This window comes from Trichosurus vulpecula, chromosome 1, assembly GCF_011100635.1.
Source record: "Trichosurus vulpecula isolate mTriVul1 chromosome 1, mTriVul1.pri, whole genome shotgun sequence".
In the NCBI taxonomy this organism is placed as follows: Eukaryota; Metazoa; Chordata; class Mammalia; order Diprotodontia; family Phalangeridae; genus Trichosurus; species Trichosurus vulpecula.
This window is the reverse complement of record NC_050573.1, coordinates 300,806,348-300,878,436: the sequence shown is the minus strand read 5'-3', so window position 1 is coordinate 300,878,436 and position 72,089 is coordinate 300,806,348. Positions and strand designations below refer to the sequence as shown.

At 39.4% G+C, this 72,089-nt stretch overlaps 2 protein-coding genes across 2 annotated transcripts; both read left to right on the top strand.

The window, feature by feature from the left end:
- The first annotated feature begins 47,682 nt into the window (after nt 1-47,682).
- LOC118833640 (fatty acid-binding protein, adipocyte-like) lies at nt 47,683-55,508 on the top strand. Its single transcript, XM_036741016.1, has 4 exons — nt 47,683-47,820; nt 53,183-53,355; nt 54,660-54,761; nt 55,289-55,508. Exons 1-4 carry the CDS (start codon nt 47,748-47,750, stop codon nt 55,337-55,339), a joined length of 399 nt encoding a protein of 132 aa, XP_036596911.1. The 5' UTR covers nt 47,683-47,747; the 3' UTR covers nt 55,340-55,508.
- Nucleotides 55,509-60,178: 4,670 nt separating this feature from the next.
- LOC118833641 (fatty acid-binding protein 9-like) lies at nt 60,179-66,742 on the top strand. The gene is made up of 4 exons (XM_036741017.1): nt 60,179-60,251; nt 64,664-64,836; nt 66,027-66,128; nt 66,692-66,742. The coding sequence occupies exons 1-4, from the start codon at nt 60,179-60,181 to the stop codon at nt 66,740-66,742; spliced, it is 399 nt and encodes a 132-aa protein (XP_036596912.1).
- Nucleotides 66,743-72,089: the final 5,347 nt, after the last annotated feature.

The following is a 72,089-nucleotide window of genomic DNA, read 5'->3' as shown; positions in this document are numbered from 1 at the left end:
CCCCCACAGACTCTGCTGCTTTTCCATTTGTTCACTTCCTTCACTGGATACTTGAAAGGTTACTTTAGCACTTTCTGGAGCTGATGCACAAATACTTTTCTCCTTTTTGTGGATATAAGGAATCTTTGATCCATTAACATTAAACATAGTGACTGTGGATGCTGACATAGAGTTGATCTAACAACTTTATTTTCTCACTAAGCTGCATCACTGACTTTGTACGCTTGGGCTTAGTGCCTGAAGGACTTGCACATACCTTTGGGGGCATAATCGCAACCCAGAACTTGAGTTTTAAAGGTATAAAATGAAAATATGCAGCAAATGCACAGGGCCTCTTTACAATGGTGGGATGAATGAGACCAGCGAAGCGCCTCATAGGATACCAGCCGCTCCACAAACCTGTGTGCATCACACCTCTCATTCTTTTTCACTATAGCACATAGCTGTGAATTTGATTTGCCAATGGGAAAGCGAAAATGAGGTTAGTAATAATATCACAGGAATGTTTAAAGTCCCTAAAGTTAAACACAGAAATGTTGAGGATTGACTGTACCTAGCTATGTGACAATTTTTCTCAGAATCATTTTATTTGTAGTTCAGTTGTTTCAGTTGATGACCCTATTTGGGGTTTTCTTGGCAAAGATACTGGAGTGGCTTGCCATTTCCTTCTCCTGGCACATAGTAAAGGCTTAATAAATGATTGTTGCCTTCTTTTTCTTAAGACAACCAAGCTTCCTTGACTCAAAGCCAGGGGTGGGAAACCTTCGGCCTTGAGGCCACACGTGGCCCTCTAGGTCTCTGGGTTCGGCCCATTGACTGAGTCCAAACTTGTCCTTCATTCTTTCAGCCTGGGCTTGTATGGTGTGTCATGGTTTTGAGTCTCTTCAACAGCTAGCTTGCCTTTCTCTGGCTATGCTCCAGTTTATCAACATCTTACAATGTGGGGCCCAGAAATGGGTGCAGCATTTCACCCATAGTTTGCCAAGGCAGAGGACGACAAGCCATGACCTTCCTTGTCTGAAACGTTTTGCTGTTCTTAGTAGTCTGGTGAGAATAATGTGTTCCTCCCCCTCATTTTACAGTTGAGGAACCTGACTTTCATACAGCTTGATGTCAATGAAATGACCATAACAATCACATCGACCTCACAATGTTTTTGTAAGAATCAAACGAGATAACATATGTAAAGATAACATGTGAAATAAACATGTGCTAATCATAAAGTTGTATATAGATGTTGGTATTATTATCCTACTTTAACAAATCATAAAAAATTCTGAAAAATATGGGAAACTGTTTTTGAATTTACAAGAAAAAATTAACACAGATTTCCTTTAAGTGGGAATGCTATTATGTTTAATGTGTGTTATACATTAATGTATACTCCTTATACAAAAATGCAAACTGTGCCCCCTCATTCAAGTTGGCACATCCTAGGAGGAGTCACTTCCTTTTCTGTCTCTCCCTTTCCCTTGGGGGATTGTACAGAAGTTATTTTACCCCTCTGAATCTCCATTCTAGCTCTTCTGAGATGTAAAATGTTCTAGTTAAGGTCCTTTCCAACTCTGGGATCAGGGTGTAGTTTCCATGTGAAGTGTGACACAGGGTGACTTTACTAAACACAAAGTAGTACTGCATAGTCTCTCCCTGAAGGTGGTGCTATGTGTAGAGAGAAGGATCACTGCCATTTTATTCTGACTTAATTAAGCAATGCCATCCTTTTTTTTTTTCTTCTGGAATATCTTTATCATCAGAGAATTTTTGTAACTTTTTAAGTATTTTCCTTATTCATTTTTCACTTATTTTTGTGTGCAGTACATACTTCTACTCAGGTCGTTTGGTTTTGCCTTCCTCATGGGGAGACTGCCAAATTTTTAAATTGTTCCTTGTCCAATACCAGTTGATACTGCATGACTCCCAAAACACACCCCTCCTTGTACACTTCCACTGACAGATATGTTATACTTTTTGCTTCTCAATTTACTAGACTGATCATCTGTTATCAAAGAGGTGTGTATTAATTTGACAATCTTTGTTTCTTTCAAAGGCAAGAATAGTTCCTTTGTATCCTATGTTATCATACCTGTCTATTCACATTTTTTCCTAATTTTTTTTCCTAGATCTAGATTTTAAACTGATGTGACTGTCGTCTTTAGGGCCTGCCTTCTCCTTATGTTTAGACAAAAAAAATTTTTTTGCTAGTTGCCCAAAATGACAAACACCGGCTGCCATGATTTTGGCTAATACCGAGAGTGAAAGTCAGAAGAGTGAAAGATTCTCAATGACTTTATTTTTCTTGCCAAAGCAAGGGAGAGAGAAATTGTAAGATTTATTATTATTTTAAGATTGGCTCTAAATAATCTTTCTTTTATGGAATTTGTATAAATTGGGTTGGCTTTATTCACAGGCAAAAGTGGTCCTGCCACCAAAATGATCTTCTCTATTGAAAGTGTTGAAAATTCCTTGTTTGAGAGTTTAAGACTTTTCCACTTTAAAGAGATTAAAATGCAGGTAATCCTTAGAAGCATAACACTTTAAGCCTTTATCAGGTAGTACTCGAAAAAGGATTTGTTTGGTTCTCTTATGAACTCTGAAACTGGTGGCACCTCTTAAGTTTCTCAAGCTGTGTATGTAGCAGGATTTGGAATCATAGGACCTTGATTTAAACACTAATTCTGCTACGGTGTGACTTTGAACAATTGTTTAATCTCTCTGGGCCTCAGGTTCCATCTAAAAAATGGACTTCATGACCTTTGAGGTCACTAACAACAATAGGTCTACAATCCTATGAATCCCAACATTTTGGGGTTGAAAAAGATGTCAGAAATCGTCTCATCCCATCTGTGGATGGAATAGCAACTCTCTTTGCCTGAAAACAGGGAACTCACAGACTGCCGAGGCAGCCCAATTCCAATTCTGAATACTTTTTATTGTTAGAACATTTTTTATTATGAAATTGAAATTTTCCTATGTGCACTTTCTACCCATTATTTCTTGTTCTATAGTCTAGGGCCAAACAGAACATGTCTAATCTCTTTCAAATGCTGTAAGACAGCTAGTCGGCACAGTAGATTGGATAGAATACTAGGCCTGGAATCAGAGAGACCTGAGTTCAAATTTAATCTCAGACACTAATTAGCAGTGTGACCCTAGATAAGACACTTAATTGCTATCTGCCTCAGGTTCCTCAATTGAAAAAAATGAGGATGATAACAGCAACTACTTTCCAGGGTTGTTGTGAGGATGAAATTTCTGACCTACTCTACCATCTTTCCAGAATCCCCAGTAAATGAGACAATATTTTTAAAACACTTCACATGATGTCTGGCACATGTTGTTCTTGTTCGGTCGTTTCAGTCTTGTCTGACTCTTCATGACCTTGTTTAGAGTTATCTTGTCAAAGATACTGGAGGGGTTTGCCATTTCCTTCTCCTGGCGCATAGTAAAGGCCCAATAAATGCTTGTTACCTTTTTTCCTTAAGACAACAAGCCTCCTTGACTCTAAACTAAACATCCTCCATTCTTTCAGCCCATCCTGGAATGGAGTGTCGTGGTTCACAGCTAGCTTGCTTTTCTCTGGCTCTGCTCCAGCTTATCAACATCTTACAATGTGGGGCCCAGAACTGGATGCAACATGTCACACATAGTTTGCCAGGGCGGTGGACAACAGGCCATGACCTTCCTTGTTTGAAACATTTTGCTATTCTTAATAGTCTAGGTGAGAATAATGTGGCCCTCCCCCTCATTTCACAGATGAGGAAGCTGACATTAACACAGCCTGATGTCAAATTAGAGTTTTTGGCGCCTGTGCTGTCTTGCTTATGAATATTAAGCTTATGGCTGATTATAAACCTGAACTTCTTTATACATAAACTCTTGTCTAACCATATTTACCTCAACTTCTACTTACATACTTGATTTTTTGAACACGTTGAATTTCATTTTTATACTTATTCAATTATAGTTTAGATTTGGACTATTATTCCATCTTGTCAAGATCTCATTGGGTCCCATTTCTATCAGGGAGTGTGCTATGTCTCTCAGACTGTTTCCAACCATGTGCCAAGCATTTGGGCTACCTACTGGGGAGACAAAGACCAAAATGAAAGCCCCTGCCCTCAAGGAACTTATAATCTATGCAGGAAAACAATGTGTAAGTCAACATAAATTTGGGGAGAAATGAAGCACTAGAAACTCAAGGGATCAGGAAAGGCCTAATGAGCTTAGCTTTGAGGTAGAAACAAGGGAGTGTGCATTCCTGGTATGGGGTGAGGGTAGCCTGTACAGAACGTACTGAGATGGGAGATAGAATGTTATATGTATTTGGCTTGGACAGAGTGTATGAAGTGGAGTAATATTTTAATAAGTCTAGAAGGATAAGTTTGAGTGAGATTGTAAAGGGTTTTAAAAGCCAAGTAGAGGAGTTTATCCCTGAAGCTACTGGGACTCCCAAAAACTTGTTGAGTAGAGGAGTAACATGGTCAGTGCTCTGGCCATGACTTTGGCAGATTTGTAAAGGAGGGACTGGATTGGGAAGAGACTTGAGACATGGAGCACCATAAGAAGACTATTTGAATAGTACAGGCAAGAGATAATGTGGGTTTGAATTTGGGTGGTGGCTGTGAGGATGGAGAACAGATGTTATGGAGGTAGAATTGACAAGACCTGGACCCCAACTGAATAAACAGAGCAAAGTGGAGTGAAGAGTGGAAGGATCACCATGGTGTTGAGAATGTGAGTGAAGGTTGGTGATGCTTTAAATAAAAATAGTGAAGCTAGAAAGAGAATGTTTTGGAGGAAATTTTTTTGGAGTCACCTGTATAGAGATGATAATTATAAACCCACGGGAGCTGATGTGACCACAGAAAGTGTAGAAAGAAGAATTGAGGGCCCAGAACAAAACTTAGGGCACACCCACACTTGGAGAAAGGACATGAATGGTCATCTAGCAAAGGAGGCCTACAAGGAGTGACCAGACAGATAGGAGGAGAATGAGAAGAGAGCCCAAATTTGGTACCAGGGTAATAGTAAATTTCTTTGTAGAAATAACACGCAGGATAGGCTTTAGAGATGGAAGAAGGGGCTCCTAGTATAGAGAAGAGAAAAAGTCTCTAAAATAGAAGCTAGAAAGCAATCAAAGTCAAATCTGGCCTACTGTATAATTTTGCCTAGGGCCAACCCTGATCAAACAATTATAAGTCTAATTATATGAGAGCCAATGTGGTATTGAATGTGATTTGGGATAGAAAGGTACTTTAAAGATATACTCCTCTGAAGTTTTTTGTCCTTTAATTTTGGGAAATTGCCAAACCTAAACAAACAAATGTTTCTCTACCTTCCAGGATGGTCTCCCAAATTAATACCCCGTGTCACCATTTCAACTCTGAATTCTCCCTTAACAGACCAATGAGTTTTAATATCTATTATATGAAATCAAATGGTAATTGTAAAAAAAAAAGATGATTTACTATAAAAACATAGAAACAGGATAATTTTTTAAAGATTAAGCTTCTCAATAGTCATGGCCCAGCCAAGCCACTTTCTGGCCTCTTCTGACAGAAAAGTATCCAGCCTGCCTTGTTTCGGTTGCAAGGCTCCATGTTGTTGCTATCAGCATTCTGACCTCTCGAGGGGAGCAGGACTTTGCGGGTTAATAGCTTGCTCCTCAGACGACCTTAAACTATTTTCTATCTTGACTTCTGTATCATCACCGGGACTCACCACAAGAACACTGAGATCAGAAATTTACTGCCATTACTCAAATGTTGGAGGGGCATGGTATCCGGAGACAGGAAGGATGCAGTAACAGCATCAAATTCCATGAAAGGCAACGGAGAGATTCATTAGTCCCTAGTGTCAGACCTTGGCAGAAGACAAAGAAGTCTCAGGGTCCACAAAAACCCAGAGCAGGATGGAGTGTGCCATGTTGTTTTCTTCCTCCTCTTCTGTCCCCCTTCTTCCTAGTACAACCAGCATTCTTTTTAAAAACTCCTACCTCGGAACCATCCGTCCCTCCACTGTTTTATCCATATGTGATTTCCTGGGACTAGGCAGGCTGTCTCTGACTTAGAGGCAGTGTGGTACGGTGGAAAGTGTCCTAGATTGGGAGTCAGAGGACCTAGGTTTGAATGCTGCCTTTGCTATTTAGTGTCTATGTCAGGGATGGGAAACCTGAGGCCTCGAAGCCACATGTTGCCTTCTAGGTCCTTGTGTGCAGCCTTTTGACTGAGTCTTAGTTTTACAGAACAAATCCTTTTAATAAGGGGATTTGTTCTGTGAAGTCTGGATTCAAAGGGCCGCACTTGAGGACCTAGAGGGCCATATGCGGACTCAAGGCCACAGCTTCCATACCCCTGGTCTATGTGGTCTTGGGATAAGATACATATAGAGATAACTATAATACATATATTAATATATCATAACTGCTTTGTAAAGTATCAAGCCAAATGCTATATGTGGTATTTTATTGAGTTCAGGAAAAGCTTCATGGAAGAAGTAAGATATTTCATACCATCATACATTTAGAGCTACAAGCAACATGGGAGGTTATCAGGTTCAACCCTGTCATTTTATAGATTATAGATTTATAGATTAAGGAACTGAGGCTCAGAGAGTCAGTCAGTCAGGTATTTATCAAGTGCCTATTAGTGCCAGGCACCCTGCAAAGTGATGGGGATATAACAAGGCAAGACAGTCTGTGCCCTCAAGGAGTTCATAATCAAATGGAGGAGACAACAAGCAAGCATATATGTACAAGCAAGCTACGTACAGGAGAAATAGGAAATAATTAATGGAGAAGGCAGTAGAGTTAAGAGAAGAACTTCATGTCGAAGGTGGGATTTTAGTTGGTTCTTTAAGGAAGTCAAAAAAGCTAGGAGGTAGAGATGAGAAGAGAGAACATTCCAGGCGTGGGAGACAGCCAGTGAAAATGCCCAGAATGGAGAGGTACCTGTTATATCTTTAATAACTGAGAATAGGGGAGGAATTCATAACAACATGGGAAAAAGAAAGACAATATAAAATTGTTTGTTATATAACATTTGAGAGTTTTTATTCCAACAGAAATCAATAAGCCAGACTATGAAGAAAAACATGGCTTAGGGAAAATGTTTTTTTATCACACATTTTATATTCATAATCTATAGATAATTGATACAAACCTATAAGATTAAGAGCCATTTCCAATTATTGTACACATAATTTTTTTAAACTTTTTTTTTTTGGCTTCCCATTTCAAGTGGTATTTTTAAAACATGTGGGAACTTTCCTTTGGCCCAGCAATGGTATTTCTGGGTGAAAGAGTATGAATAGTTTAATAACTTTTCCCACATAATTCCAAATGCCTATCCAAAACAGATGGCCCAATTGACAATTCAACCAACAGTGTATTAATAAGCCTGTTTCTCCACAGCACCTTTGTTATTGACTTTTCCCAACTTTTCCCATCTTTGTCAATTTGATGAGTATAAAATAATACTTAAGAGTCTCATTAATTTTTAATTTCTCTAGTAATTTGGAACACCTTTTCAAATCATTGATATTTTGCTATTCTTCCTTTGAAAATTGATTATTCATTGGAAATTGAGGGGATGCCTATCATTTGGGGAATGGTTGAACAAGTTGTAGTATATGATTATAATGGAATATTATTGTGCTATAAGAAATGACAGGAAGGTAGATTTCACAGAAATCTGGAAACACTTACAGGAACTGATGCAAAGTGAAGTAAGTAGAATCATGAGAACATTGTATACAGTAACAGCATGATGATTAGCTGTGAATGACTTAGCTATTCTCAGCAATACAATGATATAAGACAATTCCAAAAGACTCATGATGAAAAATGCTATCCACATCCAGAGAAAGAACTGATGGAATCTGAATGTAGATTGAAGCATACTATTTTTCACTTTATATTTTTTTCACTTTTTCATGTCTTTCTCCCCTTTGGGTCTGTTTCTTCTTTCACAACATGAATGGAAATGTGTTTTGCATGATTGCACATGTATAACCTATATCAAATTACTAACTGTCTCAGGAAGGGAGGAGATGAGAGAGGGAAAAAGAAAATTTGGAACTCAAAATTTTTTAAAAAATGAATGTTAAAAGTTGTCTTCACATTGAATTGGGAAAAAGAAAATATTTAACATTTTAAAAAAGAAAATTGATTATTCATCTCTTTTAACTACTTGTTTATTGGTAATTGGCTCTTACTCTTATAGATTTGTCAATTCCTTAAAGATTTTGAATGTCAGATGTTTGGTGAAAAGGTATATTTTCTCTACTCCATCTTTTTTCTTCTTATTCTGGTTACATTGATTTATAGCCATATTAAAATACATTAATATAATTTCACAGTAAGGAATAATTATGAATATGAAGAATGAAAAGAAATATGGGAACACATGTAAATGAGTGTGGAACAAATAATATAGAAAAAAGAATAGTATAAACAATGTGATGATGCAATGATGTAAATGGCAACAGCAAAATGCAGTCAAACCAGTCAGATATGTTGGGCAATGTTCCTTCCAAATTTCTACAGTTAAAATATGCATCCATCCTTTTTGTTAGCAAACAGTAAAATAAAAAAATTGAAAATGATTTTTGCTGTCAGTCAAAATCACTATATTAGTTGAGTTTGCTCGATTATTATTACAAGGGAATGTTCCATTGGGGGAGTATTGCTTATTGGGAAATGATGGAAGCGTCCAAACAAAAATCTGTCAATAAAAATAACAATTTAAAAAGTATTCAGTCAAAGGCAGATCCTTGAGATATTCCACAAGAGGCCTCTCTCTAGGTGGACATTGATCAATTACTCATCACTTCTTGGGTCCCGCTGTTTAATGAGTTTTCAATCCATCTGATTGTAATGGTAGCTTGACATAGTGTACAAAATGATTACCTTGGAGTCAAGAGATGGTGGATTTCAAGCCTTCCTCAGGTACTGACTAGCTGTGGGACCACAGGCAATCCAATTCATCTCTTGAAGCCTTGGCTCTCTCATCTGCAAAATGGAGATGATAGCACTTCATGATCCCTGCCTTACCTAACTTTTAAGTCTGTTGTTAGTAAAAAGTAAAAAGCATTTTATTTTGATCTATTCTCATCTATTCCACCGTTTTCTATCTCATCCAAAAGATTACTGTGATAAAATTTATCAAATGCCTTACTGAGATGCAGATAAGTTGTGTTTATGGCCTTATCTACCGTGTCTTGTATCTTGAAGGAGCTTAATAAACATTTGTTGATTGATGATCGATTCTCTTATTTACTAGTCCAAGCATAAGCAATAATTAAGATAATAAGCTTATGTAGTTCACATTCTTATCAGTTCTATGTAGCATCAGAGTTTAATCTCAGCACTGGAAAATTCCAGGGCCATTGGGACACTTCCCCAAAGCTAAAGCATTTGATTTCTTTAGGTATGATATCTGGCAAAATTTTTTCCACGTTAGTCACCTCCCAACTAGATCACTGCGTTGTCTGCTAAGTGGTGTCCCTGCTTCAAGTCTCTCCCTTTTCCAGTCTATCCTCTACATACTTGATGCTGTTTTCTTCTTTTTTTTTGGAGGGGGGGAGGCAGGGCAATTGGGGGTAAGTGACTTGCCCAGTGCCACACAGCTAGTAAATGTGTCAAGTGTCTGAGGTGGGATTTGAACTCACCAGGGCTGGTGCATTCTACTCACTGCGCAATTATCTTCTTAAGGCACAAGTCTAATCATGTTATTCTTCTACCAAAGGACCTTCAGTGGCTCACCATCACCCATAGAAAAAAAATATTCAGTCATTCAACGAGTATTTATTAAATGCTGACTATATGTGAGATGCTCTGCTCCACCTTGGCAAAAGAAATGCAAAAAGATAGTCCTTGTTTTCACAGAGATCACATTATAATGGGGGACACCACACAAATATCTTTGGACATGCAAAATATATACAGTCTAAATCAAAGGTATAGAAAATAGAAGAAAAAATGAGTCAATTAGTAATCTTTCTCTCAGTTATCTGTTATCATCATTCTTTCTACCTTGAACAATAGTCCTGTCCCGACTTTAATTTTTATCTTGCTTCCAAAGTAAATTTAAAAAGTCGTTTTGTGTTGTCTTTGGCATTTATTGCCACCACATCTCTTTCTAAGCTATAGTACTCCTGACACTATTCTTTTTTAAAAAAAAATTACATAAGGATTTATTTTCTTTCTCTTTCACTTTCCCTTCTCATCGAGCCAGAAAAAAAAAACTAAAGCAAAAGAAAAACCTTGCAACATATATGCATGGTCTAGCAAAACAAATTCCCACATTGGATGTGTCCAAAAATGCATCTCATACTACATCCTGAGTTCATCTCTTCTCTGTAGGGAGGTGGAGAGTATGTTCATCTTCAAGTCCTCTGGAATAAAGTTCATCATTACATTGATCAGATTTCTAAAGTCTTTCAAAGTTGTTTTTCTTTATAGTATTGTTATTGTATAGATTATTGTCCTAGTTCTGCTCATTTCACTTGTATCATCATAGAAACTTTCCCAGTTTCCTCCACAATTGTCTATTTAGTTATTTCTTATGGCATAATAACATTTCATTTCACAAATATGTCATATATATGTGTGTATTTTTTCTTTTTTTTTTGCAAGGCAGTTGGGATTAAATGATTTGCTCAAGTGTCTGAGCTCAAATTTGAACTCAGGTCCTCCTGACTCCAGGACTAATGCTCTATCCGTTGCACCACTTGGCTGCCCCAAATATGTCATATTTTGTTCAGCTATTTTCCAAAAGGCATCCACCACCTTAGTTTTGTTTTTTTACTACTACAAAAAAGAGCTGTTATAAATATTTTTGTACTTAAAGAATTATTTTCCTCTTTCTACCATTTTTTCATTCTCCTTGCTATTCTTTCTTCCCTGGCTATTCCATTTTGTATTTCTTCCAGATACTTTTGCAACTCTTGTAGTCAGGACATTCTTTTTTTCCCCCATGAACTTTTTTGGGGACTTTTCATAAAGTCTCTTCTTTGGTGTTTATCCCTTAGACATCTCTGAATCCGAAATATTTCCTCCTAGTATTTGGTATTTTCTTTGGTTCGCTCATATCAACAGGCTCTGTATCTGGCTTGGAGTCCTGTGATTGGGTCAAACTTTGCTCCTGTACTCTTGGATGCTGCGGGCAGGCTACGCTTACTCCTGAGTATGGTCCAGCATAAGGGCAAAGACTAGGCCCCATCTTCTTTAGGAATTGTTTAACCCTATCTCCTTTTGTGGCTCAAGCCCAGGCTGAATGGATTCTAGGTTGGGCCAGTGCTACTTGGTTTAGTACCTTTCTTCTGCTGCGGCAAGTGCTCCAAGTGGCCCTGCTTCTGAATCCTTTTTCTTTTACTTCTGTGAAGACTCACAAGCTGTCCTACACTGTGCTTTTGGCAGAGGGCTCTGGAACTGCCCCCTCTTTGGTATTCATCTGGGGCCTTTCTCCTCCATTCTCCTGTTGTGGAGAACCTCATTGCTGAGCTCTTCTTGGAGCTCCTCTCCCTTTGCCACAGCTTTGAGAAGTGCCTTCCACCTACCTTTGTCTACTTTGGGGTTTCTGAGAGATTCTGGTCATCTTTCTATGCCCGGGCAGTGTGGAGGAGTCTACAGATAATTTTCTTGTGCTGGTTCTGGGCTCTTCTAGGTCCAAATACTTCTATCTCTCCAAAATCCCTCTCCCTGACTGTATTCTGGGAACATGCTATGCTTTTATAGTCATCCATTGTATTTTCCTTATCTTCTGTACGTGTCTTTTTAAAATCCAAGTTCAACAAAGAATTGCTTTTGTGTAAAAGTATTGAACATGAGTCACGGAATCTGAGCTCAAATTCTGATCTCCCCCTTACTGGTTGTGTGACCACGGAGAAGACACTTAACCTCCGTGTGACCTAGTTCCTTATCCATAAAATGAGGCGATTCAACTCAATGAATACTGAGATCTTTTCCAGCTCTTTTATCTATGAGTTGGCGATTATCAAGTCATGTTTGTGCTTGTGTTATCAAAATTTTGGTTTTTAAGGAAAAGATTTTGATATGTCCCAAACAACTCCTCTTGTAGGAAAATTTCTAATAGGGTCACTATGATTAAGATCACTTTCAACTGCTGTAGTTCACTTACCGTTAATAGAAAAGCAGAATTTGTACTTTTAACATTTAAAGTATGATACCAACACTCCTTGTTGTGTTTGGTTCAGGTTTTGTTGTCTTGTTGTACTCATACTGTTATAATCACTGGGTATACTGTCCTTGTGGTTCTGCTTTCTTCATCCTCCATCACTTCAGAGAAAAAATAAGAGTTGCATCATATTCATCATGCCAGTAATATTCTATTAAATGTGTGTAACATTTAAAGCTATTTTCTGCTCTCTCTGTACATACATATGTATATATGTATACATACATATATATATATATACACATACCCACATACACACACACACACATATACACATATTTACACATATATTCTGTTTCTAGTGTTTTATTATCACAAAAATATTGCTGTGAACATTTTGGATGCATTTTAAAAACATTGTTTCAATAACCTCCTTGGGAGCATGGGCCCAAAAGTGAGCTTTCTGCATTAAAGGGTAGAGCCACTTTAATAACTTTTCTTACATAATTCCAAATTGTTTCCCAGAGCAGTTAAACCACTTCACAGCTTCACTAGCAGTGAATGAATGTTCTTGTATTTCAAAAGCCTAGCAATTTTTCCCAGTTTTGCTCATTTTAGGGGTTTGAAGTGATAGCTCAGGGTTGTTTTAATTTAAATTAACTGGATTTTTAGTGATTTTGAACACTTTTAAAGATGGTTCTTGAAAGTTTGTATTTTTTCTTTTGAAGACTATTCCTATCCTTTAAAGAGCTATCAGGGAATGTCTCTGGATCTGATAGATTTGTCCTGGTCACTTATCATTTCTTATATTCATTATATTATTATTTCATATGTAACATTATTGTTTGTTTCCCCACTACCATCAAATTCTATTGTTATCTCTCTTTTTAAGCACTAGGTAGCAGCTTTTTCTTTTTTGCTTGAAACAATTTAATACCTATTTCTTTTTGTCTCACAAAATCCTTCCTCTCTCCCCCAGCCCTCATCTCCCATGTCCCAAATCTCGGTATCTTGCCTTCTCCCCACACCCTGTTTTGTTCCTCATCACTCCCAGCTGATTGTGATCTCTTCTACTTTCCCAGAGACACACTTCCTCCCAGACTGGTGCCTGTCCCAGTCTCTGATCACTCTGTTCTGGGATTCAACAGCCTTCCTCTTGTTTTCTCACCTCTTTGTTTTAATGACCATCACTTGAAAAACCTTGATTTAAAGAGAAGCCAAGTCTCTTCTCCTTCTCTAGGCTATTTTTTTTATAACCAAAGTCCACTGCTCATCTTTCTTTGTTCCTTCAGTGACCCATATGCAACCTGACTTTTACCTAAGCTTGTGACCATATTACAGAGGGATTTTGTTGGGGCTGTTCAGTCATTTAAGTTGTGCCTGGCTCTTTGTGAGATACTAGAGTGATTTGCCATTTTCTTCTCCAGCTCATTTTACAGATGAGGAACTTGTAGCACATAGGGTTAAGTGACTTCCCAGGGTCACACAGCTACTAAGTGTCTGAGGCCAGATTTGAACTCACGAAGACGAGTCTTTCTGATTCCAAATGCAGTGCTCTATTTCCTGCGCCGCTTAGCTGCCCGCTGCAGGAGGACATCTTTGGGATGCTGTTGCATATGTGGATAGAAATGTGCCTCCTAATTGGCCTAGAGAATACTGAACATAACACTGTCACTCCTTCCCTCCAGCCTAGCTAGGGATTTACTTTCCTTTGTTCCAGGTATTTATCAGAGACAAGTGTGGACAGAGGACCTGCTGGGAGATGATCAAGGGAGACTTTGAATGGCAGACTGGAGCCCTCCAAGTCACAGACAAATATGAGAACTGGCCCAGTTACGAATCTTAAGCTCCAGAGCTTGGGATTGCAGACTATTGAGAGAGAGCCTCAGACACTTATTAGTTGTGTGACCCTGGATAAATCAGTTCACTTTACTGTCACAATTTCTACAACAGTAAAGTGGGGGTACTTCACAGATAACACCCAGGAGGCACTGGAGTTTTGGGACTTCAGCCTCTAACAGGCTCACTCTTGATCTGGTCAGACAGGCAGACCCCTTCGGAGGGGTTAATAATCTGACTTTATTCTAGTCTAGTCTTCTCAGAAAGGTTGCTGGTAATGGGAGAACCAGCTCCTACAGCATTCCCTAATCACCCTTTTCACAGAAGCTGGCGAGAAGGAGGGGGCAACTACCCCTATATCTCAATGGGGTCAGCTGAGACAGGCACAGTTTGTGAGTTCCCCTAAATCCCCTCAGGCCTTGACAGGGCTGGTCAAGGCACATATAGATTCCTCTATGGGTTCCCCGTGGATTCCCCACTCACTGACCAGTACCCACTTGCTTTATAGGGCAACAAACAAAGAAGGCATCTTGCCAACATTAAGCTCATTGGTTAACTTTAGCAATATCGTCATTCTGGGCAAGCATAGTAGATATCGATTATGTCACCCCCATATTTCACTGTGCAGCCTCAGTAGGACCGTCTATCACTATGATTCTAGGAATTACTATCTAGGCTCCTTGCGGCTATTCTGGGAGTTATTATTTAACACCTGGAAACTAGACATTGCCATGGCCACGGATCCTGAGAAACTACAGTTTGAAAAAGGATAACCAAATCCTCCTTATGTACAGAGGATAATAATAGCACCTGCCTCCCAGGATTGTTGTATAAAATGACATAATATTTGGAAAATGCTTAGCAGAATGCTGAGCACATAGTAGGTGCTTAATAAAACTTCATTCTCTTCTTCATAGGAACACAACGATAAAAAAGAAACTATTAAATTTCCTCAGGCATGGTGTCAAACTGCTAGGCCACTGTAGCCCAACTTAATTAGACCGAATGATGGAAGGGACAAAGTGGGCTATTGGCCTAACCCAGGTGCTCAGTGCTTCAAGACCAGTCCCTCAGGATAGTGCACTCCCCAGGCCCTCCCCTTAGCAGCCTATGCCCTAGACCTCAGAGCAAAACTTGACCAAACCTGTTTCTTCCTGCATTAATGCCCTGCTGTGGTTTCTGCTAATCTGATCAACTAATAAGTGTTAATGTGTCCTATTTCCCAGGTAACCTTAGCCTTTTTACTGAGGTGTTCTGGAGATAATAATGCCTTACTTTCAAGAAGAAGGCAGGTCTTTCAGCAACCTTCAAACCGTCTGCTTAGGGCATTCTATCTTTTCATTCGAATAGCCTGTGTTTGAGTAAGCTGTACCCTCTAGTGGGCACCACAGAGTGTCATTGATAAAATATTTCTACTGTACCATCTATCTCACTTCTGCAGGTAAGTAAAACAAGGTGAAAAAACAAACACCAACTTTGTCTTGCCCCCCATGACAGGCCATAGCCCACTGTACGCTCCACCCCTACCCCTTCTCACCACCCCAACTTCCAAACTCTATACAGACTATTCAGACTCTATACAGCCAACTTCTCCCTAGTGCAGACTTTCACAATCACAGATCTGGTTGGACAAGGCTCAGACACCTGTTTGCTGACAAAGTCTAAAAAGAAATCTATCAACAATAGGGGAGCTGGCTTTGAACTCTGTGCTCTATTATTAACCCCTTTGAAAACTCCTCTCACATCTGGAGAATGTGACTTATTGATTGTAATCGGATTTCTTCAGTGAATGTTTCACAGCAGAGGATGGGCCGTAGGCATAATTGCCAGTTAATTAATTACGCTTCAAGGATTTGAAGATGCTAGCCAGGGCCTGCCTCAGATGCTTACTGGTTCATGGGATTCTGGTATCTTAAATTTAGAGTCAAAAGGGACTTTAAAGGTCAAGTCCAACCCTTTCAAAATGGGAATTGAGAACCAGAGTAGTTAAATTCTTTGCCCAGGGTTCAATAGGTAATAAGTGAGGCCTTGGATTTAAACTCAAATGCTCTGATTCTGTGTCAGCATTCTTTCTACATTGTCCTCTTTTTGACCCATTTGTAGGATATAAAACATAGCAGGAAGAAAGCTCTGTATTTGTTTAAGCACAGAGGATTGGTCATGGCTTCTAATCCTAAATAATTTAGCATAATTTCAGATCATTAACATAAGCATGCCAAGTTATGGATTCCTAGCGAGCTAAGACTTTTTCCATGATTCCCCAATACTGGGGCCCCTTCTTCATTGCTGATCAATTCCAGAGTTCTGTAGGTTGCAGAGTGAATCAGTGTATTTAAATTAGAAAAAAGTTAGCTTGATGTGATTCTAGTTTCACATTACAAAACTATGCCAAAGGAGTTAATCTCTATAACTCAAGTGCCAAAAGGCTCACTGAGTGGGTTGAGGGAAAGAGAAACCAAGACCCAGATGCATAACAAACAAGGGCTAGATTAGCCAGAGGTGAGTGGAAAGCTACTTTGATCCTTTGCCTCTTTACCTTTAAAAGCTCATGGAAACTGACCCAACTGGCAGTCACAGGTGCTGACCAGCCATAATTGTGGGATCTGCAAAAGTTGATCTTATTTGAGATTGCCTATGGCAAAAGTAGCAACTGCATGATGTCAGCAGTGTTCCACATAAATAGCTTTATAGTTCAGTAGAAGAAATCAGTGTCAGTAAACTTTGACAAATAAGATGCCCACCTTGAGGTCAGTTTCAATCCAAACTCATTATAGCCAGTGGCTGATTTGTTATTCAGTCTTGTCCTACCCTTTGTGACCCGATTTGGGGTTTTCTTGGCAAAGACACTAGAGTGGTTTGCCATTTCCTTCTCTAGTTCATTTTACAGGTGAGGAAACTGAGGCAAACAAGATTAAGTGACTTGCCCAGGGTCACAGGGCTAGTAAGTGTCTGAAGCCACATTTGAACTCAGGAAAAGGAGTTTTCCTGACTCTAGTCCAGGCATTCTATCCACTGTACCACCGAGAAGCCCTAATAACTGATTGATCAGGATTCTGAAATTCACTAATGGATGATGTAGTTTTAAGGGGGGAAGAGAGAGGAAGGGTATAGAAAATAAATGAATTAATCAGCTCTTCATTTATTTTTTCTATATTCTTCCTCCTTCCCCCTCCCTTAAAACTACATCATTCGTTAGTGAATTTCAGTCTCCCCAAACTTAAAACAGCTGCTTCTAACAAAGAAATGGAGTTTCCAAATCAGCTATTTTGTTTTGCTTTCTGAATTGATTTGCTCTTGTGGTTGGTAATAGGGAATATTTCTCCATCTTTCTTGTTCATTATCATCAGTCCTTGGGCCCACTCATTCTTGATTTCTTGCTTAGGAGAGCAAGATACACACCAGGAGGAGGCAGTGTGGACAAGCAAAAGGAATCCTGGACTTGTTTTCAGGAGAGATCTAGGGTTGAGTATTAGCCCTTAGCACTTGTCACGTGATCCTGGGTAAATCACTTAACATCTATAGAATTAACCTCACCAGGTTGTGGTGAGGCTCAAATGAGCTCACACAAAGTGCTTTCTCATCTCTCTCCCTCCAAGCTCCCTCTCTTCCAAAACCATCTTGTATTCATTGAAGATATATATTATGTAGATATTTATATGTGTAAAAGTTATGTGCTCTATTTCAATGCGAGGTCCTTGAGGAGAGGACACTTTTGTCTCTGTGACCGCAAAAAATCAACGTTAAACAAAAGAGCGATTATTTGTTAAGCACTTAGTCTGGCACATAGTAAGTATTTAATAAATGTTTATTTCCTTTCCTTCCCTCTTTGTTTCTCCAACATGTAGCACAATTCCTGGCACCTAAGAGCTTAATAAGTACTTGTTGACTAGAAACATCAGATCTTATTATTGTAAAAGTCCCTTACCACGAAGGCAACAAGTAATACCAGGTGGCTGCAAGAATAAACATTGATAAACAGCTAGTGCTGGGTATGCTATGGATTTCTGTAGAGCTACACTTTGATAAACTACTAAGGATTTGAAGAAATTTCAAATGTCATTTATATTCAGCATTTCTAGCAGTCCAGAAGTTAAGTGGAGGCAAGGGAAATATCACTTAATACAGTTGTATTTGTGTATCAGGAAGAGGAAAAGACAGCCTGAGGGACCAGTGAGCAGGAAATCTCACTGATGAAGATTATTTAAATAAGCACTTAGAAGACTGCCTTCTACTTGCCCCATCTGCTTGCCTCACATACAAAATGCGACACTAAATTTAATGGCCGTCTGAGACTAAAGAAGTCTCTCTTTGAGTCCTATTCTCCATTTGTACCTTTGAAATCCACTGCTCTCTCATAGGAGGATAACTCAACTACATTCTCTACATTCTGATTTCTTCAGTGAGTTCCTAATGGAAAATCATTTTGGTATTTAGGTGACCAGTTGCCCCCTCACTATTGCAAATAAACATGTCAGGAGTAAGGTCCAGGGTACGAGCATGGCATACTTTCTATGTAAGTGGGTTCATGATCTCATCAGTGTGGGATTTCTCTTTTCAAGCACAGAATGCACTTCCTCCATACCATTTCAACCTATGATATCCTCTTCCCTCTTTCTGGGAATCCTCCAGGGAGGATCCACGCAACTCTCTGATTCTTTTAATGTTTCATGGTGCAGCATTGGGGCTCATCCTTCACATTCATGACATGACCAACCTCCTACTTTTCTAGGTATAAATGTTCTTAATGATGTTTTTATTATATACTTTTTTGTGGCAGGGATAGAGATGGGAAAGAAGGGAATAAACATTAATTAAGCCCCTACTATGTGCCAGACACTGCACTAGGCACTTTATGTTTAATCCTCACAACAAGTTAGGTGCTATTGCTAGGTCCTTTTTTCAGTTGAGGAAACTGAGGCAAATAGAGGTTAAGTGACTTCCCCAGGGTGGCATAGCTAGTAAGTGTCTCAGGCTGGATTTAAACTCACTTCTTCCTGACTCCAGGCTCAGTACTCTATCCATTTATATTTATTTATAATATTTATATTTATAAATTTTTATAGATTTATATTTATTTATAAATTTATAATTTGTGAATATTTATAAAACTGGCAGTGACTGCTTGTAAAAGTCATTGTTGGCAGCAATAGTTATGTGACATCTGTAGAACACTTTAAGGTATGCAAATTACTTTCCGAATTGGTATTGTTTCATTCTTTAGATTTGTTTTCCTAGTACCTAGCTCCATGCCTGGCTAGGATCAAATGAAATAACATGTAAAGGGCTTTGCAAGCCTTAAAGCACCATACAAATTCTATTTATTGATAGACTTATTCTCACAATAATCCTATGAGGTAAGAAATGGGGAAACTGAGGCACAGATAGACTAAATATTTTGCCTTGTGTTCTTCAGCTAGTAAGTATCACAGGATGGATTTCAACCCAATTTTCTTGACACAAAGCATAGCCCTTTGTTCCTTTTGCCACGCTACTTTTTTGTAATATATTGGAATCTACTTAAGCACAACATGTGCCTTTGCATTGCCCTTTGGATCTTCTGAGATTTTAATTCCCCTGAGATTGTTATGTTCCATGATTCACAGCCATATGGTGTGATGGGGAGAATGCCGATATTAAAAAGATGGGCTTTTGTAACAGTGAGCAACTCGACATCATTGAGACTGTTAATCAATTTCCCAAATGCTATCCAGCCCCTTCTTGTCTGTGTTCCCTTGTTCACTTCTGGGCCCAGCCAATTGTCCAACTACAGTGCCTGTCCCAGATATGTGTGTTTATAGACTGATTCAATGGGCTATCCACCAAATGGCATGCTGCAACTTGGACAATATGTATTTTTCACTTGTTTTCCTTTTCTGAGGGCTAGCCTGATCTCTTGTCATCAGAGAACAAGAATATCTGCAGAACTTCATTCCTGGAATTCCATTTGGACTCTACATAGGACACTCTATAACAATAACTAACATGTTGAATGAACACGTCTCCTAGCTCAAACCCATTATGAGATCATGGAACAGTCAGGCAATAAACATTTATTAAACACCTATTGTGTGCTAAGTACTGGGGAGAAAAAGCAAGGCAAAAGCCAGTCCCTGCCCTCAGGGAGCCTACAGTCCAAGAGAGGAGACGACACAGGAACAAATATGTACAAACTAGCTGTGAAAAGATAAAAATATTACATTTGATTTCTACTATATTCATTTTAAAACGTAATTGATTTTATGCTGTATTGATTTTTATGATTGTTGATATCTGCCTGAACTCACCTCACCCAGAAATGCGGTCTTTCCTAGTTTAAAGGCAGGGTTGGCAACAAGCAGATTTTCCAGGGACTAAATGCATGAGTGATAACATTCCCTTGATTGGAAGAGAGGTGTTGCTTTGCTGAGAGCTCACTGGCTCATTGGAGGAGATCCGAATCCTTACATGAAGAGCCTTCTGGGCTTACTGCTCTGTAGAGCCACCTATGACTTGTGAAAGGGGGAAATCTTTCTCAAGGTTGCCTGTGTCACCCTCTACTGACCTCTTTGGTTTGAGAGGGAGAGAGAAAGACTTGCTTTCAATCTTCTTTGCTGTGACAAGAGGGTTTGCTTTGCTGAGAGCTGATTGGATAAAATAGAATCCCTTCCAATTTGAAGAGTTAGAAGAGGAATAACTGTAGCTTGTTTTCTAAAGAGAACTACAATATCAAGTCCTGCTGTCTAGAGTCATGAGTTACCCTGGGTACGTGGGTTTCCATACCCATCTGCTTCTCTGCCAGATTTCTCTTCCATATGCACTGTATGTATCGGTGGAAAAGGGAGACCATAGCTTATATGTGGGTTATTATATTTTTAATTATTCTTGCTCTTGCCTTCTATTGAGCAAATGTTATTATTCTGCTTTGCTTTATATTGATTAAAGGTTATTGTTTTACCTGCTTTTGCTTTCCAAAGAGCAAATTGATTTTTTTTCTGCATTTGCCTTTGTTTAATAAATGTTTTATGTTTAAAGAGTTAATGAAGTCATGGTGACTGATTTTATATAACTGGTAAGCACACTGGTAGGGGCTCAGAAACTATAATAGTGAGTAGTAGGATAACCAAGGTTACCTCTAGCACCTCGAGACAGAGTATAAGTAGTAATTTAGAGGCCATGGCTGGCCTTAACTCTGGGGAAAAAGTCATAGATCTGCTGGTATGAGGGCAGGTTGGAGGTGAGACAGACAGAGGGAGAGAAGGAGAGTACAGGTGCCATATCAGATGGCATACCCTCAGACTACACCATATCAGTAGGCCAGTACCATGACCAGGCTACACATTAGAAAAGTTAAATAACAACACAGGTCAGAATACTAAGGGCCAGATGAGCACCCCAGACAAGAAGTGCTAGTGGAAATCATTGAAGGGCTGTGACTATTGTGGGAGGCTTCACAGAGGAGAGGGGACTTGGGCAGGGTACCAACAGAAGGCAATGAGCAAACATGGAGTGGGAGGGTATGTATGTCAAACCCAGGGAATACCATTAGCAAAGGCAGCAAAGCAAGAACGCATCACCAGTAATGACAGGTGCATTGAATGAATTACAGAGTCATAGGTTTTCGTGATCAGAAGAATTGCTGGGTCAACCTCTTCCTTTTAGGCAGGTAAATTATTATTATCCCCATGTTTATAGATAAGGCAATTGAGGTTAAGGGAGAGGTTAAATGAGGTGACAACTGAGGCCCAGAGATCCCGACAAAGCTAAATGAGGTAATGCACATCAGCCAAAAGGTAAATGTATGACTGGCCTGCAAGTGGACCAAACATTCTGCTCCTGGAGTCTGATTGTCTTCATTGCCTGAAATATGCTGTGTCTTTGTTTCTTCCTCTTGGAATCCTCTTCCTTCTGCTCAGGTGCTACCTTTTCTGTGAAGGCTTTCCTCACCCTCTCCTCCCCTTCCTCCCCTCCCCATGTATAAAAGAGTTCCTCAATTTTCTAGAGCACTTTTGTCTGACGTTATGCTTTACTTCTATTACTCCTTACCTTATATGTATCTGTATGAATGACACGTTGCAACCCCTTGCTCACTGTTGTTCAGTCGTCTAGACACTATAATGGAGTGGTTTGCCAACTCATTTTACAGATGAGGGAACTGAGGCAGCGATAAGGGACTTGCTCAGGGTCACATAGCTAGTGAGCCTCTGAAGCCAGATTTGAACTCTTGAAGATGGGTCTTCCTGACATTAGCCACAGCATTCTATCCACTGTGCCATCTAGCTGACTCATTCCAAAGGCCCATAAAGTATAAGTTATTTGAAACAAGAACTTTATCTTTAAAAATAAAACAAAACTTCATATCCTCAGTGACTGTTATGATATCTTCTTGCACAGAGTTGATGTTTTACTAGATGTTTATTGGATTCAACTGAACTGAGACAATGAACTTTGCTGCATCTTTTCCCCTTCCAGCTCCACCCCCACCCACAAAGCCCACCTCCAAGGGAAATGGAATCCCCCTATAGAATGAATTTTCATTCCTCCAACTTTATGGTACCTTGCATGCTCCCATTATAGTCTAGTCCAGGTCATTTTTTTCCCTCAGGAGCTAGGGGAATGACGAGATCTGTAATTTCACTGGTATAGGGAATTTCTGAAGAGGAAACTCTGTCCACCATTGTAGATTAGCACCTGCTCTCCAGCTTTCATATAATCAGGGTATGTCAGTGGCAGGACTTGAATTCAGGTTTTCCTGATGTAGCGAGCTAGTTTTATTCATGACACCCTACTATCTGCAACTATTGTATTTTATAGCTTTACATATTGGTGTGTGTGACCTGTCCCTTACTGTGAAATTAGAAACTCCATCAAGATAGCAAATGTTTTTTTTCTCCCTAGTACAGTGCTTTGCACATAGAAGATGGCTGATAAATTGTCTGTCAAATGATTATGACTTGTCTTTAGAAACTCTGAACAGCATTTTCATAGAGATGTAATCAGTTTTCCCCCCTATTTCCAGTCAAGTCAACAAGCATTGGACTGAACCTAATAAGATGAAATCCATTATAGGTAAATGGGAATTCTTACACTTAGGTTCAAAATAAAATTTAAAAATGTAGGATGGAGGATAATGGTTAGATAACAATTTATCAGAAGGAAGAGGTTTTTATGTGCTGCATGTTCAATATAAGTGAATGGAGGGAAGTAGCAGCCAAAAAAGTTAATAAGACAATAGACTGTCTTGAAAAACATAGCTTCCACAAATTAGAAGGTGATGATCCAAATACACTCTTGCCTTAGTTAGACCACATCAGGTACGTTGTGCTTAGTTCTGAGCATCGGTTTAAGAAGAACATTCATAATTAGAGAATGTCAAGAGGAAGGCAACTGGAATAGTGAAGAGTCTTGAGACAGTGTAATATGAGGACTGGTTGAAGGAAGGCAGTGAAGCTGAAAAAGAAAAAAGAAAAGAAAAAGAAAGAAAAGAGAAGACTCGGGAGAAACCCAATAGCTGTCATCAAGTATTTGAAGGACTCGTGTACAAGAGACAGCTAGGTGGTGCAGTGGATAGAGTGCTGGGCCTGGAGTCAGGAAGACCTGAGTTAAAACATGGCCTTAGACTGTATGACCCTGGGCAAGTCACTTAACCCTGTTTGCCTCAGCTTCCTCAATTGTGAAATGAACCAGAAAAGGAAATGGCAAACCACTCCGGTATTCTTGCCCAGAAAAGTCCAGTTAGGGTCACGAAATGTCAGACATGACTGAAAAATGACTGAACAGCCACAACAGCATGTGTTAGAAGGATTAAATGTTTTCTGTTCTACCTCAGGAGGTATAACCGGGAGTAATGGGTAGATGTTTACTCAGTCTCACTCCGCAGCCCATGCATTTCTTATTGGGGCACTACTAATTCACCTGCCCTCTCCACTCTCTGGGATTCCATTGCCAAAGTGACCCTCCCCTGTCTTCCTTCTCCCTCCTTGGGGCATAGGCTGGCTTCTCTGGAGATGGGGCTTTCCCCTTTTCTGGGACAAGTACACCAATAGCTAGACTGCCTTCTGGCTCTGACCAACTATTTCCTCTGCTACTGCAGCATGCTCTGTCTTTACTGAAAAAAATCCTAGTTATAGCTCTAACTCATATTCCTAATAGCAGACATTCCAAATACATTCCTATAAACCTATGTCCTTCCTTGAAGACTTAGTCTGATCTCACCAGTATAGAAAATCAAAGCAAGATAATCAGATTTTTTCCTCATTCAACTCCTACACTTTCATGTCAACCCTACTCCATGCTCATCCAGAAACCCAGTAAATGTTACTTCTTACTTGTTCATTAGGGCAGTTATATCATCGAGGTAGCCTAATATGTAGGATCATTTCTGATAATTTATGGGCTCTTAGCACCAACCAAAAGGAAATATTCAGCAAGGATCAAGCACTAATTGAAACTAATAACAGAGATCTCATTTGTTCATTCATTCGTCAGTTCATTCATTTGTTTTGTTATTCATTCATTCATTCTTTTATTTATTCATGTATCTATGTGTTCATTCATTCTACAGAGCAGGAGCTCCTAACCTTTTGAAAAATAAACATTTGCTGTCTGTTCAGACCTATGTAGCTCCTTCCAAGAATAATTCTTTCAAATGCATAAAATAAAATACATAGGATTACCAAGGAAATCAATTATATTAAAAATAGTTATCAAAACATTAAAACAAAACAAAACAAGTTAATAAACCTCCATGTTAAGAATCCCTGTAATAAAGACTCTCTCTAGCTCATTTTTTTTTCCCTCATCGTGAATAGATGCTCTTTTTGACTGAAGCAAGTGTGGTAATGGTAGCTGACCTCATGTGACTGATGGGCTTAGTCCCAGAAAGTTTATTCACTTCAAATTTTGGCCCATTATCTGATTAGGCTCATTCTAAGCTTTAAAAACTCCACCCACCTTGGGAGGCAAGGAAGCAGGAGAAATTACTATCCTAGTTTCTAGATGGGAAACGTAGATAATTGGTTGTTAGGGAACTCCATGAGCTCTATGATCCAGCTACATTGGCCTATTTGTTGATCATCAGCACATGATCTCCCAGCTCCTGACTCAAACCTCACTCTCTGCAAGAGGCTTTCCTCACACCCCCTTCTTAGATTACCTGACATTTACACTAAATATGTCTCACACCTGACACATCTCTCCAAAGCTACCAATGATCTCCTACTTGCCTTTTTCAGTTCTCCCTCCCTCATTCTTCTTGATCTTTCTGCTACATTTGGCACTCTTGACCATCCTCTCCTCCTGGATACTTTCTCCTCTCTAGTTTTCATGATATTGCTCTCTCCTAAGTTTATCAGACCACTCTTTCTCAATCTTCTTTGTTGATTCATCATCTACAACATGCCCCCTAATAGTTGGTATTCTTAAAGACTCTATCCTGGACCCTTTTCTATTATCTCTGTACATATTCTCTCTGCTGTTGACCCTAACAGCTTTCATGTATTTAATTATACTCTCTATGCAGATAACTCATAGATGAATATATCCAGTCGTACTATTACCTTTGAACATCACCAGCTGTCAACTAGACATTTCCAACAGACTGTCTTGGTAACATCTCAAACTCAACAAATCCAAGACAGAACTCATTATCTTACACCACAAATCCACTCCTCTTTTAAACTTCTCTGTTTCTGGTAAAGTCATCATCATTCTTCCAGTTTCTCAGGTTCATAATCTCATTTTCCTGGGCTCCTCTTTCTTCCCTATTATCCAATCAATTGCCAGATCTTGCCATTTTGCCTTCTAAAATATGTGTCACATATGATGCCTTCCTTCTACTTAGACATCTACCCCCTTCGTTTAGCCCAGGGGTGGGGAACCTGCGGCCTTGAAACCACATGTGGCTCTCTAGGTCCTCAAGTTTGGCCCTTTGACTAAATCCAAACTTCACAGAATAAATCCCCTTCATAAAAGATTGGATTCAGTCAAAAGGCCTCACTTGAGGACCTAGAGGGCCACTTGTGGCCTCGAGGACACAGGTTCCCCACCCCTGGTTTAGCCCCTCATAACCTCTTGACTAGACTCTTACAATGGCCTCTTAATTGATATGTCAGCCCTAAGTGTCCCTTTAATCCAGCCTTCACTGAGGTGCCAAGTATTTTCTTAAGTACATATCTGATCATTTCACTCACCTACTCAAGAAAATCCAGTGGCTCTCTATTGCTTCTAGGATAAAATAACTGTTTGGATTTTAAATCCTTTCACAACTTAGCCTCCCAGCCTATTTTCCATCTTTATATATTATTTTTCTTCCTGCACTGTACAATTCAGCCAGATTTCCTTCTCTGTGTTCCTTACACATGTGCTTGCCTTCGCCCTGGCTGTCCTTCATGCCTGGAATGCGCTCTGACCTCATCTCTGCTTCATCCCTCTCTTTTTTCAAGACATACCTTAAGCACCAGTTGTATACAAATCCCGTCTTGATTCCCACAATGGCTAGTGCCCTCCCTCTTCAACTATTTAGTATTTTCTAATTTGTTCTGTATTTATTCTTTATATATTTATATAAATACATGCTGCTACCTTGGATAGAGTGTAAGTTCCTTAAATGTAGGGATTGTTTCGTTAGTCATTCGTTTCCCCAGTGTTTAGCACAATATCTAGCACAGAATAGACACTTAATGCTTAATTAAAACATGCAGTACTGGTTGTGCAATTGACTGACGCTATATGCCAGGGAACACAAATACATCTTAAGAAAACTTTAACGGAAATACATCGTAGAAGGCTCTGTCTTAAGTAGATGGATATACATTTTTCTGAACTTAGTCAACTTTTATATATAGGATAAACCAAGCTGCCAATCATCAGGGAGTAAAAATGATAGCTTTAACATATACTTCACATATCTAGAGGAGGGATAAAAAATTAATTTGAACAAAAGCAACTGATTCAAAGAAGATTCTTAGATCTCATGTCAAGAGGTTCTCTGCCTGATGTCTGCAAAGACAGGGCCTGGTCTCCCTAGACCTTCTCTAAATTGCACCAGATCACTGGATGACCTGGCCTCTTTAATGTCATATGTTTGTTTTTCTAAGTCCTTCTAACGTAATTTGGTCCAATTGCAATTTAGTCATAACTCCTTAGTTACATTAGGAAAGTTGGTTTATGTACTTGTCTCCACAAGCAATAGCAAGGTAATTAATTAGGTTAATACTTGTTAAAGATTGGAATATAGGTTAGTGGTCTACGTAGATGGGCATAAAAGTGGGCTGATTGTATCCCTGAGGGAAAGGGGAAGGAAAGGACCAATGAAACCCCTCATTCCAGGGTGTAAAGACACACATAAGCCACTCTCTAAGTACTTTTGTTGTTCAGTAATTTCCCCTTTTGGGGGATTTTCTTGGCAAAGATACTGGAGTGGCTTGCCATTTCCTTCTCCAGATTATTTTACAGATGACAAACTGAGGCCAACAGGGTTACATGACTTGCCCAGAGTCACACAGCTAGTAAGTGTCTGAGGCTAGATTTAAATTCATGAAAATGAGTCTTCCTAACTTCAGGCCAGGTACGGTGCCACCTAAGTATATTAATGGTATTCTATTAAAAGTTTTAGTATAGAGGGAGAAAGAGTTAGTGGCTAAAGGTCCAACTTATGAGTCAGTAAGCTGTGGGTTCAAGTTGGGTCTCTGATACACACATATTAGAGCCATGATCTTGTACCCCTGGGCAACTCTCTAAGATTTTTAATTACAGATGAGTTGCTGATGTGCATCAGCTGAGGCAGTTCCCTACGATAGACGAAATCAACAGGTCTGTATAAATAAATAAAAAGTAGGAAAGGATGGAATAAAGCAGCACACTAGAGAGAAAAGCAAAGAATCTTATGTTGGAAGGGAACTTCACATTCATCTGATCCTGTCTCAGGGAGGACTGCTCTCCACAACATTGGGAAGAGTATTCATGTGAATGCTTTGGGATCACCTTAAACAGTACAGCAGGCAGTGGAATTCTTGAGAATATAATCTGAGGTCCTGAAAAAAGAGAGGTCCCTTGAATACCGTACTCTATCCTACTACAAATAACTAATAAAGATAGAAGGGTAATAGGACAGTATTCTGCCTGGAAACAGACAAAGGAGGCAAAGGAAGGATGGTCTCCCTTTATTTTGTCTTGATTTGTCTTATCCCTTAATGAGCACAGCTCCTGCTTTCAAGGAGCTCTGAATCTAAAAAGGAAGAAAATACAATAAATAACTCCTATCTCCCCTGCTCCCACCAACGTCACATAAACTACAGAAGTACCCCGAGCGACCAGAGAGAATTGACAGCTTTGCTAGTAGTTTAGAGGGTGGCTGGTTTAAATTAGAGAAAAACCTTTCAGGATAAGCTATGTCTTGGGTTGAAAATTTTAAAAATTGAGGGGGGAAGGTGGAATAGTGGCAGTCGCAGATGGGAAGCAATGTTATTGTTGTAATAGGGGCCCATCAGGGTCTTTAATGGAATTCTTCAGGGCTACTCTGGGGGCACATGGCAGCCAAGGCAAGAGAGCTTTTGTTCAGGCACTCAGACATTCAATAAGTATTTATTGAGTGCTAACACTGTGCCAGATGCTGCATGGAGCTGGGGATACAAATATAAGCCCTCAAAGGGCCCTCCCTCACTCAAGTCAAAGTCAACTGCAAGTCATGCCATCATTTCCCGGATGTCATAGTCCTCTTCGAGAACGAAGGACAAACACAACAACATTCTAATGGGGAAGAACATACATAAAAGGAAGTTAAAAAGAGGAGAAAGGAGGTATGCAGCATAGGAGTGTCAAGTCCTGAAATGAATCAAAGCCATAAGTTGAGGAATAAAACATCTTTAACTGAGATAACAGGGTAGCAAATCTGCCACTCTGGGGGGATGTCCAGTTGATTTCCCAACCAAAATGACCCATGAAAAGTTTGTATAGTTTTAGTAGGAGAGGGGAAAAAGGTAGAGGGGAGAGGTAACTCGAGGTAGCAAGGCCTGGTCATGAGATCCCAATTGCCCCCAGCAATCTGAGCAAGAAGAATCACTTCATTCTGGCTATTTTGCCTTTCATGCCATGGATCCCTGTGGAAGGGCACAAGGACATCAGAGGCCTAGATCCAGCTTGATCCAGGTTCCCCCACAAGGCAAGATCTCAGGATGAGACTTAAGGTCTGACTTAGCTCAAGCGAATCAACTCTATGTTTCTGGGAATGCTACTGACATCCTGACATGGCTAAGATCATTCAGGAAGTGGCAGCAAATATTACATTTGGTATTAACAATTTCTGTCCTTATAGTAACAATTTTTTTATACAGGAGTATGATAGAAAAATCTGGATGAATGCAGTTCTGTTGGAAATGAAGAGATGGTTGGCCTTGTTGCTCTTCTTAAATGGAGGTTCTGGGAGGAGCCATCTAAGTAGAGGGATGGCTGAAGAGATTTCTGGATCATGGTGGAGACATCTGGAGGATTGCAGCCCGGTGGGAGGGGAGGGGAACTAAATTATGCTAGAATTCCAGGAAACTTGTGTCAAAATAAGAGAATGGGTCTGGAAATGTTATCTCATAAGACAATAGGAGCTATGGAAAGAAGTTGCCAAGAGTCATGGAAGGGAATGGAGATGAAAAGCTAAGTTGTAATTTTTTCAGAATCAGGAGAGACAGAAAGATAAGCACATGGAGGGGGTATAGTTATAGAGTCCCTAAGCCCAGGAATCCTGATGGAATCCTTATGATGCTTGATTTAAGCCAAGAAGCTTTAACAGATTGTAGCCTATCCTAAAAAGACTATTACAGAACCTGCTGTGACAAATAGCACTGAACCTTAAGCTTTTATTTTTTATTTTGATTTCCAGACACAACTCAGCACTCCAGAGACTGGAATAGCAGGATGGCTGAACAACCCACTCATTCCCTCCTAGCAGCGGAGTGAAATAAACCAGTGGGGGCTCATGTGTTAGGAGGATAACCAGATGCATAAGGGTACTCCTAGAACCCTTGGAGTACTTGTAGCCATCCCATTTAGGACTATCAAAGGAAGACCCTAGGCCCTAAAAGAGGGACCCTAAATGGAACAGAGTCCTGTCACAGATTACAAAGCATTTATTGTCTGAGAAGAACTTGCAAGAGAAGAAGCTTGCAAGAGAGCGGAGAGGGAGTGAGAGTTCTCAGCTGCTCAAAGCGGAGTGGAAAAAGGGTGAGATAATATAGTTTCTAGAGCTTTTGGGTGGGGAGCAAGGGTTAAGGGAGAAGACATCTGTAGACACAATAAGCCAGGCAGCAAGATGTTTAGAAAGTCCCAAGCAAAGTCTTGAGTTTGTAGCTTCTGCTCAAGGTTGTCCTTGAGCTGATCAAAACTGGTTCTGTGGTTTCTGGCAGCTACAGGCATCTCCAAATTTGGCTATAGTTCACTCTCAAAGGATCACTGGTATGTCAAACATCTCTGGGCTTCAGAAGTCCTTACGATTGGTTGGTTGTTATGTTACTCCAGTGTTCCACTCCCCTACAAAAAAGGGAAACTCCAACATATCTATGGTCATTACAAAGTTCATGTTGACAAGACCTAATCTGCTAGTGCCATTGTAGGTTGTAGGAATGACCCCACTGGAGGCAGTACAGACTGAAATAAAAAATAATTTAGAGAAGTTAAAAATTTGACTTGGAAGATGAAAATTCAATCTAGAACAAAGTTCACAAACGGATATTTTTAAAAGAAAGTAGTTTAATGAATATAAATACATATTATCTGGAGTCAGAAGGAACTTTATATAGATCATGTATTTTTAAAGTCTCATTTTATAGATGATCTAACAAAGGCCCAGAGAGGCAATGTAATATGCTGGAGGTCCCATAGGTAGTAAGCCTAAGAGCTTGGATTTGAAACAATGTCGCCTGACTTTAGTACTCTTTCAATGTTCCACACTGCCTCTTGAAGCTGTGTGATATTGGGTGAATAATTTGGGTTAGATTATCTATAATGTCCATTCCACCTACAAATCCCATTTATTATATTGTGATCCTTGAGGCCCCTTCAGGTTCTAACATTCTAAGCTTCTCACAGGTCGGTGCATTTAGTCATCCTCCTCCATCCCCTCCCCCCAACCCTAAGCTTCTCTGATAAATAACTTAATTATGGAAAGTAAAGGGCAGATGGCCAACATAGTGAGGCATTTATATGCTAATGAAGTGTAAAAATATTTCTACACACTGTTGTCCGTTTACAAAGTATAAAATGTTCTCTGATTGAATTTCAAGGGAAGTTGACCATTGTTAGAGATTGGCCATGCATTAGATGGCTCTTGAGTACTAGCTTCATAGTCCTTAGACAGTTCAAGAGTTTGAGCTGTTCAAGACAGAAAGCAGTTTTGCAGAATATGACCACTGTGCCTGTACCAGAGGCTAGAAATGGGGAAAAGGATTTTTCTTTCTCCTCCATTCCTCAGCATGGCACCTTGCACCTACTTGTCTAATAAGAGATATTACATCTTATAATAAACGGTTTGAGAGAGTTCAAGACAGAGTTGAGTCAAAGGGTGTCATGGAGTCCGCTAGAACCAGCTTAGAAGACTGTCAAATTTTCAGTACCAGCATTTATACCTTAGAATGCTATAAATGGGCTTGGTATATTGTCTTCTTGATTATCTAGATTTAAGAAAATGATGGAGAAAGTATGAATAATGCAGGTTAAACGTAAAAGTGTGTCGTGGGTACATTTTTGGGGAGGAGGGAGAGGCAGTTGTTAAACACACACCCCTGGACACATCTAACAAGGAGCAGAGACACAGATTCTCTATGGAGATACAGACACAGAAAAGGAGCTTCAAAGAGTGTGACCTTTGGCAGCTGAGAAGAGTGCTATGGATTTAAGAAAGAATTGGCTCTGGCAACTGACCATACAACTAAAGAGAGGGGCAGACCCAAGGATCTCAGCTGAGCAATCCACCCAGCAGAGATGCTACCCCCGGTGGGGAGCAGCATGAGGACTTCACAAAGAGAGAAAGGACATTGGGACCCTCTAGTACCAGAGGCTCAAATTGTCTTGGCCATGTGCATTCTCAATATTTGTGCCTCAGTCTCAGGGAACAGACTTGGTGTCTATTCTTCCCACAGATGCTGTGTGTATTTGTGGGAAAATACACCCCAGCCTTATGGGGAGAATTTTTTGTAGTTAGTATTACTACTATGCTGTTTTGGTAAATGCCTTTGCTTTGAGCTAATTGTGTCTTTATTAAATTTAAGCTTACCGGTGGGGGCTTATGGAGTACCTCACCTCTGAACCTGTGCAAGCAGTCAGCCCTTTAGGGCCCCAACCTGCAAACCTATGATTGTCAGGCTGGGAAGGTGCCCCAAATGGGATGCTACTTTTCCTTACATTTTCTCTTAGCACCTAGCACCTCTCTGTTCTTGTGATGGTATTGGGAACAGCCTAGGAGGACAGAAGCAGCCTTAAAAATTAGCTAATGCTAACACCTAATCTTCTATTTAGAGGAAAAAGAAGCATTCTTGGTAAAAATCTTATGAAAAGCAGAGACACCTGAATAATACATATGAAGTTACTTATAAAGCACCTGAAGGTGCTCTATTTAGATGCCTTTCAATTTTACTTTTTCATTCCTATGTCTTTTACCTGGCCAGGATCTAATTATTCAAATTAATAATTCACTCACAAAAAGCCACAGAATACTATTAACTAAAGCCTTCTGTTCCTCATATCTTTGTAGCTATGATAATAGCTTTATTGAACTTTGGTTGGTTTATTATGATTCACTCATGGTGTACAGCATTTTTTAACAAAGAAAATTGCTAAATATGACAGAAATTTGCACGCCACCTCCGTGTGGGCAAGATCTACGCAGACATGAGTAGCAATCACAAATAGGGGAAATGAGAGTCTCTTCCTGGGCTAATTTTGTACTATTTTATCCCTTGTAGGACTGGGTAAATCAGAATTAGTGTGAAAGGTGGTGGAAGGAGTCGAGGGGGAAGAGACTGGGGGACAAGCAAATCCCAATGAGAAAGAAGCAAACTATAATGTGTCAGGGGTTGATCTGTGGGGAAGTAGGAACTACATTTGCATAATTTGGCAAGATGACTAGGGGAAAGGGCAAGAAATGGAAAAACTATACACAAGTGATTGGGAAGTCAGGGAAAAACTAAAGAACTGCCCCAGAAGGACTAGGGTAAAGAGAAAGTCAACTTTGTACTTATTTGAAATGTTTTAGGATATAGCCTTCCCTAGGGATACAGTAGGTCACTGCTTTCTTGATTTGCCTAAGTTTGGAAGGAAAAAGAAATGCATCATATAAATCTAGGATACAATGAAGTAAAGGGAACAGGAAAAAATCTTTAACCTCAGAAGACTTTCGCAGGTGAGGATTTTATTTTTTAGTTCAATGGTTATCCTCTGAATTAGAATGACAAAGAATTAGGACATGTGTCCCAAGAATACTAAGGATATTATCAGAGTAGTATTTTAAGGACATAACCTAAATAACTCTTGAAATATTCAGAACATGGAGATCTTCTATCTGGGTACTCCTTGTCCTAAAGAAAGCTAGAACCCTTTCTGCTTTATTAGACCATCTTTGTGAGTTGTTACAACCAAAATTCTTCTTTGCCTGGTGACCAATGCCTGGGTGATGCCTCTCCAGACCTAGAGAGTCTTGTCCTTACCAGCCAGATACACTTTCCATCTCCAGTCTGGTCCCATTTTGGAAACCCTTCTCGCTTGGTTGTACCTGCTAAAACTTGTATTTTGCAGATATAGCTTCCCAGAACCCAAAGTCATGTCTACATCGTAATTTGTCTATGCCATCAGGGTAAGACTTCAGTGGAGAAACTCTTTGATGGGAACTTGAGGCCAATTTTTAGGATCAATACTTAAAAATAATATAGGCTACAATGTACACAAAACCTCAGAAGCTCCTTCCTGTCCCTAATTCCTACCTTTGGGACAAAGTATGCTAGCTCTTATAACGTACAAAAATACGATAGAAGGTAAAGGGGATATCTTCAGAAATTCATTTCATATTAAAAAAATGACTTTCCTAATACTTTGATTCTGCAACAGATTTGTGATCTGATCCATGCAGGTGTTCCTCTTAACAATGCAAATCACAATTCACATGTGCCTATTAATCCTATGTGAATATTGTCACACTAGGCCTTCCTCATGCTCTGTTGACATTGTGAAGGTATCAATGGAGTATACAATCTGTCCATCAGTTACTATTCACTCTTGCTATGCATCTAGCCCATTATAGTCCTCAAATATAACAAATCGTTAATCTACTCACAGGCCACCAAGAGTTGACTTTTCCATTGCAAAATACTGTGATTGTTTTACTAGACTGGCAGAAACTTTTACCTATGTTCTTTACCATACATGTGCATCAAACTTCACTGTTGATAATCTTTATACAATTAATTCATACTCTTATTAAACCTCCCCCCTGTATGCAATGTGCTACACTAGACTGAGGAGGAACTACAATGCTCAATAATATCTTCCTCTGTTCTCAAGGAGCAGTTGTCAATACAAATTGTTCTTAGTCTATCACGACCTACGCTCAGAGATAGTATGACTTAGGGAAGGAATCTGTTTAACTCTGTGACTGAAAGAACATGGTTCATATCCTGTAACAACAATGTGACTTGCTGCTACTGTGGCTGTGTAAGGCCAACAACACCGGCACACAGGACACCTGCCAGCACAGATTCTTTGATCTGCTTTTCTAAGGAAAGCAACTTTAAGGGGTTAACCACCTCACTTTAATTAAACATGCATATGCCATTCACTTAATTCAGGGGCAAAAGCCAGCACCCTGAACTTCAGAGCAAATACAAACAGAAGTTACAGAGACAATATAAATGGATCAAATCACAACATATAGTTACCAGAGAAGCACCAACATCTGGGTTTTCTCAAAGCCGGGGAGCTCCAGTGGCTACCCAGAGTCTCCACACCAACACTCTTCCAGTGAGTAAGAACCCCAAACAAAATGCTAACCTGAGTTTTTATGCCCTGTTCAGGGCCTGAAGGCTTCATACCTAATCAGCAAATGGTGTGGGCCTGGGGCTTAGCACCTAGCAAGACTTAATCAAAGGTACTTGCTTACTTTAGTATTCTAAAATAGAAAACAGTAAAAAATCCCACCTTAATTACCATTACAGATCCCACTTCAAACATTTACTAGCTGTATGACTATGGGTAAGATGCAACTTCTCTGAGGCTCAGTTTGCAATTTGTAAAACGGGGATAAATATTATATCACGTAGCTGATAATAGGTAACATTTATATAGGTAGTAGAAACTAGGTGGTGCAATGGATAGTGCTCTGTACTTGGGAGTCAGGAAAACCTGAATGCTAATCCTGCCCTGAATATTTATTAGCTGTGTAAGACAAAGTAAGTCCCTCAACCTCTGTTTTTCTCAGTTTCCTTATCTGAAAAAATGGGAATATTATTAGTACCTACCTTCCAGGATTCTACTGAAGATGAAATGAGTTTATAAATGTATATATGTAAAATACCTCTGTGTGTATGTATGTGTGCATGTATATATCTATATTTAAAATTTGATCCTCAAAACAACTTCAGAAGGTAGGTCCTATTATTATCCATATGTGTGTGCTTATGTGTGAGTGTGTATAACCTATATATACATATATATGTGTATGTATCTATATATAGAAAGAGATCTATCTATCTATCTATGAATCGCTATAGATAAAGATATGTGTATCTCTATGGATATATGCAGAAATATATGCAGAAATACATATATAGAGAGATAGCTATATCTATATGCATATATATATATATATATATATATATCATACTTTGCAAACCTTGAATGATAGCTATTATTTCTATATAAATTTTCAAAGTGTTTTCCATGTATCATTTCATTTGATCGTTACAACCCTGGGAGGCAGGTCCAGGGACACACAGCTAAGCGGTACCTAAGGTGAGATTTGAGTTCAGGTTTTGACTCCAGGTCCAACACTCTATCCACTATACCACCTCCTTCCCTCCCAGGGTTATTGTGAAGGGTGGTGGTACTCTGTAACAACAACGTTGCTAGTAGCTGTTGTGGGGGGGTGAAAAACAGATAACACCAGCACACAGGATGGCTGCTAGAACAGGTCCTTTGATCTGCTTTTCTGAGGAAAGCAACTTTAAGGGCTTAACAATCTTACTCTAATTAAACATACATATACCATTTACTTAGTTCAGGAGGAAAAGCCAGCACCCTGAACTTCAGAGAGCATACAAACAGAAACTACAAGAAGAAATTATATAAACAGAGCAAACACACATAGAGATCAACAGACAGACCTCTAGCTGTCTGACCAGGGAGTTACATAGTTACCAGAGAGAGCGGCACCAACATCTGGGTTTTCAAAGTGGGTGGGGGAAGGGGCTCCAAGGGCTACCCAGAGTCTCATCTGGCCAAATCACCAACATTCTTCCAATGAGTGTGCACCCAAAAGCACAACGCCAACCTCAGAGCTCTTATACCCTGTTCTGGATCCTGAGGGCTCAGAGCCTTCTTAGCAAAAAGGTGTGGGGCCTGGGGCCTGGGGCTTTCTTGTTTCTTATGCAGGTCATCAGAGACTCTTGATTCAATCAAAGACTCCCAATTGAAACAAAAGCACTTGATTACCTCAGTGCTGAGAAGCACTCAAACAAAAAACAGCAAAAAGTCTTACTTTGCTTGCCATTACATTTGAAGGGCAAGACTCATCAAAGGTACTTGATTACCTCAGCATTCCAAAAGAGAAAACAGTAAAAAAAAGTCCCACCCTGATTACCATTACATACTCCAATAAGAAAATGTAAGCCAATGCTTTGCCAACTCTGAAGCGCAGTGGAAGAGTGTGCTTTTATTGTGTGTAACGTGGTGTTATCAGAATGTGGTTTCACCCTGTGCTTGTCAGTGTAGGCATTCTAATTTGGATAAAACATTCCCATTCTCTGTCTTGAGTGTTCTCCGGAGGCTCATAGGGATGTTCTGCCAGCGTTTCCTCTGAGTTTATTTCTCAACCTCAGTAGGAATGCCTGATGTTATACAAAAAGTGCTCTTGGGTACAGCATTCCCATGGCTGCAGTTGGCCATGTCTGATTTGGCTCGGCATTCTGTTTTACTAGCTGATAAGCACATTCCTGAAAATCAGTTATCACCCACAGTAAGATACTGTCTTATTATTAAACACTTATCAGAACAAAAGACATACCATCTGGAATGGTTAGAATTTGCCTTTAAGGAATATGAAACAAGACCCCGGTCCTCCAGGAGCCACAATGTGGTTGCAAAGACAAGACATAAAATCATTCAATGATGAGGCAAGGTAACATCTGATTAGGTACCAAGTTGAATGATTCAGGTATTGAGTTACAGCAGTTTGGCAGAAGGGGAGATTTGTTGGAACAATATAAGGGCTTTGCTATATGGGGCCTCTGGAACTGAGCAAAGCTTGCTCTGAGCCCTGAATGTTGAGATGGAAAGGCAGAAAGGAGAGGCAAGGCAGGTCATATTCCAGATTGGGGAGACTAACATGAGTGAGGGCTTTTTATTGCAACTGTGATCATATGCTGGACAGGAAGGAGACATCTGACTAGAGCAGGGGGTTTGTACTGAGAGTAATAAAAGTAAGATTGGATAGATTGGGTGTGGCCAGATTACCAAGAGCTTTGGAAGTCGGGAAGATAAAAGGACTTAGAACTTGGTGTGCTGTGAGTCCCCAAATGCCTGTTTTTGAGCCAAAAAGTGATAAGAAAATTGGTGTTTAAGAAAGTTGAGCCTGAAAGTGACAGATGGGGTCACTGAGAGGGAGGAGAGACTCAAGTCAAGGAATTTAGCTAGGAGGCTGTTCTTCCATGCTATGATTCAGGTGAGAGATGGCAATGATTTGGACTGGGGGAGTGGTTCTGTTGGAATGGAGAAAAAGGAAGAAAGAAAAGCAGCAATATCTCTGACTTAAAGTTCAGTCACAGGCAACATAGCGTGGAAGGAAAGTCACTCTGTTTGGAGCTTGAGTACAAGAAGGCAAATTCTAGCTCTTCAAGGATTTCTAAGCTTGTCTTAGAAATTTGTCTTTTAAAGAATCAGATTTGAGTGTAGAAAATCAATTTTTGACAGGTTTCTGTGACTTCTCACACTTATGTGACTTTGGATAAGTCATTTCACTTGTCTGGGCCTTGGTTTCTTTTGCCTTCATCTGTAAAATGTGGATTAAATGGTCTCTGAGGTCCTTTCTAGGTCTAAATATGTGATCCTAGTAAAACACTCAATTCAGAAAACATTTATTAAATGTCTTTGATATTTAAAATGCAGAAAACCTTCAGATGGGAGGCATTGGGGAAAAGATTGTTAGAAATTCCAGGTGCGTTTCTGTCATAGGGCCACAGATTCTGAACTCCACTGGTAAAGGTATTTATTTAATTAATTGTTCATTTCTGAGCCTGGTTCTTATTAAGTTCTGAATGAATTGACAAACTGAATGTTTAGGCTCTCTTTCATGGTCTCAATTAAGGAAATTTAATTCAACAAACGTAAGTTAAGTGCCTGCCATGTGCATAGCATAGTTTATAATAAAAAGGAAATCAGATACAATGTTTGCTTTCATGGAGCTTACAGGCAGTAACAGGTGTTTATTAAGCACCTACTATGTGCCAGGCACCTTATTAAATACTGGAGATACAAAGAAAGACAGAAGATAGTCTTTGCACTCAAGGAGCTCATGGTCTTATGGAGAATTATCACAATTAGTTGTCATAGAAAAAGTGATACGCTAGGTTAAAACCCAAGTGCTATGTGTGGTCTTGGAGGAAGATCAATCACTGCCAAGTAGGAGGATCAGGAAAGACTTCAAGGGGAAAATTGGAATTGGACCTTAAATGATGAGTAAGATTTTAACAGGATGGGGCAGCTAGGTGGCTCAGTTGAGTAGAGCACCGGCCCTGGAGTCAAATCCGGCCTCAGACACTTGATACACTTGCTAGCTGTGTGACCTTGGGCAAGTCACTTAACTCCAACTGCCCTGCCAAAAAGCAAAAAAAAAAAAAAGATTTTAACAGGATTCTACCTGATTTAATTAAATTTAGCAAACATTTATTAAGCACTTATTGTATACAAAGCTCCATGCTGGCGCTGGGAAAGGTTGTTACTGTTGTTGGGTCATGTCCAACTCTTTATGTCCCCTTTTGTGGTTTTCCTTGGAGATACTGGAAAGGTTTGTTATTTCCTTTTCAGCTCATTTTACAAATGGAGAACCAAGATAAACAGATTAATTGACAGGGTCACACAGCTAATAAGTGTCAGAGGCCAGACTTGAACTGAGGAAGCTGAGTCTTCTGACTTAGGCCCACTCCGTCTCCACTGTGCCACCTAGCTGCCTGTAGGCACTGGGGATACAAAGATAAAAATGAAACAGTACTGGCCTGCCTTCAGGGAGCTTACAGTCTATTTTTTTCTTTTATAAGTCATAGTGACTTATATAATCATATTCCTCATTTTCTAATAGTAAGGATAAGAAAGTCTAACTATAACTTTTGGACCAGCAAGCCCATTGAGAAGGTTCTGTAGCTCAGATCATGAGCAACGACATTATGATAATCCTGAGGAGTCACTGAAAAACTGCAGTTCATTCAGAGACCAAAGATTTGCATCAAAGAAGGGAGCAAACACCCAAACTGCAAATATGGTCCCCTCCTGCTTGTTCTATTTACTCTGTTCCTCCCTACAGGACAATTCCCTGGATGGAACTGTCCAGGAGAAGGGCAACACAAAGAAAGGAGGATTAGCTTTTCCTTGAAGTCAGGAGATGGCTGATATTTCAAGCTGGAAGGCACCCTAGAGGTCATCTAGTAGAACTATCTCCTTTAACAGAAGAGAAGAGGAAACTGAGGGCCAGAGAAGAAATGGCTCTTGCTGAAGATGATGTAGATAGAAGAAAGCAGGGGCAGCATTCAAACCTAGCTCCCACATTGTTTCCACTACACCTCGAGGGCAATTGCTGCCTGCCCTGCTCCTTATTTTGGTCTTCCCAAATACCAATCACAGGTAGGAGTCCCTTTTTAGCCTCAGGGCACATGGATGCTCTCCTCGAATTATCCCCCAAATGTCCCTTTTTTGGATTCTTCCTGCAGAGCTCTGCTACCATTTCTGACCCCCTTGAAACGGAGACAGCTTTTCCAAAGCCTCCACTTTTTTTCCCTTTTAAGCAAAACATAGATAGCTAGAGAAATTAGATCTAAAATTTCTCTTTCTTATATTTCCTTCCTGTGGCCACAAACCACTCCTATAGCGTGTAAACTGCTTTGTAAATGATACTTTTCCAGAAAAGTTTCCCCAATATGTCCAGTATCTAAAGAGCCTTGTTTGGAAGCAAGGAGACAGCAGTTATTGTCCAGTTTGTCACCGTTTATTTGGGCCTTAAGATCCTCATCTTTCAAATGGCTAGATTAGCAAGAAAGGTAGGTGGCACACGGGATAGGGCACTGGCCCTGGAGTTAGACCTGAATTCAAATCCCACCTCAGACACTTACTAGCTGTGTGACCCTGGCCAAGTGATTTAACCCCAATTAACTCAAAAAAGATGTCCAGGTTGGACTAGATAATCTTGAAGGTCCCTTCCAATTTGAACATTCTATTATGGATGAAAATTCTGATAGTACACATACCCATCCTTAGTTCTGGAGCTTTTTGGGGTATTGAAAAGGGGAACTCGGCTTTTCACCACATACAGCACAGTAGTGTTTGAGAACCATTCTTTTGTTAATCCAGAGGAGCCAGTTCAATTTCACCAAATGTTAGCTAAGCATCTCCTATGGGGAAGATGAAAAATTTCATAGTATAACTAGGTTGGTTGCTAGCTTTGGAGTTGGTAAAAACTGTGTTCAAGCTGCTTTCTAAAACCATCAGTTAGAGATAGATTGCCGGGGTACATCACCTGAGTGAGTCTTCCACATGAGGCATCCCAGCCACTGATGAAATAACAAAGATCTACAAGATTCTGTGTTAAATTTTTGGAATACAAAGATGAATAACGACATGGTCTCTTACTCTCAAGTAACTTATAATCAGGAGGAAGAGAGGGAAGGAGAAGAGAGAGAGGGAGAGAGAGAAAGAAGGAAGGAAGGGAGGGAGGAAGGGAGGGAGAGAGGAAGGAAGGGAGGGAGGGAGGAAAGAAGGAAGGGAGAGAAGAAAGAATTTATTAAGCGTTTACAATGTGCCAGGCACAGTACCTGAGCACCTTCGTTTCCTCTCCCTCTCTCCATAAGCTTTAGGAACCTTCCATGGGAAGAAAGGTTCCCAGTTTGAAATCCAGAATATAAGCAAAAAGAAAGAGTTCCTGTCCTCAGAGACCTTACATTCTAATAGGGGAAGATAATACATAAAAGGGTTAGATGAAGTGGGGAGGGGTAAAGGGGAAGGAAGGAAGGTGCCCAGTTAGAGATTGAGAATGCCAGAAAAGACCAGAAGGAGAATGAAGGCAGGCTGACTTGGGCCTTTCCACAAAATGGTTGGTGAGAAGCAGAGTGGGCCTTATGGAATGTTCCTGGGTGAACAGGACATAGAAGGGATGGGCTGTTGCAAAGGCTGGGAGCACATAGCACTTAGAGATGTTACAAGACGAGCCAGAAGGAGAGAAGGCATGACTTTTGAAATCCGTCAAGTCAGGGCCAGGCCCAAGAGGAGAATGAAGGGTCAGAGCTCTGGAAGTCTTGTCTTTGGACTCCAGAGCGTACTGCCTCCCCTGGGAGGATATCTGAAGGCAGGCACCATTTCTCTTTCATATTTGTATCACCAGTACTTTCCTCGGAGCTTGGCACATTGTAGATGCTCCATAGATGCTTTTTCAATCATTCACCCATTCTAATAATACTGTGAATATACATATAATTCTCACAAAATGTCATTTACTTTCCATTTCCTTTGTCCCTAGAATATCAAATGTAAGAAGACCCTTCTCTAATTCCTCTCACTAATTTATGATTAGAATATTAAAGAAGTTTACAAATGCTAACATTTCCATTTTGATTTAAAACTTACATCATAATATATACTGCGGCAGTAATGCCCGTGGGCTGAAAATTGAATATGAATTTAAATGGCAATGATCAATTCTAGGAGTATTTTTTTTTGGTTATTGTTGACCTATTACATACATTCTCTGGAAACACTCCCTTCTCCTCAGTGATTTCTCTCTAAATAGCCTTATTTTCCTCATTAGACATGGCAGCAGAATTTCAGTCTCATTATCCAGAAATTGGGCATACTTCCTTTTTTCCATTTTCAAACTGTCAGAAAAGTACCTTCATTTCCTCCAAAAGAAGTAAACAGAGGCAAAGGTCAGAATGAAACAATCCTCTGGAGCTACGAGAAGTGGAGCAAAGTACAATGCCAAATTGGCTAAAGAAGAATGAGTCATCTGTCCGAGTTAGGGCAGGGACACAGGCATGTCGATACTATGCAGACGTTGCAGCCAGGTCCCTAAATCATCATGGACTCTTCAATCATCAGTCACTCATTTATTGGGGTTCATCTTCAACAAACATTAATTATGTGTTTGTAAATGTTCAAGGCAATGTGTTAGATGCTGAAGTAGATACAGAATAAATGAGATACAGGTCTTAGCCCCAAGTTGTTTGCGGTCTAGTGTGGGATATAAACAAGCACACCAGGCTTCATGTGTTTAGGGTAACTCCTTCCTGAATTCTGTATGGTTTTCATTGAAGGCCAGTTTCCTCGGTGAATGCAGTTCAGCACAATGTTCTCCTGTCAGAGGGAAAGGTTTTCTTTCTGTAGTATCAAAGGCTGAACAGAAAGGACATCGAGGTCACTTAAATAGGAAGACGATTTGTCAAATGCATATAAACACTTTAAAATAAGTCTATTAGAAAGTTATTATATAAACTTGAATCTTTGATAGGAAAAGATTAAATACTTAAAGATATTCCGTAGAGCTACATATCTAGAGGTTCTGGAAGGCCTGTGAGGCAGGAGCATTGGGATGCTTAGCGTGACAATCACAAATAGCAGGTGAAGCATTTGTACCAGGAGGAGAGAAACATGCCAGGGGAAGAGTTGGAGAATTTGGAAGATTTGGAGAAGCAGTTCCCTGAAGGAGGAGGAAGTTTCAGGGAGTACGATACTTCATGGTAGAGAGAACAGCTATGGATTAAAAAAAAAAGGAGCAGGTCCTGGGAGCCCAGAATAACCTGGAACAACCTGTCTAGCCCAGACATAGCTATGAACTTTGTGAGAACTTGACAGAAATACAGGGCTTCCAGGCTCAACAGTATCAAGGGTTATCCTTTGACATACTTGTAGTCTACACATGTGCCTTGCTACCATCCTAATACAAGTTTGAGCCCACTCTCCCCATGGGCACAGTGTGTAGTAATCTATAAAACACTGAATTATGGGGGGAAGGAGTTTTTATTATGCCTTTTGAGTGACAGACTTTGATAAGAGCTAATTGAATCTACTAGCTGATTGTTGCTGGAAACACGCTTGTGGGGCTTGGGCACTAGGGGTATAGCCCCACAGAGACACCCAGAGATTCTGAGGTCACAGACACCTTCTAGTCACCTAACCTCTAAACTGGTGAGTGCAAATGAGGAGAGCAATCTGGAGGAGGGGGGAGAGGGAGAAATAGGTGTAACATGAATATATACGAAATACAAACTAGGTAATTTTGAGAGGCAAGGCACTGACAGATGGGGGTGGGGATCAGGAATGGCTTTATGAAGAAGGTAGTACTTGACCTGCTTTAGTCTTCCTCACCAGAAGCTGTCTATACCTGTAAAACTGCAGGTCCAGTCAAAGAACAACAAACAACACCTACTGAACTATTTAGTTTATACTTGTCTTACTTTAATTTTAAAATAATTTATTAATAAATATAAAATAAAATTCAAATAAAATAAAAAATTAAATCATGCATAAAACTGTAAGCTTCAAACTATTTGTAGTTTGTTAACAAAAATGAACATGGCAAGAGACCCTAAAAAATTAGCAAACACCATATTCACTTCTGTCCCTTTTGATCTCTTTTTTTCCTGTGTTTATTATTACATTTTGTTGCTGTTAGTTATTTTTTATAGTTGTCACTTTGTGTTGGTAAGCAAAATGGCCTTTGTTTTCTTTGAGTAATTCAGTGTATTTCATTGAGCCTTACTAGGTGCTAAGCCCCAGGCCCAAACCCCTGTTAGGTGTGGAACCTATGTGGGTGTGGATTGGTGACTGGGGTGGGGCCCAAGGTGGAGCTGGCTAAGGGGAGGTGCTAACTCCAGAGCCATGTCCATCTTGAGTCTTACTAAGTGCTAGGCCCCAGGCTCTAACCCCTATTAGGTGTTAACCTAACCTATGTGGATGTGAACCTCCCAGGGTCCTAAGCGGAGGGGCTAACTCAAGAACCAATGACTAGAGCCTAAGTTCTGGCCATTCCATCAAAAACTCTATAAGAGGAGAGAAAACAGCTTGGAGATTGAGACATGTTGGAGCCAGAGACAGCTACAGCCGAAGCTGAAGATAAAGCTGAAGCCAAAGGAGCTGAAGAAGCAGGAGCTGCTGGTAGCAGGGCTGACCCACGTGTGGACCGGAGAGTGCTGACTGAGCAAGGGCTTGAGGCCAGTGGGTAATCTTCTTACTGGAGGGGGAAGCATGAATATGATTTGGTTTAATGCCATCATGTTTTTCTGTGGCCTCCTGGTTACTCTTGTGAGGCAGCCTTATTGGGCCTGGAAGCTTTTGACCAGGATATCAAAATGGGGACGCTGGTTCATGGGTCTGCTACTTTGGAGCTTGAATAAATGCTTTAATTCTTCTGTCTTCTATTTAGAGAATTCCTTATATCCTGCGGTTCTGAACCATTCAGACATATATATGATTCTCTTTGAAATCATAAATTCTGCCTTCATAATACACAGTTGTAATTCTTCTTTCTTTACTCTGCATCGCTTCATTGAAATCACTTCATATTTCTTTTTAGTCTTCGTATTTGTTATTTATTAAAACGTAGCTTTCTACAAGATTGCACATATACTTAGAAACTTAATGAGCTTTTTTAGGTGGTATTGATTGCCAAACATATGTGATTCCTTTATAGAGGTGTTACTTAAATTTCATCTTCAAAATCTATGACAGCCTAACGTATTCATTTTATTCTTAACAACTATAAACTGACCCATCTTACTATAGACTTAAAAGGTTTCTATTTATATTAATTCAGTTAAGTGTCACTGGTCTTTGTAGACAATCCTGACCAAGTTGTTTCTTCATTCATAAATGCTCATTAAATAAATAGTCCCTTAGGTATAAAGAAAATGCTATTTACCTAACAAAATGTTGCTTGACTGATTTTTGCCCTATTAGCAGTGGATTTGCTCTGAGCCAGAGCCATAACTATGGCAGGACAAAGGGAGCTTTGCTTCAGGGCACCAAAATTTACAGGGTAAAAAAAATTAACACATGACTATAGAAACCAACTCTTCTTACAACTCAGTTGACTTTTTTCTTCATTACCAATGTCATCCACGCATCATGAATTACAAAGTTGATATGAGGGCAAAACTGATGCTCCTTGCTCTGGGATCACACAAGATGTTACATGCTCTGCCAGGGTTGCCAGTTGTGTTCTGCTCTGATCTCTTTCACTTGATTCTTTCCTGTTATCTACTGGACACACCTGCAGAGTGGCCAAGGTCTCTTGTTTAAGCTGACCATGAAATAGCGCAAAACCAATTGGTGGCAAAGTGACTGAACCAGGAATCTCAGTCCTGGCGGTACTAACAATCTGAGCTAACTTGCCATGGGCTCATCTCCAAACAGGAGACAAAGTGGTACCGTGACCAGAGACAAAAAAACCCGTGTTTGAATAATGGCTTTGTTAATTGCTACCTCTGTGATCTTTAGCAAGCCATTAGCCTGCCAGGGCCTCAATATCCTCCATTCTTAAATGAGGTGGAGGGACCAGATGGCCGCCGAGGTTCCTTCTGATTCTAATTTTAATATCCCAAAAATTCCCTTGTAAAATTAGGTTTTTTAACAACGACTGACATTTATAGCGCACTTAAAGGTCTGCAAAACATTTCACGTACATTATCTCATTTTCGCCGTACAATAGCCCTATAACTAAGATACGATCACTCCCATTTTTACTGGTGAGGACGCTGAGGCTTAGAGACGTTTAGTTACTTACTTATGATCACAAAGCTACTACTAAGCGTCAGAGGTAGGACTTTAACCCAAGTCTTCTGGACTACATTTCAGTGGCCACATACTAAAGGTCGATCTTCTAGGAGGGAAATTATGACTTCAGGTCAGGGTCTCATGAGTGGTTTATCAAATAAATTTAATTATCTCTGTGGGTAAGAGTGTGCTAGGGATGTGGGCATACTTTTAAGAGATCTGTAATAATTGCCAAATCATTTAAGACTTTTTTCATTCCTCATTTCAGGGGCAACTATATCAGGAAGGTTGAAATATTACTCATTATTTTAATTAAAATCCTAGAAGCAAGGGCACCTAGGTGGCCTAGTGGATAGAGCGCTGGGGCTGGAGTTGGGAAGACCCAAGTTCAAATCATGCCCCAGATACTAGCTATGTGACCCCGGACAAGTCACTTAACTTCTATTTGCCTTATTTTTCTCAACTGTAAAATGGTCACATTAACAGCACTCAAGGTTGTTGTGAGGATAAAGTAACATATTTGAAAAGCACTTAGCATAGTGACTGGCACGTAGTAGGTGCAATATAAATGCTGGGTTAGAGGATGTAGTGCGGTGGATAGAGTGCCAGACCTGGAGTTAGGAAGCTTCATCTTAGTTCAAATCTGCCTCAGACACTTAGAAATTATGTGACTCTGCGCAAGTCACTTAACCCTTTTTGCCTCAGTTTCCTCATCTGTAAAAGGAGCTGGAGAAGGAAACGGCAAACCACTCTAGTATTCTTGCAAGAAAACTCCAGTTAAGGTCACGAAGAGACGAGAAACAACTGAACAACAAATATAAATGCAAGTTATAATTATTATTATAATAATTATTATTACTAGATGCACAACAGTGGAATAATATGCCATTCTTCCTGCCCTGTAAATAATACTTGGAATTAAAGCATTTTAAAAGCAATTTAACTTATATTTACTTAGGTGTTTCTGTAATAATCTGTAAAATGGGCACAAAATGTAGCACCTACCTCCTAAGGTTGTTGTGAAGGCAAAATAACCTCTAGTCCCAAAGAACTTTCCCAGCTGCTTTAGGACAAACTTCAGGATTCATTCCCATTGTTCTTCAAATTGAATAGAAATACACCGATAATCATGCTTTTAGAAAATTACTCCAAAGAACTGTGGCAAAGTTCACATCAAGCTGGGGGTCCTGTTGTACACTCAGAGAAATATTGCAAGGAAATTCCATTGGTGGGGCTTGATTCTTCCTCAACAAAGACTTTAAAATCTGTCTTGTGCATGTTTTCTAATGATTTAAGCCACCCCCCCCCCCCACTTTTTGGCTGTAGAGCCAATGACCACGTGCCAGAAAGGGAAACAAAGTTGAAGAACTTGTAACACGCACACACACACACACACACACACACACACACACACACAGGAAATACCCGAATATCATTTCTAATTGGTTATTTAAAAATATCACATGTCCTAGACATCTTTAAAAGGAAGTTATCTGGGCTCAAGAGTGTTACATTGCTTTCCTGAAAACCACTGTTTCTTCTCTCTGCTGGAGGTCGAAATCTCAGGGGTCCCACAAAATGTGTGAGGCGTTTGTAGGAACCTGGAAGCTCATTTCCAGTGAAAACTTTGATGAATACATGAAAGAAGTGGGTAAGGATAAGCTTTGCATCTGCCTGGATAAGGAATGACTTTTTCTCTCTAGGGTAATGGGGTTTATGACTGTGTTGTTCACACTGGAAGGCTGGCCAACCAATTAAATACTCATTAGTCTTAAGAGGATATGGTTGTGATTGTCTTTTGCTTCTGTATTCTAAATGGTTTTTTTTTTAAAGTTTTCAGTTAGAAAAGTAAACTTTGTGTGTGAAAGGGTATAATAGAGTTTGTTTGTGTTTTAAATAGCTAACAGAATTTATCTCCCTGATTTGTTATCTCTGATCCATTTGATTCATTGGGCTCATTGCCTATGGCCTCCCCACCGGTAGAAACAAAGAAACATATCTGCAGTATAGTATATATGAAGTTGTGTACAGTTTGCATTTGAAATGTAGATACTGAATTTCCCATCTTAATTTATGCCATGTTCTACTCTTGCTTTCTTTTCCAGGTGAATACATAGCTAAAATGATTAGGCTTTTCCCTTGTAGCTAAAGATTATTTAGGAATATACATAGGAATGGTCATCAAGGTTGCATGTTGATTGTTTTGCTCTCAAGTTTATTCTGACCATGGCTGCTTTATGGGAGACATGCTTCACTCATCACATTTGCCTTCTTGGAGGGACTTAGAAATGTTCTTTGACACCGGCCTCGAAGTCAGGAGGACCTGAGTTCAAATTTCGCCTCAGATACTTACTAGCTGTGTGACTCTGGGCAAGTCACTTAATCCTGATTGCCTCCCCCCACAAAAAAATTTTTTTAATAGAAAGAAATGTTTTTTGACTTAAATTATAGGAGATTTGCGGATGCTAAAGCCAGGCTTCCCATTTAAAGTCAGAGTCCAGCACCACAACTTTAACAACCCAAACCTATTTGAAATTATACCACTAAAGTATTAAAGAATTCAACTGAAGAAGGTTCTAGATACTATTATTGTACTTATTTCATTAATTAAATACAAATGGGATTTTTTTTTAAACAGAGAGAAGGTATATTGTTAATATAGATAGTGAAAGTGCATCCTCTCCCCTCTAATTTTGGGTCAGAAATAGGGCTGTTAGGACCCAGGCAGCCCTTGTGGAATTCTAGGGTCCACAAAAGAAAGTTCCTTCTCTCTCAAGCAGGTAACTCAGTGAAGACTTCTGGAAGTAGGGAGAGGGACTATGCAATGTTTTATTTGGGAATCAACATTTAAATATGTCACTTTGCATACTGCCTGGCGCATAATAAGCACTTGATAAATGTTGATTGATTGATTGATTGTCACTTATTTGAAAGTTGAAAATTCTACATCTTTTCAAAAGCCCCAGACTTCTGCAAAGGTAAAGCACCTTTTCTGGTTTTCTGAAACAACTAGATGCTGGTTTATAAAAAAGAGAGAGAAGAGTAATCTAATCTTGTATTGATTCTTATGCAATACCATGGTCTCACTTGTTAACTTTTCTTTTCAAGTAGATTGTGTGAGGGACTGGGGTCCTCATGAACTTCCCAATTCCAAGTCCAGTGCACTATCCACTGTATTACCTAGCTGCCCTTAAATTTTGCTGTTCAGTCATTTTTGACTCTTTGTGACCCCATTTGGGGTTTTCTTGGCAAAGAGACTGAAGTGGTTGGCTATCTCCTTCTCTAGCTCATTTTACAGATAAGGAAACTGATGCAAACAAGGTTAAGTGACTTGCCCAGGGTCACACAGCTAGTAAGTGTCTGAGGTCATATTGAACTCAGATCTTCCTTTATTCCAGGTGCCACCTAGCTGCCTTCCAATTCTAATCAATTGATTAGAATTAATTATCCATGTTGAGGGAACTGGACTTGTTATTTCACTGGCATAAGAAATGCCAATGAAGAAACTTTCTCTCCCAATGCAGATTGGCACCTGCTCTACAATTTATAATCTCAGAGATTTGCACGGGGGCGGGGTGGGGGGGGGTTTTGAGTGCTTTGCCCAGGGCCACGTATAATCAGAAGCAAAGTGTAAGCCTAGGCCACCAGGACTTCTGTGTCTCCACTAGGCTAGGTTACCTCTTTGGTCCTTAAGCAGTGATAATGAATGACTGGGAGCAGACCCTGAGAAACAGCTTTAGGTGAGGAGAGAATATGACTTTCCCAAGGTCTCTCAAAGAAGCCAATCAAAAGTCAAACCTCAGATTTCCTTATTCTATAGAATAGTATCTTCTTACCATGATGTTGCATTTATTATGCATCGGTAATGTTTCTGTATTTTGCCAGAGTCCCCCCTTGCCTGCCTTTCCATTAGCTAGCTTGTTTCAGCCGAACTGGGCACAAAGTGAGCTCTGACCCCACTAATGTGGCCCTCCTTGCCGATGTTTCACTTATTCTCGTCTTAGGTGCTTCTTGTGATCTCTAAGTAAAGCAAATTAAGTTTAGAGTCCGAGATTGTCAGAACAATATCAGCATAATGCATAAAAATATAAAACTTCAGTGCTAGGAGAGACAAAAGCTTATCTAGGCCAACCCTTTCAGTTTGTAGATGAGAAAGCTGAGACCCAGAGAGTTTGAATATGTTCAAGGTCACTTATTTAGCAGACCTAGAATCTCCTGGCTGGACTCCCACGTTTGTGTTTTCTCTTTTCATGAGACTACCAAGCTTTCCAGTCACTTCATATACTTTGTGCCCATGTAAAGTGCTTTGCAAAGTATTCCGTAAATGGTAGCTATTATCATTAGTAGTTAAGGGCATATAGGCAGTAGGATCACTGCAGTCTAGTTGGCTAATGAGGAATTCTTGAGAAGCTTGACACATGGCAGATGCTTAACAAATACTTGTTGAAATAACTTGAATTGAAGCCATTTATAACCCCAAAAGGAACGTTTCTCAGAAAAATGCATTCCCTCCCCTCTTTTTAATAGCCTCCCACCTCCAATACACACGTCCTAGGCTGGAATTAGGAAACTAAAATAATTATTTGGAGGTTTTATAGTTACACTGTCAAACTTTTTAATCTTAGTTTAATTTCCTCCATAGGCATAGTAATATACTATCTACTGTGGTGAGTCAGTGTGGTAGAATGGATGGAGGGCTGGCCTCAGAGTTTGGAAGACCTGGGTTCAAATTCTGTCTCTGGTACAAACTCTGTTACAAACTGGGTGACCTCAGGCAAGTTATATAACCTCTCAGTGCTCAGGGCCAGAGGTATCAAACATGTTTCTGAGTGCAGCTGAACCAGATTACAATATAATTAGGAAATACTTAACAAAATAAATAAAGATACAATGGAATATGAATAATGTTAATATGTAGTTTTCTAAGCCCTCTCCCTCTCCTCCTCTTCCTCTCCAAAGGAAGGTAAATTTTGATGCCCGAAAGCTGCCTAGTTAACTTGGGGTTTACTGCCTAGATTTCTTTCTCAAAGACCAAACCTTAAACCCATTTCACTGTGGAGCTCATAGATTGGACAACAATAGGTCCCTGCTCAAGTGCCACTTAATGTCTATTTTTTTGGCCCCTGCCCTGGCTCAGAGTGAATGTAAATAGTAGCTATTTCTCTTTTGGCCAGCAACCCTGAGGGTCTTCCCCTCCCAGTTTGATTTTTTTCTTTTCTTTTTTGATTAAAGGGGCCATTCCTTTACTCACTTAAAGTAAGCATTATCTCACTGAAAGTGGAAACCTGAAAAGGCCTTAGCCTAAAAGGGCCAGTTCTCCCATTCCATCCTGGGCCATCTCCAGTCATCCTGATGAATATCTGGCCACTGGAGCCTGATGGCTTTGGAGCAGAAAGAGAGGCTGGTGACCTTGCACAGCGCTCCCTCACTCAAATCAGAGTCAACTGCAAGTCATGTCATCATCTCCCTGATGTCAAGGTCTTCTTTGAGGATGAAGGAAAACACACAACTGCTCTTGACAACTCTGTTAGATACAAGTTGAATTAAAAGTGTCACATTGTATCAGTGGAAGGAATTTCTAACCCTGCCCCCCTACCCAATTCCCTATACTAGTGCAATCATGGGTCTAGGCTCTGCACTAATCTCTGTCTCTATAGCTGATCTGCTCTCTTCTCCCCAAGGATCTCATAATACTTTCTAAATCAACGTGGAGTCTCCATTGTAAACGGTCTGATGATGTTTTGTGGGGTTCTGGATCAATGTGATTTCACTGGTGTGGAAACTCCTGGTGTGGAACTTCCTTTCACTAATGTACAGATACAGATTGACTATATCAATTGTGCTGTAATTTGTAGTTTTGGAAGGATGCCTGAGCACACTGAAAGGATAAGTAGCCTATGGTTGTATAGCCATTATGTGGGACTTGAACATAGGTCTTGCTATCCCCAAAACTGGCCCTCTATCCACTAGCCAGACTACCTTACTATAATAATAAGTAGGAAATGTCATGTCTGGGGAAATTAAGCCAAGACACAAAGTCTGACAGAATAACTTGGGAAAAGGCATATAAATACGAGGCTTGAGTACTAAGATGATAACCAATGGAAAAGGTTAATCAAGAAAGAGTGATCAACTTGTAATCATGTTTCCTTTACAATGAATAGAGGTTCTTTTTTTTTAAGATTATGCATGTCACAGAGATTCTTAATTTAGGGTCGGTGGACTTTTTAAAAAAATTTGATAGCTGCATTTCAATGTAATAGGTTCCCTTTATAAATTGGTATGTATTTTGTATTATGCATTAAAAACATTATTGTGAGAATGGGTATGTATGAGAATGGATAAAGCGGGGTGGGGCATGACACAAAACAGGGTAAGAGCTCTTGGCCAAGGACATGCTGCTAGTGAGAAGTCAGACTTAAACTCTGAGTTCAGTCATGCTTCTCTCACTAAGGCTCACTCATGATGTAACTAGGTATTAATCAATCTGTAAGCATGTATTTAAGTGCCTGCTATGTCATTGGATGTTGTCCTGGTTGTTCTGATGTGTTCCCACAGTGTCAGGAGATAGTTGGCTAAGTTTGGTGTCTATCTAATGATGCTGACAGAGCTTTTTTATGGTTTTGTTTTTAACCATACTATCTATCACTTACAATACTGACCCTCATACTTGTTCATAATGTGTTCTTGTAAAGAGATATATTAGTGTCTTTACTCCCCACGCTGGAGCCAGGATCTGAGATGGGCCTGCAGCTATCACAACCGATAGGTGATAGGCTTTTTCAACCATTACCTCATTCACCAAATGGTCCCAGTATATTTTTTCCTGCAAAAGATACGTGAGGCCTTTTAGGAACTCACTATCATTTTTGTTCTTTCTTAGAATCAAAGGAATAATGAAAATAATTTTTTAAAAATCCTTAGAAGAAAACTGACTTGGAATTGTACTAAAGTTGTCTACTATTAGTAGAATTGAATATAAAATTCAAAACATTTTCTTTTCTGCATTTTAGGAGTGGGTTTTGCCACCAGGAAAGTGGCAGGCATGGCTAAACCCAGTGTGATCATCAGTGTGCAAGGAGATGTGATCAGAATTAGATCAGAAAGTAGTTTTAAAAATACTGAGTTTTCCTTCAAATTGGGCCAGGAATTTGATGAAGTCACTGCAGATGACAGAAAAGTCAAGGTGAGCAATATAAGTTCCCTTTATTTTAAGGGACATTTTTTTAAAAAAATTTTTTTTATTGGTATCCTTTGTTTTACATCAACTTTATTTCTCAGAATATCTTTCCTTTTCCCTATCCTGAGTGCCATCCTTTATAACAAAGAAAAAAAAAAGGAAAAAAAACTTTAGGAAACTAACCAACACATCATTAAGATCTATTTTTCCATCCCCAAAGTTCCCCATGTCCACAATGAAATGAAGGCAATTACATTTTCAAATCTGTTCTGTAGGATCAAATTTTTCATGATTTGCTTTCTTTTCTTTTTTGTTCTTTCATTTACATTATTGTAGTTACTGTATATATTGTTTTCCCGATTCTGCTTAATTCACTTGCACCACTTCATGTCTTCTCATGTTCCTCTAGATCTTCATATTCATTATTTCTTTCAACACAGTAGTATTGTATTAAAGTTATGTACCACAATTTAATTAACCACTCCCCAAGAGATGGATATCTGCTTTATTTCCAGTTCTTTACCACAACAGCTACTACAAAGACACCTCTGTCATAAATATTTTGGCACAAATGGAACTCTCCCTGGGGTGAGCAGTAGAGTCTCCAGGTCAAGGAGTATAGACATTTTAGTCACTCTCTACATTAATTTCAATTTTCTTTCCTTAATGACCAATTTGCTATTTTATTGTCAGGCATTAGTGTGCCTGCTTTTCCATAATCTCTCCAAAATTAACTATTTCCATCATTGTCATCTCTCCCCTCCCCAGTTTGCCTGGGATGAGGTGAAACCTTAGAGATATTTTGACTTGTATTTATTTCTTTTATTATTAATGATTTGGAACAATCTGTTATATGGTCGTTAATAGTTTATAATTCTTCTACTGAGAACCATTTATATCCTTTGACCACTTATCCGTTCATTGATAGCTCCTTTTCATATGTATTTATGTTGGCTTACTGCATATCTTGGATATCAGATTCTTATCAGAGATAGTTGATACAAAGATTTTTTTCCCCAGTGAATTGCTTTCCTTCTTATTTCAGTTGCATTGCTTTTGTTTGTGCAAAACTTTTCAATTTCATGTAATTGAAATTATTTATTTTATCTTTTTTATTACCTTGATTTCTTTTTTGGTTAAGAATTCTCCCTTAGGAAACATTTCTACATAGCCCCTGAGAAGTCTCATATACTTTAGTAATAGGAAAAAAAATGACTGACCCATTGAACATTAACAACATGTAAGAATAAACATGGCAGATAATTCTTCTATCTCTCCAAGAGTCTCATCATACTTTTTTATGCTTACAGAGTCTCATAACCTTAAATGAAGGTGCACTGGTTCAGGTGCAGAAATGGAATGGAAAATCAACCACAATAACAAGAAAACTAGTGGATGGTAAAATGGTGGTGGTGAGTTATTTCTAATCACTAACTACAGCAAAGTTCTTGTGGTGCTGTGGAAGCAGAATCATGTGGAGAGGGAGATGCTTGTGGATCAGGTCTGATGCTTGCCTCTGCCAGTTACTACCTAAATGGCCTTTCATGGATCACTTCATCTCTTTGGGTTTCAATTTCCTCTTCTATGAAATCAGGGGATTGGACTGGATGAACTCTGAAGTCCTTTCTAGCTCTAAATCCATGAACCAGATAACCTCAGGTTCCATTTCCTACGTATAAAACACCTAATTGCCAGTTTTGTCCCTGGACACTTTGGAGAAAGCAGAATGGACTCTTGGGCCCACCATCAATCACACTCTAAACTCAAGTGTATATGCTAAGGTAGTATCTAATTTGATCTGATATTAGTAAAGATGAAATATACATAGGTTGCTCCCATCCTCTTGCTAAATTGAAAGAGAGAGAGAAAAGAATGTCCCACTCCTTCACCTTCCTTGTTTCACATTGATGTTTGACCCTTACCTCTTTTTGCTCCCTAGGAATGCACCATGAAAGATGTCATTGCTACTAGACTTTATGAAAAAGTGTGAACTGACTTCTCAATGAGCCAAAGCCTCCCAAATTCCACCACATTTTGTTGTGCGTGTGTTGTTTAAATGAATATGGTTTTCCCTGACTACATTGGGAGAAATTCTATTTGCAAAGCATTTATTTACTCCTTTCTCTTTTATTGATTCAATAAACATCTTTAACATTAAAGTGTGTGCATGGATACTTTGTTCAATGTGGAATACCATGAGAATTATGACCTTTCCTGATATTTTAAAATAAATTTTCTCATGGAAAATTTGCAGTTGGTTAGGATGCTTGTACGGGGGCAGACAACTATGTAATTATTTTAAAATAACTAACTTTTGATCTCTTCACTGGCTAATAATCCAAAAGAATTATTCTGCCATGTTTATATTGAGTAAAATTTCATTAATTTGGAATTTATGATAACTCAGACATAGTATATGTGTTTCAGTATTGCTTTGTAATGGAACTGAATGTACTCCATGTAAATGGAATGGGTGTCTTCCTATTTAATATAATTTCAGGAGTTTCAGCCTTTACTTGTACCCCCAGCCCTAAAAATTTTTTCCCTCTCCTTTTCCCCTCTACCAGGGCGGGGGGACCCTTCATTATATTTGAGATAAAGAAAACACAAATAAAAAGTTCCCTAGTTAAACGGTAATGTACTAAGAATTCACACTGAAGTATAAATCACTTATGTAGAAACCCTTCCTGAGAGATATTGATAGAGGGAAAAGATATGAAGGAAAGAGACAGTGGACATCTGAAAGGAGCTTTGAGATTAGATGCCAGGAACAGAGTAAAGTCAATTCAAGAAGCATTTATTGAGCACTTATGCAAAAAGAACTGGGGGCACAAAGTTGGGCAAAAGTAGTTCCTGCCCTCAAGGGCTCACAATCCAACGGGGGATATAAAACGCCAACGACTACATACTAACAAGATGTACACAGGATAAATAGGAATAATGTCAGAGGGGAAGCGCTGGCATGAAGGGGAACTAGGAGGGTGAGATTTTAGCTGAGACTTAGAAGAAGACTGGGAAACCTGAAGGTAGAGACAAAGAATGAGAGAATTTCAGGCACGAGGGACAACCAATGAAAATTCACAGGGAGTAGATGGATTGTCTTGTGCAAGGAACATCAAGGACACAGGGTCAGTAGATCATGACGTATGTGGAGGGGAGAAAAATATAAGAGTGGTAAGGTTGGAGGGGCCAGGCTACGAAGGGCTTTCAAAGTCAAACAGATGATTCGATATATGATCCTGCTGGTAATAGGGAGTTGTTGGAATTGATTTAATTTGGGATGACATGGTCAGACTTGTGTATAAGGAAGATCAATTTGACAGTAAGGTGAGGATGGACTGGAGTGGGGAGAGACTTGAGGCAGAGAAATCAACCAGAAGGTTATTGAAATAATCCAGGTGTGAGGGGATAGGGTCTTGCATCAGGGTGGTGGCTATGTGAATGGAGAGAAGGGAGGTATACGAGAGATGTTATTAAGGTAGAATTGACAAGATTTGACAACTGATAGGATATGGGAGGTGGTAAGAGAGAGTGAGGGGTCAAGGATGTCATTGAGATTGTGATCCTGGGTGACTGGGAGGATGGTGGTGTGATCAGCAGTAACAGGGAAGTCGGGAAGAGTGGGAAGGTTTTGGAGAAGTGATAATGAATTACGTTTTGAAGTGCTGAATTGAAAACGTCTATGGCAACCCTGTCTAAGATGTCTAACATACATAAATGGAGACCAGAAGAGAAATTAGAACTGGACATATAAATCTGAGTTTCATCTGCACGAAGACGATAACTGAATCCATGGGAGCTGGTGAGATCATCAAGTGAAATAATCTAGAGGGAGAAGAGAAAAGGGCCCAGGTCAGAGCCTTCTTGGGGAGTCATCTACTGTTAGTGGGTATGACCTTAATGAAGATCTGAGGAGTTGTTAGACAGGCTGGAAGAGAAACAAAAACTTAGAAAGAAGGAAGTATCAAGGAAAAACAAGGTATTCGATAATGTCAAAGTCTGCAGAGAGGCCAAAAAGGTTGAGCATTGAGAAAAAGCCATCAGATTGGGAAATTATGAGATTATTGATAACTTTGGAGAAAGTAGTTTCAGTTGAATGATGAAGTCAAAAGCCAGTGTTAAGAAGAGTGAGAGAAGCTACTGATTAGAGAAATGCAAATTAATAGGGATGATGATGACTTAATTTCTCCAATTTATGGAGAACCGAATCAAATTTATAAGAATACAAGTCATTTCCCAATCGATAATTACGGGCACTGGTACCTCCAGACTCCCTCCCCACACTGATGCTCACAGATTTAAGGTTAGATCCTTGGAGTACGGCTGCCCTAAGAATAAAAGATACTCTGTGGGTACACATTCTCAAAACTACTGCTCACGAGCAATCACCTTTCTTTAATAGTTAGATAGTAGACACAATTAGTTCAAAGCAAAGGTATTTACTAAGTCCTTGTTGTTTTATCCTTTGGTTTTGAAGAGGACCAATGATATCACAGGTGACTTCTTGACTTGTGTGTGAATTGGATTAAAGTGAGGCAAAGATGGCATATTTATAGAGCCTGCAGATAACATAAAGCTAAGAGAGGTAATTAATATACTGGATAACAGTCAGGACCTTAAAAGACCTTGATAGAGTGGAATGTTGTACAATGTTGTTTTATCTATTAAGATAAAATACAAAAGATAGAATGTTGTACTTGGGTTAAAAAAAATAAACCGTCACAAGTCCAAGATGTGGAGACATAGGTAGACAGCTATTCATCCGAATAAAGATCTGAGTAGATTTCTAGTTCAAAATATGCCAATGGTGTGACACAGCATCCAAAAGTCTCCTGTGGTCTTTGGCTCAACAGAGAGATCTGGGGTTCAGAAAGAGGGGTCTGATAGTCCCTTTGTATTTTACCTTGTTTCCCTTCAGCTTTTTTTCTCCTTTCTCTATCAGTCCTGTGAGAGGGAGTGGGTGGAAAAAAAAGCCAAGGTCTTCCACTGTATCCAGGGCCGCCTCCACTTGCTCTGATTTATATCTGGCCACTGGACCCAGATGGCTCCAGAGGAGAAAGTGAGGCTGATGACTTTGCACAACCCTCCCTCACTTAAATCCAATTCACTCGCAAGTCATAGCATCACCTTCCTGATGTCATGGTCCCCTTCAAGAATGAAGGACAGATAACAACAACCAACAATAAGAGGAAGCAGTTTCGTTTCTCTTCTTTGGCAAGCAAAGGAACACCCACAATCAGATCTCCTCTCTCTGGCTCCCCGAGAGGCTGAGTGAACTCATGTCAAGATTCAACCACCTTAGCCTGGAAGTGAAAGAGTGACAAGAGATTCACAATCTTTTTTTTTTGTAGGAATGCTGCTAGTTCTGTATCTTGCTTTGTTTTAAATAATTAAATCTCTAATTTATAGAAATCTTTTACGATGGATTTGGAGCTAGAACTTTTCCTGATAGTTCCTGTATTAACAAGCCCTTGTTGAATATCTTCACTCTCGAGTAGAGTTTATTTTATTTTAATTATTTTTTATTTATTTAATCTTATCTATTTAATTTATTATTATTATTTTATTTATTGAATGGACTTCAGTGGACCATATCAATCACACTTGTAAGCCATTGATTCAGAAGGCACAAGAATGATTAGCTTGTTGTGAAATTCCATCAACTACTTCTTCCAAGTTTTCTACAATCAGTTGGCGCACTGGAAGAAAAAGTTAATTGTACCCCCTAAATCACTTTCTGGAAGACTATTGCCAAATTAGGTGGAAAAGGGCAACACAGAATTTGAAAATTATTGTGTTCTTTAAATTTTTTTTAATGAACAAAATCTATTTTCTTTTCCTTTGACCTTTGCTACTGGGATGGGGGGAACCCTTGTAAAAATATGCAGAGTCAAGCAAAATTAAACCCCACACTTAATGCTGCATCACTGATGAATAACTCAAGGTGGTTCTTCAGAATTCCCTCTTGATATTAGTAGCAAAGCGTTCTTCTTTTTAGATCACTCTAACTCTCATTCACTTAAGTTTTCTCTAAAACCTTCAACAAATTCCTCTTCCTACTTCCAAACCTGTTACTGTTCATCTTACTATCTCCAAACCTTCAAAGATGGTTTTTCTATCCATGAAAGATGTTTGTTTCCTAAACACCATGCCCTTCTTGAGACTCATAGCACAATCTGTCCATAAATAGAGACTATTTCCTTTGCTTCTCACCCCCAGTTAAACTTGATGAATAATGATGATCATTATAATAATACCCTACATAACACACTAAGAAACTGTAAGCATTTTATAGATATTATCTGGACTACACATCATCCCTGTAAGGTAGGGAAGGGGATATATAATTTGAAGATGAAGAAATAGAGGGAATGTGACTCATCCAAACAAATAATAGCTAATGGACATGAGGCACCCAAGGGTGTTCTCTTCTCTTGCCAGAAAATCTAGAGTTGTATATTCATTAGATATTCATCAGTTTCTTCCCCCAAATTTGACTCAGCATTCACATGTGAAAAGGCTGATTCCCATTGGAAGTTGCCTCTACTATGAACAAAGTAATATTTATCCCTTGTCCTCTGGGTGTATAAGTCATAGTGCTAGAAGCTATAATCACTGACCTAAACCAAATTTTACATGTTATTTTCAATTTTCTAATTTGGTGGTGAGAAAAATTAGTCAAGTGGTGGTAATGGAGTCCTGCTATTGGCTATGTCAGAGGAGTTACGTGGTAATGATGTCTTTTTAAAGGTAGTCTTGGTGACCTCGCAGTTCATACCCATTCCTTGGTCTTCTCTTCCAAGCCTCTATTTCCATCCAACTATCCAAGATGTTGGAGCCTTTCTTGGGAACCTGGAAACTTGTCTCTAGTGAAAACTTCGATAACTACATGAAGGAACTAGGTGAGATGTGCCATTGTGCGGGATGGGAGTTATCGATTTCTTCTTTTAAGTGTTGGGGGTGATGGCTTTTCCCTTCTGTCTTTCTTCTGGGTTTCTGGGTGATACCATATTGACCTGAAAAAAGCAACCTTTTACATATATGCAACCCTAAATGACATTGCTTTAAAGTGTGTGTGATGGGGGCAGGAGTATTTTCTATATGCTAAAAAAATCATATGGATTATAATAATCTATACTCAGATGTTATGCAAACATTCTTTAGTTAACAGTGGAGGCAGCTTCCAAAAGGAATCAGCCTTTTCAGATGTGAATATTGAGTCAAATTAGGTGAAAAACTGATGAACATCTGTACTGGATACACAACTCTAGGTTATCTGGCAAGAGAAGAGAACACCCTTGGGTGCCCCATGTCTACCAGCTGTTATTTGTTTGAGTAAATCACATCGTCTCTAATTCTTCATCTTCAAACTATTTCTTGCCTTCTCTACCTTATAGATTTGGTGTACAGCAAGGCCTGTATTCAGTTGGCTTTATAACATTTCTGTGTGCAAAAACTTAGCTTTTAATAGCTAAAGCTTCTACTCTTGATTCAGCCGCTCTTTAGATGAGGAGCTAATGACCAGGTGCTCAGAAAAGGCTTCACAAGGGGCGGAACATCGATTAGCTCCTCGAAGGAAGATAATTCTGACAGATGAAGAGAAGGGAGAGCATTCTAGATGTGAGCAGGTGGTTTGCAGGTGAAGAGAGACAGGAAATAGAATGTCAACTTAAGGGAATATCGATTACTCAAGTCTGGCTGAAATGTGGCATGCATGAAGGAGAGAAAGAGTAAAGTAGGGATGGAGCCTGGACCTATGATTCCAATGGTAGAGGGAGCTCTCAATGAGGAAACTCCCTCTATCAATGGGAGTTGGCACCTTCCCTTCAACTTAGAGTTTTAGAGAGTTACCTAAACCAAGGAGAAGTTAAGTGACTTGACCTGCTTAGGATCTTATAACCAGTATGTGTGAGAGGTGGACTTAAACCCTGGTCTACCTGACTCCAAGATCAGGTCTCTGTCCTTTACACCATGTTGCCTCTAAAGAGCAGCAGGCACAGTAAGTCTAGAAAAGGAGAATAATTACTGACTTAGAGGTAGAAGCAACCTTAGGGGTCATCTAAGTAGCCATATTCTTTTCCAGATAAGGAAACTGAGGCCCAGATAATTTAAATGATTTGACCAAGGTCACATGGAAAGTATTAGGATTTGAATTCAGGGCCTTGGCCTCCAGATTCAACATTCTTGTTACTCCACCACAGGTTAAGGTGAGATCATAGAGAACCTTACAAACCAGGCTAAGTAGTCTGCATTTTATTCTAAGCAATAATAGATGTTGATGGTTTTTGAACAAGGGAGAATCTTACAAAAATTATTCTATTAGCTGTGTGGAGGATGGATACATGAATGAAGATATTGCAAGCAGGAAGACTAGTTTTTAGGAGATTACAACTAGCTCCAGTCTCATAAAGTGGTTGCATTATTTGAATTCATGCATATTTCCAAAGGGCTGGAACTGATGACCACATTTTATATAATTATAACTTTAAATACTATGAATTCAAATACAGTAACCACTTCAGGAGATTCATTAGTTACTCTAATTACTCTAATAGACGTTTTAGAGTAGTCCAAGGATGAGGTAATGAGAATCCTAACTAAGCAGATGGTTGTCCAAATAGAGACAAGGAACAAATGTGAATTATGTTGTAGAGGCTAGTATAAATTGCTCAGGTAAGGAGTAATAAGGGAATAAATTATAGTGGTGAAAGAGCAAATAAAGAGAAGTAGATGGATTTGAGAGAAATTTTGAAGGGGGAATTAATGAACTTGTCAACTGATGGCATATGGGGAAAGAGGGAGAAGGAAGAATCAAAAATGACTGCAAGCTTATGAATCTAAGGGATTTGGAGGGTGGTGATGCCCTCAGCAAAAAATATATATATATATATATATATATATATATATATATATATATATATATATGTTTTTTGTAATAAATGTTTTTCTAATTACGTGTAAAAACAATTTTTAACATTCATTTTTAAAAATGCTGAGTTCCAAATTATCTCTCTCTTCTTCATTATCCCCTCCATAAGACAGTTAGCATGATAATATAGATTATGTATGTACAGTTATGTAAAACATATTTCTATGTTAGTCATGTTGTGAAAGAAGAAACAGGCTAAAAGAAAAGAACTGCAACAAAAATAAAGAAAGTGAAAATAGAATGCTTTGATCTGCATTCAGACTCCCTCAGTTCTTTCTCTGGATGTGGATAGCATTTTCCATCATGAGTCCTTTGGAATTGTCTTGGATATTTCTGAGAAGAACTAAATCATTCACAGTTGTTCATCACACAATGTTGCTGAGATTGTGTACAGTGTAGTCCTGGTTCTGCTTACTTCACTTTGCATCAATTCATGTAAGCCTTTCCAGGTTTTTCTGAAATCCACCTGCTTGTCATTTCTTATAGCACAATAGTATTGCATTATATTCATATATCACAACTTGCTCAGCCATTCCACAACTGATGAGCATCTCCTCAATTTTCAATTCTTTGCCACCACAAAAGAGTTATTTTTGTGCATGTGGGTCCTTTTCTCCCTTTTTTGTGATCTAAAAAGAGAAAAGTATGGGATTAGAGTGGGATTAGGGTAGACTATCATGAATTCTATTTTCTACATATTGAGTTTGAGATGTCAATTGAACATCTGGATGGAAGTGTCTAGTAGGCAATTGGAGATTAGAGTTCAGGAGGAAGATTTAGAGTTGAATATAGCCTTGGAGTCATCAACGTAGAGATGATCATTGAATTCATGCAAATGGATGTAATCACTGAAGGAAAGCATGTAGAAAGAGAAGAGAGTCCAGCACAGAGAGTTGTAGAAACACTAATGCTTAGGAAGTAGAAGATTGCAAGTGAGTGAGAAGGAATGGTCAGACAGGAACGAGGAGACCCAAGACAGAGCAGTGTCACAGAAGGCCAAGCAAGAAAGAGTGTCCGGAATGAGAGGATTGTCAACAGAATGAGGGGGTTACCAAAACTGCAGAGATGACAAGGATTAGAACTAAGAAAATCACAGATAATTTAACAATTAAGACATCATTGGTGGCCCTGGAGTCAGGAGGACCTGAGTTCAAATCCAACCTCAGATGCTTGCTAGCTTTGTGATACTGGACAAGTCACTTAACTTCTGTTTGCCTCAGTTTTATCAACTGTAAGATGGGGACAATTATAGTATCTACCTTGTAGAGTTGTTGTGCAGATCAAATGGGATAATATTTGTCGAGTGCACTTAGCACAGTGCCGGGCACATAGTAGGTGCTATATAAATGATAATAATAATAATAATAATAATAATGATAATAAATCAGGGCTTGTTTGTCTAGACTTAAGAAAACAATTGAGAAAATGTTAATAATGAAGATTAAACTTAAAAGTGTGTATATACATTTTTCTGATGAGCCAATTATCAGCATCCCCTGGTATAATTATATATACTCCCTACCTCACAGAGGGGTCATGAGAAAAATGTTTTGTAGTACATATAGCTCTGCTATAACTAATGGAACTTATAGTAGTACTCAGTAAATGCTAATTTATGATGCCTGACCTATGTGTATAACTCTGTAGGATTTCCGAAGGCCTGCACTTACTTCAGCCTCACGACAGTTCTGCATGGTACATGAGCCCAAATTTACAGAGTAGTTAAGTGTCTATGTCTGAAGTCATAGAGCTAGTGAGATAAAGAATTCAAACTTGGTCTCTCTGACTCCAGGTCCCACACCCTACCCACTGTGCTACGCTTCTTCTCATCAACATCTTAATAAGCAAGAATTCCGACCACGTAGGAGTCTGAGAGAAAACTAGAATCTTAAGAAACTGCATTACCTCCCTTTTTCAGGCCTCCGGGAGTAGTAATGCAGAGGCAATGATTTTATAAATAAAACCCAATAGTCTGAGAGAAGGATTGCAGCTTCTCATACTGCCGAAGAGCCTCCCTGGGAATAGTTGATAGGCTGGGAGCATATAGCTTGATGCATAAATTGCAAAGATCGGGCAAAGGAAGGTTCAACTCGATTACTAAAATACATAATGGGAAAAACAGATTTTAAAAAGCTTCTAAAATGATTAATTTTAGCCATTTCTTAAAGATTGTAAATTTGAAATTAGATAGTAGAGTTTTCATTAGATTGTAAGCTCTTTGAGGGTAAGGACTGTCTTTTGCCTCTTTTTGTATTTGCAGCACTTAGCACAGTACCTGGCACATAGCAGACATGTAATGAAGGTTTAATGAATTGAATTGAAATCTTAAGATGGTTAGCATCCTCAGAAAGGAGGATCAGATCTGATTTCTTATCTGACTTATAGGAGTGAGTTTGGCCACCAGGAACGTTGGAGGATTAGCAAAATCCAGTGTTACTATCAGTGTTAATGGTGATGTGATAACCATCAAAACTGAGAGCCTGTTCATAAACACAGAGATCTCCTTCAAGCTGGGTGAGGAGTTTGATGAAGTCACAGCAGATAACCGCAAAGTGAAGGTGAGCACTGATGCTTCCAGATGACAAAGAGCTGGAACAGGTTCAAGGGAGTTTGAGAGCTCTCTTTTCCTGAAGAGTTCTTAGTTTTGAAGCTCTGTCTACACTGACTGCATGCAGAATCAAGCATTTATTGTAATTAACTTTTCAGCTCTTTTAATGATGAATTTCAGCACAAAGAATGGAATTAACCCTGTAGCTAATCAATTTAACAATTTAAAATGGCAAAAAAAATACCATTTCATTTTTTTTTTCAGTGCTATTCGACCCTAGCTAGTTTTCTATCATTTTCCTTAATTGCCTTATCACAAGGAAACAGCTAGATGGTGCAATAGATAGAGTGCTAGGCTTGAAGTCAGCAAGACTCATCTTCCTGAGTTCAAATCTGGCCTCAGACACTTACCAGCTGTGTGACCCTGGGCAAGTCATTTTTTGCCTCAGTTCCTCATCTGTAAAATGAACTGGAAAATGAAATGACAAACCTCTCCAGCATCTTTGCCCAGAAAACCCCTAATGGGGTCAGGAAGAGTCGGATACAATTCAACAACAACAAACCTCACCACACATTACCTGCCTAGAAAATGGGCGTGTATAGATAAGGTACATATCTTCTGTGTGCATATACATGAGAAACGTTCTCTGTCATTGTGGATTGTCAGCTGCTCTGCCAATTCTAGTCTTAGAACATACAGGGATCCTGAAATATTAAGTGATTTGCCAAGGGGCATACAGCCTGTATGTGTCAGAGGTGGGGCTGGAACCCAGGTCTTCCTGATTCCAAGGCCATCTATCTTGTTAGTAGACCTTACTACCTCTGCTGGCTAGATAGCCTCCAGGAATAAAACCCACACCTACGATACTATTGCTTGAAGTATTATGGTAAAGATTTTGAAGTGAAAAAAAATGTCTAAATAGCCTTCGATACTTCAAGGGATCTCAATGAGGATACTCCTTCCATGGGGCTAGACTGTATCCACTCCCTGTTCTCTTGCCCTCTGTGATTTTTGTCCTTATGCTTCTGTAAATTCTTCCCAAAGTGTTCCCCTGACTCACCAACTGCCTCCCCCTGTTTTTATCGGTGCCAATATAGCCTTAAAATGTGATAAATTGACACCTAGTCATAAATAGATCCAAATTTTCTTAAAGTTATCAGCTTTTTGATTTCTAAGAGTAAGTCCTTTGTGGATTTCTAGAGCATCATAACATTGGAAAATGCTGCCCTGAACCAAGTGCAGAAGTGGCACGGCAAGGAGACAACCATCAAAAGACAAATTGCAGATGGGAAAATGGTGGTGGTGAGTTTCCTGGGAATAGTTAGAATCATTTAACAGTCGTGCTGGATTTAATTTTGTTCTCTTTGGTCACAGAGAGCTGAACTAGCAGCAAAGAGTAGAAGGTACAGAGAAGAATATTGAAGTAGCAATGTCAGGAAAGCCTAACAATGAGAATTATCTAAAAGCGGAATGTCACCTTGGGAGGTCGGGTGGTCCCTTTCATTAGAGTTCTGTTAGCAAAGGCTGGTTATTAGTAGTTATTCATATACAGGTTGGACCGGAGGGCCTTTGAAGTCCTTCCTAGTTCTGAGATTCTGTGAAAATTTCCTAGTTTTTTTGAATGCCCTAAATTACACATTTTTTCCTTAGTTGGGGATTCAATGACAATTTTAGAACTGCTTTAAATTTAAAGATGGAAGGGATGTCACAGGTCACCTCTTCACTTTACAGATGGAGAAGCCGAAGCCCAGAGGAGTTAGGTGGCTTATCCAAAGTCATACAGATAGTATCAGAGCCCAGGATTCAAACGCATATCCTTCGACTGCTTTCTGTATACAAATAATAACAAATGTTCTTTCTTCTAGGTATGCACCATGAATAATGTTGTGAGCACTAGAATCTACGAAAAAGTGTGAAGAAATTTCAAGAAAAATTGCATCCTGAATTTGGAAAAAAGAAGCACCTATTACTTAGCAATAAGGATAGTGATTTACTCAAGATCAATTTAATCAATAAACAATTTCCAAATGAAGCGTGATTTCAATAAATTAATCAAGAAACATGTTAAGTGCCTAACTGTGTTCCAGGTATTAAAGAATGCAAAGACAAAAATGAAACAATCCCTGCTCTCATGAAGGTCATATTCTATAGGAGAAGACAATATGCACACATGGAAACATATATAAAATAGAAAAAAATAGCACAAAGCAATTTTTGGAAGGGGGCACAATAGTAGATGGAAGGAAAAGGAATAGTCCCATGTTGGAGGAAGCTTTTGAGCCGAATTTCTAAGGAAACTAGGAAATTTAAGAGGCAGAAATGGAAAAGGAATGAATTCCAGGCCCAGTGGATAGTCTGTCCACAGGGAAGGTGAAATGCCATGCGGGAGGGACGTCATGATGATCTATAGAGAGTGTGAAAGGGACTGATGTCTCACGAGGCTAAAAAAAACAGAGTCAGAGACAGGTTGGGAAGGGATTCAAATGCAGGAGTCGAATCAACAACTGAACCTTGGTGAATGTGGCAGTTACCTATGGGTTGTATCTGAGAATCTTTGAAAGATTCCAGTGTTCTCCAGCACCTCTCCATCCATTCCAATACTCCAATATATTGATGATCTCGTTAATGTAAGAATTTCTTCCGAGGAAGAAGGTCATAAACTTATCCATGTCTGCTCTTCCTGTATGAAATTGATGTTGGAGATTTTAACAAAGCTCTTATACCCTGCAGGGACCATGTCCTGACCAACTACCCTAGTGAAAGCAAAGATGGAGGGGAACTGTCCTTTTATTTAAAGTTCTGGTTTTTTTCAACCTTAGAAACAGCATCTTTTTTTGTTCTTCATTATTAGTAATATTATTTTTGTTGCATTTGATGATCCATAAATGCCTTATTGAATTCTAACCCCAAGCTTAGTCTGAGTAATTCAGTCTAAAGTTTATTTTTTAAGGCACTATATTTGTTAAAATAAAAATACCCCATTATTAAAATATTAAAATAATTCACTTTACCTGAAGAACTTTGAAAACACTGAATACTGGGGGAGGAGGGTGTTGGAGTAGGGAAAGGAAAGGAGAAAAAAGAAAGAGGAAGAGGACAGAGAGGTGACGCCAATCCTATTGAACAGTTTGACTTGCTTCGTGACTTTGTCTGGGATCCAGCCATGCTGAGACCCAGGGTAGAAGATTCAGTTATTTATTATGCCAAGTATCCATGGTATAAAAGACGCTCACTATGGCAGTGAGAAGAAAGTGAGGACATTATATACTATCATGGAACTATTACCAACAAGCATTTTAAAAGCAATCATTGTCTTGCTTGTCTGTAATTTCAACTATTTAAAATAGTGAAGCTAGTGTAAATGTCACCACTGTGACAACCAGGCCTTCACAGAAAGGCACTTCATTATGGGGCAGGCCGGAATTTACAATTGTTTAACAAGAATTTGATTGTTACAGCTAAACCTACTCCCTCAGAAGCCTACTAAGTCCTGCTGCTAAAGATGTGGGATTTCCCAGGCCTGTATCAAGGTTGGATGGGGTTGGGATGCTGCAGGTAAAACTGAAACATAAACCTTTAAAAGATGGAGGATGCCTATGACAGCGATGGAGCAAAAAATTAGATTTAAATAGAATCATAGAATCCTAGGTTTGGGGCTGGAAAGGAATCTGAAACGTCAACACGTCCAACCCCCTCGTTTTACAGAAGAAGAAACAGCCCTGGTGGTGGGACTATTTTGGAACCAGCTCTTCCTATAGATTTTCAGTGTGACAATTTATACCTCCAACATTACAAATGAGGGCTTCATTATTGTCTGGTTGGTCGTTGAGACTGGAGAAAGTTGTAGAGGAAACATTCATAATGAAGATTAAACTTAAAAGTGTGTTGTGGGTACATTTATTTTTTCAGAGAGCCTATTCTGAAATATTTAGCAGCATGCCCAGAGAGGTTAAATTACTTGCTCAGGTCATGCAGCTAGTAAATATTTAACATGGAATTCAAATAGATCTTTTTAATTCCAAGTCTACTACTCTATACATTAAGAAATAATCATTTACCGAATTTAGCATTTTCAGAGTAAACAGTCATGATCTAGGTTTTCCTCTTTTGATTAGAAAATATATTGTTTTTCTTCTTTTTTCAAATGTAGAGAGAAATAAAAGCAAGAAAAAGAAACAAGCATTAGTTTGCTACTGTAGAATCATGTGCAGGTGAAATTGAAGGATATGGTACAAAAAGAAGAAAGTGTAAGTGGAGGTGGCTAAGGTTTCATGGCATCATAGACTGAGATCTGGAATGGAACATATCATCTAGTCCAATTTCTTCATCTTACAAATGAGGAAATCCCAACTCAGAGAGGCTGAGTAAGCTGTTGAAGTTCACACAGCTAGTATGTGACAGGGTTGAGGTTTGAGCCCAGATCCTCTGTCTCCAAATCTGGAGTTCTTTGCACTGTATCGTTCTGCTCCCATGGCCCCAAAGAATGTTACCAATGAGAGGCACCTTACAGATCATGTAAACCACCTGCCTCTTTTGCAGAGTAGAAAATTTAAAGAAAACATAATGAAACTTAATTAAAATCAATGAACATTTATCAAATACCTACTACATCTAAGGCACTGTGTTTGGTGCTAGAGATAAAAAGTAAAACAAAACAAAACAAATTCAGTCCTTGCCCTCAAAGGGCTTACATTCTACTGGAAATAACTTGCTCAGTCTCATACATGTAGTTAGTAGCAGAGGCAGGTTAAAACTTGGGTATTTAGACTCTCAGTTCAGTTTTGCACCCCCAGTTCGAGAGTAGACAGTCATCCTGTTTCTCCTATCCCTTTTCCCAATCCCTTACTCCCTCAGTGGATTGGGGCCAGTGTGTCAAATGTAAGTCCTGGCATTCCACTGAGAATTTACATGTGATATGAGGATAAAGGTTCTGGTGGATCTTTGTTAGCAGCTGGACTGTCCCACCAGCTAGATTACAGGCTATTGCCCTTATCCCTCCTGAAGAAGAAATATTAATTTAAATTCATCAAGCATTTATTAAGTGCTTACTATGTTTGAGGTACTCTTATAGCCTATATCTTTGGTACTTAGAGAACTATACTAGCTCTCCTCTATCAGCAGCCATAAAAGCTTTACTACTAATTCCTGACAGAGCCTCTCTTATACCTAGAGGGGAGAATCAGCCTGACTGTGTCTGTAATCATCAGAGTCTCCCAGAGGCAGTCTGAAGGTCACCATAATTGTAGAGTTCTCTGAAAATGGTGGAGGTGATTTAGACAATCACCAGGAAGAAGGAACATGCTTAAGGAAAAACAGAGGTATTAATTCAGGCATTTGAAGAATGAATGAATGAGGAAAAGCGTTCGAATACTTAGTAGGTGGCAAGCACTGCGCTTCCTGGTGGGGATACAAATATAAAAATGAAGTCACTCTTTACCTTCAGAGGGGATACATTCTAAAATGAGGGAGGTAACACATATAGGGGAGTGGTGGCCTTATCTGGGTGGCAAGGTGGCTGGAGAAGATGCCAAGAATTTGGTCCTGAAAACGCCTTGAAAAACCACCATATCACTCTAATTTGCTTTATAAATGCTTATTAAATGAAATTTATCAGAAAAGGTTTGGAAAGTTTCAAGGATGGTGAGTGTCACTAAAGGGAAATAGACTAGCACACCCTTGTTGGTAGTAATGACAGGGTTGATTTGATTATTGATTATGACCCCAGAACTGGAAAGGCAGGGGTAAGAGCTGGAGGATGACACAGAGAATATGTTTGTAATGTCAGCATGGTTAGTGAGAATATGGCTAGGGAATAAAGGGACAAGTGGCTGGAGTCGACCAGGATATAGCGGGCCCCATGAAGCACTCACCAATGGGGAGAGTAGAGACCCTATTGTGGGAATCCTAGAGCTCAAGGAGCTAAGTACTCCAGGGCAGAGTCTCTTGTCTGATCAGGAAAGCATCTGGCAAGAAGATGGATGGAAAGTCCAGTGAAGAATGGAGGGAGTTGATCTATACATAGTGGAGTGTGTGAAATGCTCACCAATCAGGGCCTCAGGGATGACAGGGCAGGAGTTCTGGGGTTTAAAGGGTTAAGTCCTTCAGAGCACACTCTCTGGTTTGGATGGTGAGGTGGCTAATGAGAAGATGGCCAAGAATTTCACGCTCAAAATTACTGGGGAGCCACCGCGACACTCCAAATGAGGAAGGCAACTAGAAAATAAATTAGTACCTAATAAATGCTTCTTGAGTTAAATTAATCAAGAAAAGGAGAATTTTAGTTTCTAAATTTCAAAATGTTCCTTTTCTTCAAGTAATAATGTTTTAAAGTCATAAGAGGTTGTAACAAAATATAATGCACTTGCTATCTGTAGTTATAAATGGTTATCCTCTTCTATTTCCCATCAGTATCTAGAAATGTTGTGACTTCCATTGTGGGTTGACTCAAACAGGTTTCACGTATGTGTATGTGTATATGTATACGTATATGTATAGGTGAAGCTGCTGGTTCCTCTTGCAGTTTCGTGGTGTGTTGTGGTAGAATCGTCTCATATGTATGTGTAGGTATAGGTGCAGGTATATGTATACGTACACTGGTACCTATACGTATCTGTATATGTATATGAATAATGATGCACCAATGCTATAGTCACAGCGCCTACGGTGGTTATGAATATGCTGGCACAGTTCTGAGTCACAAAATATAACAGACTCTCTATATGGAAGGCAGAACCAAAACATTTATTCAAACACCAGAAAGTCAAATCCATCATAGAAACAAAGAAATCTACACACATTAGCGATGCAGGGGGCACTGTCATCCCCAAGATGTCATCCCCTTCCCGCAACACTGTCATCCCCAAGATGTCATCCCCTTCCCGCAACACAAGCTCCCTGTCTGACTCACCCCAGCCCCTGCCTGTGCCTGCCTTTCTCTCTCTCTCCAAGCTCTGACTCTTTCCAACGTCCTCTCAGCTCTGCTCCACCCCTTCCTGTTCCACCCATTCAGCAAGCTCCTCCCACCACAGGCTCATGTGACTCAGACTTCCATGTAGTTCAGACGGGTCACATGGACCGATTAATGAATGGGAAGATCTTCAAAATGTGTTACCATTATATATATGTATATGTATACACACTACATTTATATAAGCTACCTATGTATCATATATATTGCAACATATAATATTATATACATAGGTGATGTGTTTATAATATATAAGCTATAATAATACATAAGCTATCTCTTTGTATTTTTAGTGG

Bases quoted from the DNA above. Each gene is read 5' to 3' on its own strand.
- LOC118833640 (XM_036741016.1), top strand. From the start codon at position 47,748: ATGTGTGAGGCGTTTGTAGGAACCTGGAAGCTCATTTCCAGTGAAAAC. The intron at 47,821-53,182 runs GTAAGGATAAGC...TCTGCATTTTAG, and splicing joins TGAATACATGAAAGAAGTGG to GAGTGGGTTTTGCCACCAGG. The intron at 53,356-54,659 runs GTGAGCAATATA...TTATGCTTACAG, and splicing joins CAGATGACAGAAAAGTCAAG to AGTCTCATAACCTTAAATGA.
- LOC118833641 (XM_036741017.1), top strand. From the start codon at position 60,179: ATGTTGGAGCCTTTCTTGGGAACCTGGAAACTTGTCTCTAGTGAAAAC. The intron at 64,837-66,026 runs GTGAGCACTGAT...GTGGATTTCTAG, and splicing joins CAGATAACCGCAAAGTGAAG to AGCATCATAACATTGGAAAA. The intron at 66,129-66,691 runs GTGAGTTTCCTG...TCTTTCTTCTAG, and splicing joins CAGATGGGAAAATGGTGGTG to GTATGCACCATGAATAATGT.